This window comes from Muntiacus reevesi, chromosome 2, assembly GCF_963930625.1.
Source record: "Muntiacus reevesi chromosome 2, mMunRee1.1, whole genome shotgun sequence".
Lineage (NCBI taxonomy): Eukaryota > Metazoa > Chordata > Mammalia > Artiodactyla > Cervidae > Muntiacus > Muntiacus reevesi.
Genome location: NC_089250.1, coordinates 214,420,139 through 214,492,227, shown reverse-complemented (window position 1 = coordinate 214,492,227; position 72,089 = coordinate 214,420,139). Strand labels below are relative to the sequence as shown.

Below are 72,089 nucleotides of genomic sequence, written 5' to 3'. Positions count from 1 at the left end.
AACTCTTTGAGACCCCATGAACTATACAGTCTGTGGAATTCTCCAGGCCAGAATACTGGAGTGGGTAGCCTTTCCCTTCTCCAGGGCATCTTCCCAACCCTGGGATTGAACTCAGGTCTCCTGCATTGCAGGTGGATTCATTAACAGCTGAGCCGCAAGGGAAGCCCATTTCTTGCAAAGATGGGCAAAATAAAGGACAGAAACAGCATGGACATAACAGAAGCAGAAGATATTAAGAAGAGATGGCAAGAATACACAGAGAATGGTACAAAAAAATCTTAATGACACAGATAGCCACAATGATGTGATCACCTACCTAGAGCCAGACATCGTGGAGTGTGAAGTCAACTGGGCCTTAGGAAGCATTACTACTAACAAAGCTAGTGGAAGTGATGGAATTCCACCTGAGTTACTTCAAATCCTCCAAGATGATGCTGTACAAAGAAAGTGCTGCACACAATACGTCAGCAAATTTGGAAAACACATAATGACCACAGGATTAAAAAGGTCAATTTTTATTTTTATTCCAAAGAAGGGCAATACCAAAGAATGTTCAAACTACCACATAATTGGGCTCATTTCACATGCTAGCAAGATTGTACTCAAAATCCTTCAAGACAGGCTTCAGCAATATGTGAACTGAGAATTTCCAGATGTACAAACTGGATTTAGAAAAGGCGTAGGAACCAGAGATCAAATTGCCAACATTCGTTGGATCATAGAAATACCAAGGGAATTCCAGAAAAATATCCACTTCTGCTTCATTGATTATGCTAAAGCCTTTGACTGTATGAATCACAACAAACTGTGGAAAATTCTGAAAGAGATGGGAATACCAGGCCACCTGACCTAACTTCTGAGAAACCTGTACGCAGGTCAAGAAACAACAGTTAGAACCGGACATGGAACAATGGACTGATTCCAAATAAGGAAAGGTGTACATTAAGGCTGTATATTGTCACCCTGCTTATTTAATTTCTATGCAGAGTACATCATGCAAATGCCAGGCTGGATGAAGCACAAGCTGGAATCAAGATTGCCAGGAGAAATATCAATAACTTCAGATAGGCAGATGACACCTTCCTAACGGCAGAAAGTGAAGAAGAACTAAAGAGCCTCTTGATGAAGGTGAAAGTGGAGAGTTATAAAGTTGGCTTAAAACTCAACATTCAAAAAATGAAGATCATGGCAACTCTTCCCATTACTTCATGGCAAATAGATGGGGAAAAAATGGAAATAGTAACAGACTTTATTTTCTTGGGCTCCAAGATAACCTTGGATGGTGACTTTAGCTGTGTAATTAAAAGATGCTTCCTGCTTGAAAGTAAGGCTATGATGAACATAGACAGTGTATTAGAAAGTAGACATCACTTTGCTGACAAAGGTTCATATAGTCAAAGCTATGTTTTATTTTTTTTTTTTTCCAGTAGTCAGGTATGGATGTGAGAGTTGAATCATAAAGAAGGCTGAGCACTGAAGAATTGATGCTTTTAAATTGTGGTGTTGGAGAAGACTCTTGAGAGGCCCTTGGACTGCAAGAGATCAAACCAGTCAATTCTAAAAAAAATCAATCCTGAATATTCATTGGAAGGACTGCTACTGAAGCTGAAGCTCCAATACTTTGGCCACCTGATGGGAAGAGCAGACTCATTGGGAAATACCCTGATGTTTGGAAAGATTGAAGGCAGGAGGAGAAGGGGTTGATAGAGGATGAGATGGTTGGATGGCATCACCGAGTCAATGGACATGAGTTTGAGCAAACTCAGCGTGATAATGAAGGACAGAGAAGCCTGGCATGCTTCAGTTCATGGGGTTGCAAAGAGTCAGTCATGACTGAGCAACTGACTAACAACAACCCATTTTTTAAATCAAGTCGTTTATTTTTTTGACACTGAGTTGTATGAGGTATTTATGTATTTTTGATATTAGACCCTCATCGGTCATATCATTTGCGCTATTTTCTCTCATTCAGTAGATTGTCTTCTCATTTTCACCATGTCTTCACTGTGCGAAAGCTTTCAAGTTTAATTAAGTAGCATTTGTTCACTTTGCTTTTATTTCTTTTGTCTTATGAGACAGTAAGATATCCAAAAATATTGGTACAACTTATGTCAAAACCTATGTTTTCTTCTAGGAGCCTTATGGCTTCCCACCTTACATTTAGTTTTTGAGCATTTTGAGTTTATTATTGTATATGGTATTAAAGAACATTCTAATTTCATTCTTTTACACATAGCAGTCCAGTTTCTCACCACCACTTGTTAAGGAGACTATCTTTTCTCGATTGTATGTTTTGTCTCCTCTGTTATAGATTGATTGACTGTAAGTCCATGGTTTTATTTCTGAACTCACTGTTCTGTTCCATTAATCTACTTGCTTGTTTTTGTGCTGGTATCCTGTTGTTTTGATGACTATGTTTTTGTAATATGGTCTGAAGTAAGGGTACATGATTCCTCCTGTTCTCTTTTTCTTTTTCAAGTTTGTTTTAATTATTCAAGGTCTTTTGTGTTTCCATACAAATTTTAAAATTGTTTGGTTTAATTCTGTGAAAAATGCCTTTGGTATTTTGATAACAATTGCATTGAATACGTAGATTGCTTTGAGTAGCACAGTCATTTTAACAATATTAATTGTTACAATCCATGAACATGGTATATCTTTCTATTTATTTGTGTCATCTGTGTGATAAATTTCCTTAGGTAGGTTTATCCCTAGGTATTTTGTTCCTTTTGATGAGACTGTAAATTGGATTATTTCATTAATTTCTCTTTTCAATAGTTTATTGTTAATGTATAGAAATGCAACAGGTTTCTACATATCAATTTTATTTTATTTTATTTTATTTTAATTTTATTTTATTAGTTGGAGGCCAATTACTTCACAACATTTCAGTGGGTTTTGACATACATTGACACGAATCAGCCATAGAGTTATACGTATTCCCCATCCCGATCCCCCCTCCCACCTCCCTCTCCACCCGACTCCTCTGTGTCCTCCCAGTACACCAGGCCCGAGCACTCGTCTCATGCATCTCACCTGGGCTAGTGATCTGTTTCACCATAGATAATATACATGCTGATCTTTTGAAACTACATATCAATTTTATATTCTACAAATTTGCTGAATTCATTGATTAGCTCTAGTGGTTTTTTTGTTTTGTTTTGTTTTGTTTTGGTAGCATCTTTATGATTTTCTATGCATAGCATCATGTCATCTGCAAATGGTAACAGTTTTACTTCTTCTTGCCTTAATTCTTGATAGGTCATTCTTAACCACTGACTGACTAATGGGGTTGATGAGCCGGGCAGGCAAAAGGGCCTCTAAACAACTTATCCTCATTGATGTAATGTCTCTAGCCCATTCCTTCCCACCCAAAATATCAGCTCTACACTCAGCAGCCAGTGTCAGTAGTTAGATAGGATAATGGTCTTTTCTCTCACCTGGCAGGTCTCTCTTAAAACAGATCTCTAAGGTTCCTGCCTTTCCCTTCTTGGGCTATAGGAGTTATTGGTACTATTTACAATCCTTGCATGGCTAACAGGAAAGATCAGGCCATGCCCTATGGGGACTAATTTCCTGGCCTCTCCTATGACACTTGGTGTAAAGAGACTCCCAAGGATTTCCTTCAAACGCTTTGAATCTCTCTGCTGTGCCCATGTAACATAGCCTAAGAGTAGCACACCTCATCTATTGACTGACCTGCCAGAGAGACAAAACTGGGGCTCTTGGCTGATATGCCCTGTCCTAAAGAAGCTTCACAGTACAGTGTGACTTTTCTGAACAAAGGATTTGCGTTCCTTGCCGCTTACCTCCCGCCTCAGGGCTTGGAGACCTAGAGAAGGGATGGAAGATGTTTTGATCCAGCTCTAGGGGTGAGGACATAGGGTCACAAGGTTGTGTTCAGTGACCTAATCTTGCTCCAGTGTTTCTAATGAACATCCTTTCTTCCATCTATGCTCACAGGTAGATGTAAGCAACTCTTCTTTCCCACAGATGATGAAGCCTCTCTGATAGCTGAAGAGACCCTGGGAAGGAAAAGCTGCTACTTATGTCTTTAAATTCCGCAAACCCCACCCCATCTCCCACTCATCACATTTCTCCTCTGGATCTCTTTCTCTGATTAACATCAGACAGAAACATGAGAGAACAATAGCTGGCCCTATGAATGGCAGACGAGATGAGGTGCCAGAAGCCAGAAACAAGTGTGGATCAGTAGACAAAGGACCAGTGTGAGAGAGGAGATGCAATGCATCTGCCTCTTTTATGAATCATCAAGGAGCCCAAGGATAGGGCGCAATTTGATTCAGGAATAATTCAACGGTAGTTTTCATTATTAAAGGAGGTTTTCTATTGGATTAATAAGACATTATTAGACAAATTAAATTAAATAAATATAATTACTCATAAACCTAGTTTTCAAATTCACAAGTTCTTGATCTTCATTTATGAAAAGGTTAAGATTTTCTTGGCCTGCTTTATTTGTAAATGAGCAACTCATCATTCATGGGCCTTGCCATATGAGGTGGAAGGAAAAGAAAGCCACAATGTGGCACCTTTTCAACAGGGCCTCCCCTGACCACTTTATTCAGAGTTGTGTCCTGAGCACCTTTCACCCATTAATTAGGGATTTCTGTCTGGTGCATTAACACGGCCCAAGTGCCTGGGTCAGTGCCTGGCATACAGTAGGTGCTTAATACATGTTCTTAAAGGAGTAAAGAAATTTTGGCAAAATATTGGGTTGGCCAAAAAATTCATTCAGGCTTTTCTGTAAGATGGTACAAAAACCCAAATGGATTTTCAAATGGTCAGCCCATTCTATTTTATCCCCTATTTATACAAATGAGGACACTGAGAATTAGAGAAATTATGTAATACCAAATGACAGGTAGCTAGAGTCAAAACTAGCACCTGACCTGGCACCTGTCCTGGCACTTGATTCTCTGACCTGGAGGATCTCTAGCTTCTCATCAGAAGCCAGCCTTCCTTTCCCTCCCTGCAAATGTTTCCACGCTCCTCCTCATCACCAGGGATGATCAGGCCCCAGCACCACACACCTCTGGGTGACTTGGAAGTGAGAAGATGCTCTCCGTGCCCTGAAGACAAATACTTCCCTAACAGCAGTATGGGAAACAGGGCAGAAGGCTTCTTCTGAGCTGCTGCTGCTGCTAAGTCACTTCAGTCGTGTCTGACTCTGTGCGACCCCATAAATGGCAGCCCACCAGGCTCCCCTGTTCCTGGGATTCTCCAGGCAAGAACACTGGAGTGGGCTGCCATTTCCTTCTCCAATGCATGAAAGTGAAAAGTGAAAGTGAAGTCGCTCAGTTGTGTCCGACTCTTAACAACCCCATGGACTGCAGTCTAACAGGCTCCTCCATCCATGGGATTTTCCAGGCAAGAGTACTGGGGTAGGTTGCCATTTCCTTCTCCATTCTTCTGAGCACATTCCCCCAAATGATATCATTTTAGTAAGCTTTTGAGGACAATGCATTGCCATGATGTTTGTTATGTCCTTGATGAAAAGTCAGTAGAGGAAGGAGAGTGAAACAAAGACCAGTAAGCCTAGAGAAGATTGTTAAAGGGTTGTATTGACGAGGGCAGTGAGATGCCAGAGCCCTTATTAAGCTTACAATCATTGATGTTAGAACCTGATGAAGTGGTTACTCAAGGAAATATACATCACTGCGTATTTCCCAGCTCAGCTGCCCTGCCAAATTGTGGGAGCCTGTGTATTTGCATCACTCTGTATCTGCTCCCTACCTCCTGTCCCTCTCTACCTTTGCAAAGTTTAGTATATGCCTGAGTGACCTACAGGAAGGAACACTCCTGGCATTCCTTGGCAGCTGGACTTGGAGTATAAAATACTCTTGGTCATTTCCTTCTGCAAGATTCACACTACATAACCCAGGGCTGGTTTCCCTGCTGGGGAGATGCCCGTTACCACAGTATGCTGCTTGTCATGCTGTGTGCTCCACGGCTTTCATGGGTGTATGTGCTTTTTTTAAATCTGTCTTGAAAACACTTGGGTGTAGATTTGGAAAAACTCTAAATGAGCTTCGATCTACCCTGCTCCATGTGCCCAGTCCTGAGGAAGCCACTGAGCACAGCCACCGGCCTGGCCCGGGAGCTGGAGCTATCCCTGGCACAACAAGACAGATGAACAGTTTCCACGAAGAACCAGAAAGGAAGCAGAGAGGCATGCGAGCTGAAGCAAGGAGGGAAGTCTCCCTGGGAGTAGTGGGTTGCCACAAGTTCTATTTTCTTTGATGAAACTCAATAAACTGACTTTCTATGAAAGCTGAGGCTCAGCATGTTTACCCACAAAAGGTAACCCCCACCCCAGCCCCACAGTGTGTAAGGGTGGACGTCAGCTCAAACTCTGGGGCAGTGAGGTCTTGAGCTTTGCTGGGCATCACTAAGCCCAGAGAAGCTCCATGTGCCCCCTCAGGAGATGCGGTTTTGGGGGTGTGTGTGGAAGATCATGGCCTGGTCCACGTTGGGAAGCAGCACTGTAAGGCTTGGGCAAGGGAAAAGTCTAACGGACACCCTGGCACTGAGCAGTGGCCGCATTCCTACCTTTGTTCTGCAAAGGGAAGAGCCGGCACATTGTAGGCATGGGAAACAGTCACTGAAGAGTCTGCATTGTCAGAAGAGTGGGAGTCAACTTGTGTCACTGGACATGTCCTTGCTATTTGTCCATAAAGTTATTTCAGATAGCTTAAATTATACTACTCCCGACAGTCCTCAATCCCCTGAAGCTTTCATTTTCTTTTAAAAACTAACAGACCAGTGGTTCCCCAAGCTGGGAAATAACAATGAAATGTCTGCAGTATTTTCCTGCAGATGTGGGAGTAAAGGGTGAGAGGATGGGTTAGTTGTTCAGTCGTGTCTGACTCTTTGGGACCCTATGGTCTGTCCATGGAATTCTCCAGGCAAGGATACTGGACAGGGTTGCCATTCCCTTCCCCAGGGGAACTTCTTTACACAAGGATCAAACCCAGGTCTCCTGGATTGCAGGCAGATTCTTTACCATCTGAGCTACCAGGGAAGGCCTTGGTGGGATTCACTATAAATGTCTGAGGTGGGGCCACTATGCTGTCTGCTAGGCAGTAAGCCCCCTGCCTATATCCCATACCAGAAGTCCCGGTAACAGCAGCAGCAACACCATGGGAGGAACTTGTCTGCCATGGGAGGAACAGCATGATTGGGATGTTCCCGAAGGGGTGGAAGGGACTAAATGAAACATTTCTACTGAATGGAATTCAATAATAGTGTTTCAAGAGCAACACAAATCCTGTGTAATATTTGATTTAAAATACTTCAACTATTTTCTTAGAATTTCTTATTTGCTCCTGACACTTAATAGTGAGAAAAGATTATTGATCCCATTTTATAGATGAGGACACTTGAGCCTTAGAAAGGTTATGTCCCAGAAGAAGTGAAAGTAAACCTCCAAATCCCTGATTCTCAGTACACCAGGGTTTCAGCTGAATCCTGCTAGGAACACAGAAATGATTGGGACACAGAACACATCTGTCTTCAAAGAGCAGTCCCAGGGAAGACCTCACTAAGCAGACATTGATAAAGACAGAATTCCATTTGTAAACTCATTTGTGGTGACTTTAGTACAGTAATGAAGCAATTCCTGGTTAGCATTGTTTGCTTCTTTCTGTGAAAACTGGTTCACTGGGAGGAAACACAAAGATTGCAGGTCCCTGGGTCTTATTAACAAGATGCTACTGCCCCCTCAGCAGCATTTAGTTTTCCCTAGGCTCCCCTAACCCACTCCAGTGTTCTTGCCTGGAGAATCCCAGGGACAGGGAGCCTGGTGGGCTGCCGTCTATGGGATCACACAGAGTTGGACACGACTGAAGTGACTTAGCAGCAGCAGCAGCAGGCTTCCCTAGGCTTCCCAGGCTTATCAGACAAAAATACAAAATGCCCAGTTATATTGGCATTTCAGATAAGTAAAGAATAATATTTTAGTGTAAACACACCCCATATATTGCATTGCATGCTCAGTCATGTCCAACTCTTTGTGGCCCTATGGACTACAGCTTGTCAGGCTCCTCTGTCCATGGGACTTTCCCAGTAAGAATGTTGGAGTGAGTTGCCATTCCCTCCTCCAGGGGATTTTCCTGACCCAGAAATTGAACCTGTATCTGCTGCATTTTCTGCATATCAGGCAGATTATTTACCACTGAGCCACCAGGGAAGCCCATATATTGCATGGGGCATACTCATTAAAAAAAAAAAAAAAGCTGTGCTATTTGTACGAAAGCCAAATTTAACTAGGCATCTTGTGTTTGAAGGGCTTCCCTGGTGGCTCAAATATTAAAGAATCTGCCTGTAATGCAGGAGACCTAGGTTCAATCCCTGGGTAGAGAAGATCCCCTGGAGAAGGGAATGGCTACCCACTCTAGTATTTTTGCCTGGAGAATCCCACGAACAAAGAAGTCTGGTGGGCTACAGTCCATGGGGCCAAAAGGAGTCAGACACGACTGAATGACTAACACTTTCACTTGTATTTTATCTGGTAACTCTATTAGTAGGTTACAGCACTTGAAGAATTTTGTTTTCCCAACCACCCACTGTCCTTATCTAGTGCTCCATGTTCTGGATCTTTCTCCCCAGGGCCAGGCAGAGTATCCCTTTTGACAAGAGTTCGCTAGAGACAAGATGACTTAGCACAAAGGTGTGAGACTTGTGTTGAGATTTCAGGCCAAGTATTAGGGTGTGGGTTCCAGGAAGCCCAAATTCACATGAGTGGACTAGCAATGACCCTGCTGGCTTCTGCCTAATGAATCCCGAATTGGCTAGGCAGAAATGTGTTGACAGAGACAGGGTCACACATCTCTCAATTTTTTTCTTTCTCACTCCTGAAACCATTACTGAACCTGGACTTGGGTTTGCTCATCCTTGCTCAGTAAAGCCAATCTACTGACTGGGTAAGCACAGCATTTATTGTGGGGTTCAAAGCAGGGAGAGCAAGCATCTCATGCTCAAAAGACCCGAGCTCCCTGACAGCTTACAGGAAAGGGGTTTTAAAGATGCTGTGAGCGAGGGGTCTGCAGGGTCCGTGATCAACTTGTGCCCAATTCTTAAACTGGTTGGTATCAAGGTGAAGTTGCAAGCACCACCAACCTTCTGGTTTCAACCAGTCTGGGGTCTATGTCCTTATTGTCAGCAGTTTTCTTCTGGTGGGGGTCTGCTCCCTGTAAAAACAACTTAGGAATGTGTGTCAGACTTTCATCTGTATCTTTCAGGGAACTGGAAGTTCAGTGACTCTGCTATGTGGCTGATTTATAGTGTAAATTATTACCAGTTTCCCAGCTCAACAGCTATTCTGTGTTTCTACGTCTCCACATTTCCTAATCATTAAATCTTGTGCAAGCATTTTGAGACTCATAAGAGGCCTGAGAGACTAAACCAAAAGTCTTTTATTTCAAGGACAGGAACACAGTATGTGGTTTCAAAACCACTAGACTGACTGCTTTTAAATATGTGGCATCTAGAATTCTAGGGCCCTCGTAGAAGTGGGTGAGACGTTGTGGCCCTCGTTCTCTCCCCAGACACCAGTACGGATGCTGGTACCAGGTCAGTAAGGCTCACCCTCCGGCACATCTACAGCTACACCCTCTCACTCTCTGCCAGTGACTGAGGGAGTTGGCCTGTTCTCACAAGAGTCCCTCTTAGGATTTGCAGATTTAATTTAGATTGACATAAAAGAAAATCATGGATGATTTTCTGCAGGTTGCTGCTTAATTTCAGGGAGAGATAAGATGGGGTATGGTCTAAGGAAAGGGGGCAGCTGATGAGCTCCTAGAGTGATTACTTGTAACCTGGGACTGTGCTGCCCACTCTTGCTGGACTTACCAAATAGAGTTTCTGAGGGTGCTATAGGCTGGGCCTTGGAGACTGGGTCGTCATGGACAGAGAATGTTCCCTGTCTTTAAGGGCAGGTGACTCAGGGAGCCCCACAGAGGACAGACTTGGAGCTGGGCTGGCAACTTCCTAGCTACTAACCTTCAGCATCCTCTGCTTCCACAGCCAGGCATGGCTGGGGCCTGGGAGCAGATGGGCTAGGCATTCAGGGGCCCAGAGATCTTCTCCATTTCCCAGAGGTCATAGTGTGGGTCCCTTTGATTGGAGGCCCATGTGGTAGGTGTGTGGCTCCTCTCTCTGCAGGGGCCTGGACCTTGTGAAGCCTGGCCTCTAGGTGGGAGAGTGTGAACACCAGATTCAGAGTCTCCCTGGCCTGAGCACAGTTGCTACTGGTCAAAGAGTTTTAGTACTATTATCATTTTTGTTTAGTTTTTAGTATTCCTGCCTTTTTCTCCACAAAAGGGTAAATTAAAATGAAGTAAGGCTTGTACCAGGACTGGCTATTCCTCCTTGAAGCCTCCAAGACTAACATAATTCAAATTCTGACCAGTATAATTTGAAATGCAGGTGGATTTTCACTTCCATCCTGCAGTCTTTCCCCCAACCAGATTCAGTTTAGATTAAGGAGAACCAAAGTAGGGCATGTTTGCCTTTGGCTCAATCAATGGTACAGCTGTCCCCCTCCTATCCTGCCATGTGACTTGGTCTGAAAGTCAGTCCTTTGGTCTGAAAGGGATTGAAGAGAGGGGCTTTCCTAGAATGGATGGGGTGGGTTGCTCTCGGACTCACTGCACCACATGGCTAATCCTTTCCTTCTCATTATCCCTGTGTATGTTCTCCTGATCTGTCCCTCACGTCTGCATGCCTCCTCCACGGTAGGGATTTCCAGGCCCTTGTCTCACCTCAGCTTTCTGAGTTCAGCTGCTCTGAGTCCCTTCACAGTCCTCTTCTGTCTGGTTTTTCTTTACAGACCGGTATAAGATGGTCTTGTTTGATGAGGAAGACAAACAGCTCCCCAGCCCTTCTCAGCATCCTCACTGCTTCCTGCCACCACCTGGAACCCACACTCTTTATCTCGTCTTCCTCCACCCTTCACCGGTGCTCTCGCCTGGGCCTTGCCTCCACAGCAGCAGTGACCAAGGAAGCCGGGCACAAAGAATGTTGCCGAGCACCTGGTGTGTGCCCAGCAACATGCTAATGTGCTGTGACCGAGAGCACAGGCTCGGGGCATATTAGTTTGCCCACATCTGACCCAAACTTACAATCTGTGCCGGCCGGTGCAAGAGACACTGACCCTCTGGGCCTCCTTCTGTGCGTGCATGCTCTGTCACGTCTGACTTTGTGACCTCGTGGACTGCAGCCTGACAGGCTCCTCTGTCCATGGGATTCTCCAGGCAAGAATACTGGACTGGGTCGCCATTTCCTTCTCCAGGGGATCTTCCCAGCTCAGGCAATGGACTTGCATCTCCCATGGCTTCTGCATTGGCAGGTGGAGTTTTTACCACTGAGCCACCTAGGAAGACCTGGACCTTCTTCTACCATCCATCAAATAAGAACCTGAAGAGATGTCTTCAGGTGCTCTAAGGTTCCTTGGCTTTCCTCTTGCCTACCAGAGGCCAGATGTGACAGAAGGGATTAGAAGGTTCACGTTCAAGTGCAGGACTGCCCTTAACTGTGGGGAAGATGGAGCCCCCTTCCTGGTCCTATATACAGAGGTCCTTACTCTGACCTCTCCATTTCTCATGAGTAGATGAATAAAAGGGTCAAATTGGACATGTCTGCCCAAAGCCCATGCTCCCCTTCTGATCCATGGTCTATCTACCCAGGGCCCTGGAATTCCTGCTCAGGCAGTCTTGAACCTGCCTTCAGGGGCAACAGAAGGCACTTCCTTGTGTCTGTTCTCTGGAGGATGGACTGCTGTGTGCTGTGCATGTCCATATGGCAGGGGCTGCCTTATTCCCCTGTAGTCAAGACTTCAGCTTTCTAGGACTTGAGACTCAGGATAGATTAATGATCATAACTGGTCTGAAAGGAATGTAATTATTGATATTAATAATCTACTCCTGATGGAACAAAGCTTTGCTTTCTTGTCCCAGCTCTGTCATTATCTAGAAAAGGCTGGGGAGGGTCCCATTAATCACGCTGTCTTGATGTTCCTGCCCACTCAATAGTCACAGGGATGAATATATTGCTCAGAAGACAGGGGAGGGATTGTTACCACACACACACTACAAAGGCATTATTGTCATTGTCAGGTTGCTTGATGGTTTCATAATTTTAATAAAAGAACTGGCTTTTAGACTCAAAGGAGTGACTAATAAAGAAGTCCACAGCCATGTGGTAATGGCTAAAGTGCTCCCAACATGGGAGGGTTGAGTTCTCTCGGAGTCTGAGGGCTCTCCTGCTCTCCCATCACTCCACCTCCAGCCCTTCGTCCTGCCTGCACAGCTCTCCTGCTTAAAGCTGTACAGTGAAACATTTCTCTAAATGGAGAGAAAAATAAGCAGATAAGAAGCTTCTAACCGCTTGCATGAGTCAGGACTTTCTTGGTTGTCTGTGATAGAAACCTAACTCTGATTTAAGAAAAAAGAAAACGCAGACTGAGCTGGGCACATGTGGATTGGCTCAAAGGACGACACAGACCGGGAGGATAGGTGTCCCTCCAGGCAAGACTGAAGCTCAGAGAATGAAAATGTAGTCCTCCGGGCCCCAGCCCTGACCGCTCACCCCTTGGCTCAGTTCTGCTTTCTCCTGGGTGCGCTCGTTGTCAGGCAGTCCCCAGCAGCTGAGCCCAGGGGATGAGAAGCCGCACTGCAAGCTTCTCTTCTGTCTGCTTTGCTTCTCAACCCCACGCACCCCTTCCTTTGTCTGTTTGTTGTCTCCCTCTCGGGGGAGCAGGGGCTTTGCAGGATTCATTCTTTTATAGCCAGAGTGTCCAGCAGCACCTGGAACAGAGAAAGCCGTGTGAAACGTGTTCAAAATCTTTACTTTCTAGACAGAGAGGTTGACACTCAGAGAGAAGAAACAAGTTCCCTGAGGTCATTCAGCACACACGTGACAGAGCCCAGGTTTGAACACACATGATTAGATTTCAGGATGTACATTGTGTGGCAGAGTCTCGGATCCAGTGTCTATCTGAGCTGGGCAAGGAGGCCCTGGAGGGAGACAGAGGCAGGGAAAGAGAGAGAAGGGGAGGAAGGGAGAGGAAAGGCCAGGGTACCAGAGCAGTGGGCAGCTCATCTGGTCCATCTCAGGGAGGGGAGATGGCACCCACTTCCCCCCGCCCCCAACAACAGCACTGGAATATGCCAGTTTGGGGAAAGGAAACTATTGAAGGAGAATTTAAAATTGTTAGCAAAATCAAATTACTGCACAGTTCAGTTTTCCATGGGTCCTGACTCAAGCCATAGGTTCCTTTTCTATGATTCTCTGTACCAGACCACTAGGGCACCTCACCTGTGTCCTGCAAGTGTCTCCAAGGTCAGGGCTTGGAAGGTAGGAAGATGGCTACCCAGAGAGGTCTGCATCCCCAATATATTTTGCTGTACTGGGAACACTAGTTTCAGAGCACCTGCTCGGGAATCTGACACTCTGAGGCTGAAGTCCAGCTCTGCCCTTCTCTAACTTCATGTGCTTGTAAGGCTCCTCTTTTGTGGGACTGTTGAACAGATGCAGCTGGGTGGATGTGCTCTTCTCTCTCTGCGAGTGGCTCCCTGTGCTGCTTCTCTCACAGGGACTGAATGAGTGGTGGGGACGTGGCAGAGTCAGGGTCCTGCTGCTGTGGTTTTGGCTCCTTGTCTGCAAGGTGGCAGGCACATCCTCAAAACTTGCAAGCTCTCCCTCCCTCCACAAGGTAGTCATGGAGTAGACCATCTCATTAGGTAGCTATTGGATGCACATAAAAGTGGCTGCTACAAAGCCCATTAGTTAATTGCAAAGTAATTGCCAGCACACTGAAAGGAACATCTGTTTGATTTATTCTGATTGCCTAGATGTGATTAAGTCATCCAGACTTGAGTAAGGACCTTAGGAGGCTGGCAGCTTCCAAGTTCAGGAGCACCCTTGTGCTGAGATGGGATGGGGTGGATCTCAGGGCTCAAGGAGTAACATAGTAAGGGGGCAAGGGTCCGGCCCCCAGTGAAGTTCTCAAAGCCCTCTGAAGCTCAGGGATGGAGCTTCCTTTGGAGCCTGCCAATGCCTCTGTTGGGCTCCTCAGAAGGTGCGCAGGGTTGCACATGGGGCATATGGAGAAGGAGGCCCAGGGCTCACGGCTAGCCTCGGTTCTGCTGATGCAGTCTCACCCTTGTCCCCACCTGTTCCATTCACACCCCAAGGCACTTTCTCAGACGTGAGTTTGCTCAGGTTGCCATGAAATAGTACCACACACTGAGTAGGTTTATAGAAACTTACTCTCTTAGTTCTGTAGGACAGAAAGCTGAAATCAAGGTGTCAGTCAGGCCATGTTCCCTCTGAAGACTTCAGGGAGACTGATTCCTTGTCTCTTCCAGTTATTCATAGCCTCAGACATCCATTCCTTGGCTTATAGTTGCATCACTCCAACCTCTGCCTCCAACTTTACATGGCTTTCTCTGCACATCTCTGTGTCTTCACATGGCCATCTTCTCATAAAGACATGAATCATATTGAATTCGAGTCCATCCTAACTCTAGTGAAACCTCATTTGAACGAGCTATATCAGCAATGACCCTTCCACATCACCCCAGAAAGAATATGAGAGGAATGATAACTGTAGAACCCTGTGGTCCTAATAGACTGAATGTCCTGCCTGCCTCCGTCCTGATCAGTTGACATTGCTAGACTGGTCTCAAAAGGAAGGCCTCTCCCAGTGATGGTCTAGTTAGCAAGACAATGCCAAGGCAAACTGGCCAAGCATGTCCTTCCATAAGAACCCAGAGATGAGAGATTATTTCCCAGAATATGTGACTTTTCTGTTAAAATAACTCTCTTATATTTTTGCTCTCCTTACACACGACCTGTCTTTAGAATGATGTTGCAGAATGGAATAAGAGCCTTTCACACCTGAGAAATTAGCTGCAAGTTGACTTGTGTTTTCTCATTAACCTTCACTATCAAATCAGAGATATGTTTTCTGACCACCTACTAGGCCTGCACATTTCTCTCTTCTTTCTCTGTATCTTTCCTTTCTGTGACCTTCATTTTAAGCTCACATGGAGTCTGATAAACAGGACCCAAGTAGGCCCTCCCCTTTGCCAATTCTTTCCTGCGCTCCAGTTCTGCAGTGGCTTTCTTATGTGGCTTTTTAAAATGCCATACCATCCACCTGAATCCCACAACTTCCCACCAAGGAAAAGGAGAGACCCCCATATTAGCATTTCCATGACCTAGTTCTTTTGCTCATTAGCCCATGGTGCTCTCTTCTTCCCAGTAGGGTTTCAGGGCACCAGCAGGAACCCTTCTTCGCCACGCCATGGGTGTATCTTGGGAACTATGCAGATTTCTTTTCCTGGATTACCCCACTACTTTGCTTTCAAGCATCTGAATTCCCTTTGGATCTTGCATCCCTCATAAAATCCCAGTGAGAAGGTCATGTCTGCTTTGGCAAACTCCCGTAGCACCCCGTAGGAAGCAGGACACAGCACAACAAAAGCCAGGTGACAAGAACAAGACAGACTTGACTACTGGTCTCTTCTCTCTGAGTGTGTTCGGGTCTCTTCCCCTTCCTTCCTCTTAAGGGGGTGGTTTGCTGTGTGGGAAAAATGAAGGACTATTCTCCCCGGTGATGCTAGCGGTAAAGAACCTACCTGCCAATGCAGGAGATGTAAGAGACACAGGTTCTATCCCTGGGTCAGGAAGATCCCCTGGAGAACCTTCATGAACAAAAGAACTACAGTCCATGGGGTGAGACACAACTAAAGCAACTTAGCATGCACGTATGCAAGATGGAGGACAAGTCTAGCCAGCAGGTCTCCAGGTCAAAGAGGTAGAGCCTTGGTTATTGTTGTTGAGTCACTAAGCTGTGTGTGATTCTTTTGTGACTCCATGGACTATAGACTGCTAGGCTCCTCTGTCCATGGTATTTTTCAGGCAAGAACACTGGAGTGATTTTGGAACCCAAGAAAATTAAGTCTGTCACTGTTTCCATTGTTTCCCCATTTATTTGCCATGAAGTGATGGGCCAGATGCCATGATCGTAGATTTTTGAATGTTTAGTTTTAAACCAGCTTTTCACCCTCTTTCATCAAGAGGCTCTTTAGTTCTTCTTCACTTTCTGCCATAAGGGTGGTGTCATCTGCATATCTGAGGTTATTGATATTTCTCCTAACAATCTTGCTTTCAGCTTGTGCTTCATCCAGCCTGGCATTTTGCATGATGTACTCTGCATATAAGTTAAATAAGCAGGGTGACAACCAGTCCATTGTTCCATGACCAGTTCTAACTGTTGCTTCTTGACTTGCATACAGATTTCTCAGGAGATAGGTAAGGTGGTCTGGTATTCCAGTGCTTTGAAGTATTTCCCACAGTTTGTTGTGATCTACACAGTCAAAGGCTTTGACATCATCAATAAAGCAGAAGTAGATGATTTTATGGAAGTCTCTTGCTATTTCTATGATCCAACTGACATTGGCAATTTGATTTCTGGTTCCTCTGCCTTTTCTAAATGCAGCTTGAACATCTGGAAGTTCACAGTTCACATACTGTTGAAGCCTGGCTTGGAGAATTTTGAGTATTACTTTACTAGCATGTGAGATGAATGCAACTGTGTGGTGATTTGAATGTTCTTTTGTGTTGCATTTCTTTAGAATTGGAAGGAAAGCTGACATTTTCCAGTCCTGTGGCCACTGCTGAGTCTTCCAAATTTGCTGGTATATTGAGTGCAGCAATTTAACAGCACCATATTTTAGGCTTTGAAATAGCTTAGCTGGAATTCCATTACATGCACTAGCTTTGTTCACAGTTATGTCTTCTATGCCCCATCTGACCTCACACTTCAGGATGTCTGGCTCTAGGTGAGTGATCACACCATCATGGTTATCTGGGTCATGAAGATCTTTTTTGTATAGTTCTTCTGTGTATTCTTGCCACCTTTTCTTCATATCTTCTGCTTCTGTTAGGTCCATACCACTTGTATCCTTTATTGTGCCCATTTTGTTCCCTTGGAATCTCTAATTTTCTTGAAGAGATCTCAAGTCTTTCCCATTTTATTGTTATCCTCTATTTCTTTGCACTGATCACTGAGGAAGGCTTACTTATCTCTCCTTGCTATTCTTTGGAACTCTGCATTCAAATGGGTATATCTTTCCTTTTCTCCTTTGCCTTTCACTTCTCTTCTTTTCTCAACTATTTGTAAGATACCCTCAGACAGACATTTTGCCTTTTTGCATTTCTTTTTCTTGGAGATGGTCTTGATCATTGTCTCCTGTACAATTTCAAGAACCTCTGTCCATAGTTCTTCAGAATCTCTGTCTATCAGATCTAAACCTTTGAATCTATTTGTCACTTCTACTGTATAATCATAAGGGATTTGATTGAGGTCATACCTGAATGGTCTAATGGTTTTCCCTATTTGTTTCAATTTAGGTCTGAATTTTGTAATAAGGAGTTCATGATCTTAGCCACAGTCAGCTCCCTGTCTTGCTTTTGCTGAGTGTATCTTCTCCATCTTCGATTGCAAAGAATATAATCAATCTGGTTTTGGTATTGACCATCTGGTGATTTCCATGTACAGAGACATCTGTTGTGTTTTTGGAAGATGGTGTATGCTATGACCAGTATGTTCTCTTGGCAAAACTCTGTTAGCCTTAGCCCTACTTTATTTTGTAGTCCAAGGCCAAACTTGCCTGTTACTTCAGGTATCTCTTGACTTCCTACTTTTTCATTCCAGTCCCCTATGATGAAAAGGACATCTTTTTTGTTTGTTTGTTTGTTTGTTTTTGTTTTAGTTCTAGAAGGTCTTGTAGATCATCATAGAACCATTCAACTTCAACTTCTTCAGCATTACTGTTTGGTGTATAGACTTGGATTACTGCAATATTGAATGGTTTGCCTTGGAAACAAACAGCGATCATTCTGTTGTTTTAGATATTGCACCCAAACATTGCATTTTGAACTCTTTCATTGACTATGAGGGCTACTCCATTTCTTCTACAGGATTCTTGCCCACATTAGTAGATATAATGGTCATCTGAATTAAATTCACCCCTTCTTTTCCATTTTAGTTCACTGACTCTTAAAATGTCAATGTTCACTCTTGCCATGATAGCTTATGGTGAATGATGTCAAATTCGTGATCTCCAAAGAAGATTTAGCTTTGGGACAAGGGACTAGCCTTGATTACTCAAGATGTTTTGTGTAGCTGAGTTTTATTAAAGTATAAAAAGGGACAGAGAAAGCTTCTGACATAGACATCAGAAGGGAGACGAAGAGTGCTCCCCTCGCTAGTCTAAGCAAGGGAGCTATATACTTTTTCAATTGATTATTGCAGTAAATCAAAAGACTGTCTCAATGTTGTAAAGGTCTTACTGGATCCATTCCCACAATACACACTTTAAGGTAACAGGATTAGTGAGAAGGTTCTCAAGAAGGAGAAACATGTCCTCAATCAGGATACATTGTTGTTATATAATCATTAGTACAGAGTTTAAGGAAAAACATATCCTTGAGCAAGATGGGTTGTTTTGTTGTACAATCATCAGCTCTGGAAAAAGGAAAAAAGTTTGTCCTTTTCTCCTCCTTGAGAAGACCAGGCCTTTATTTCCTCCTCAAGAGCCCCAGACTTCTTATCAACCTGCCCAGGAATTGACTCTTTCAGCCATCTCCTGTTTGACTACTTCCAATTTACCTTGATTCATGGACCTAACATTCGAGGTTCCTATGCAATATTGTTCTTTACAGCATTGGATTTTATTTCCATCACCGTCATATCAACAGTCGGGCATTGTTTTCACTTTGGCTTGGTCTCTTCATAGTTTCTGGAGTTCTTTCTCCAGTCTTCTCTAGGTGTACCTACTGACCTGGGAGTTCATCTTTTAGTGTCCTATCTTTTTGCCTTTCACACTGTTCACGGGGTTCTCAAGGCAAGAATACTGCAGCGGTTTGCCATTCCTTTTCCCAGTAGATCACGTTTTGTCAGAACTCTCTACCATGACCCGTCCATCTTGGGTGACCCCTACATAGCATGGCTCATAGTTTCATTGAATTAAACAAGGCTGTGGTCCATGTGGTCAGTTTGGTTAGTTTTCTGTGATTGTGGTTTTCATTCTATCTGCCCTCTGATGAATAATGATGAGGTTTATGGAAGCTTCCTGATGGGAGAGGTTGACTGTGGGGTCTTGTTTATATACAATGACCAGGCTACTTTGTTAATTACAATTTAATTAGATTTTAAACATGCCTTGTATGGTTTCACTCTCATGCCTTTAGAAAAATACTGCTAGATCTTCAAGATTTATAAAAAAGACTTTTCTAAGATTAACTGATAAATTTTATTTGTTTGCTATCTGGTTAATTGGTAACAGACTAGAATTTAGTCTACTTTCTATGTTAAGAGAACAAAGTTTTCTTAGACTGAATCTTTCAATAACAGATTATGAATTTCTTTGCCTTTAAGTGATTTATATTTGTTTTTAAAATCTTTTGTTACTTTAGTAAAGTAAATACATGTAAAAGCTCATTCTGCTTCTACCAAAAATAACCCCTCACTGTTAGACTTGTGCTATCCTAATGTCTTAAAACTGACAATGCCCCTGCTTACACCTATAAATCTTTTCAAGACTTTTGTACAAGGTTTCATATAAAACATAGCACATGTATTCCTCATAACCCACAGGGACAAGCCATCATAGAAAGAGCACATCAGACCATAAAAACTCAAATTTTAAAACTACAGGAAGATGAATTTAAGTATAGTTCCCCTCACCAGATTCTACAACACGCTCTTTTTGTGATAATCTAAACACTGATTCATTTGGGGTTACTGCAATGCTCCGACATTGGAGTCCAGAGCAGCAGAGTACAAAACCTCTGGTTAAATAGAAAGACCATCTTTCAGGACAATGGTAGGATCCTGACCCATTACTAACCAGTGGCCGAGGGTGTGCTTGTATTTCCCCCAGGGTGCTGAGTAGCCAATTTGGATCCCGGACAGACTGATTCGCCATGTCGCAGTCCCCCAGATATCCGGTTCCCTCATTGCTTCGACCACAAAACAAGAAGGACACTCCTCTGCCCCTGCCTCCGCCGCCCACCTGGAAGGTCCAGCAGACTCTGAAACAACCGGCAGCGGAGATCCCAGAAAAACAAACGGAAACCACCGGGACGTCCTGCGCGAGCAACTCAACAAGCTTCCATACCCACATGGGGGCAAATTAAGTCACTGTGCCATCAAGCACAAGGAATAGCTTTTCTACAGGGATCTTCAGCCTCTCCTGAAAGGGTTTTTATTGCTATGCTTGCCTTACTTTCTTGCCAGGCAAGTGCTACCTCTTCTACATCAGAAAAATATTGGGCATATTTCCCTGATCCCCTGACCTGCCAAGTAGTTACTTGGAACAATGACCCTATACGGGTCAACACAGACCAGCCTCATCTCTTGGGAGGACCCTATACTTCTTATAATAAAGATCATTATCTCATCAATTTAAACTATACTTTTAGGGGATTAATGGATGAACTTCCCCTTTGCTTTAACTTCTCCCATAGTCATACAAGCGATCTTATCACTCCCTCTAAGGAGGAGTGTGTTGGAGCCTCCAAGAAAGCAATTCTGACAGATTCTCCAGCATCAAAATTTTCAGATAAAACAGGAGATTGGCTGGTTTGGATATTACAGGCCCATATGCCCGGGGTCTTTGACCCCTATAAATCCTTGTTCCTTAATGCTCCACCAAAATATACAAATTGTATTGATGTTGCTCCTTCAGATATCGTATGGAAAACTATAGACAACCGCCTGGGATATCCGGTATGGAAATCTTGTACTTATAATTCAAAAATAGATTATAGAGTACTGGGAGGTGGAAACTATTCTGTACAAGACCGGAGCAATCCAAATCCAAGTCAGAATCCAGGATCTGTTTCTGACCACATCAGTAGGTTTAGCAATTGGAAAAATGATTCCCTCCCTTGGTCATTGGTGGCCAGCAGATGGCATTATAATCAATTTGTTCCCCCCATGTTGTCCTATACAACTAAGGGTAAAACTTTTTGGCAACCAGAAATTTGGAGAGCCCTTGCTGCCACCTCCCTTGTTACTCTATCTCGGCCAGAAAATGATTCCACCTATTCTGTGCTGGCTTGTTTACCCTCCCCTTATGTTTTTTTGTTCACTAACGATTCAAAAAGTCTTCATATACAGATGAACTATTCAGGTGGACCCAATATAGTCTATTGTGAACAATGCATGCTTTCATCCCGTTTAACCCCTCAATATAATATTTGTTCTTTTGTGGTGCTGCAACGCCCACTTACCTTATGGTGCCCGTCGCAGTGAATACTTATTGGTATGACAATTATGGTTTAGCCATTCTGCAACAACTACAAGATTTAATACGTTCCCAATGGCTTGTAGGACTACTTATTCTAGGGATTTCAGCTTTGATAACAGCAATTACCTCTGTCACGGTGGTAGCGATATCATTGACTCAACAAGTACATACTGCTCAATATGTCAATGATATGTCAAAGAATGTTTCTTTAGCTCTAGCTATGCAAGAGATTATAGATAGGAAATTAGAAGTAAAAATAGATGCCTTAGAAGAAGCAGTCATGCATATTGGAACTCAGTTGCAGGCTTCAAAGGTAAAGTTAGCATTATCCTGTCACGCCGACTATCGGTGGCTCTGTGTAACACCCCTGAAAGTAAATGATACAAATTACAATTGGGAAAGGATTAAAAATCATATTTCAGGTGTATGGAATAACTCCAGCGTTAGTTTAGATCTTGGAAATCTCCACGGTCGGATAAAAACCTTAGAACATTCCTGCCTGGACTTTTCTGCTGCAGGAGCTACTAATGACTTTTTTCATACCTTTTCTAACTTTGTTACTGGAAAAAATATCCTATCAACTATCTTCAGTTACGCTGCTGTAGCATCCCTAGTTTTACTTCTCATTATAATCCTTCCTTGCGTTGTCAGAACTCTCCAGCAGAGCACTCAAAAGCTCGCGACCAAGATCAATCTGGCTGTCTTAAAAAGTGAAAAAAGGGAGAGATGCCGGGAGCCAACACACGAGACCCTACCCTTGACAAGGTCATGAGGGAGAAAACCTGACAGGCAAGGCGGATCAGGTTTTCAGGGGTTTCGAAAAGCTGCCCCCGGCGCTCACCTTAAAGATGATACCTGTCTTTCTGATGCCTGCTTCAATAGACTACTCCCTAATTTCTGTGACACAGGCAGAAGGCCTTCCCCGATCTCTTCCCAAATAAGAATCAATTTAGAACTTTAATCAAAAAGTTTCCCAGGTGGTGGTATTTTATGAGATTATCCAAGGTGAAAGGAGTGTTTTAATTTAAACTCCTTTGCTAGTATTTTAGTTTGTTTAGCAAATGCGTTTATGCCCTTGGTACTAATATGCATGATTGCTCATAATACCCTAATCATAAAATAGCATAAAGAACCTGATTTATAAAAGCCCTAATAGATATAGAGCCTTTTTGAGGGGTGAAGAAGTCCTATTAGAAAACGTAAGAAAAATTCTTCTAAAGGTGGTTATTGGGTTTACATTTGCTTGCTGTGTTTTTGCTCTTAATGTACTAAGGTTGTGTTATGGAAACCATTGTTAATATAGTTAAAGATCTAGAAAAATAAGAGCTTAGCCCTAGTGTGGTAACAATGAGATGGTTGTTAATTGTCAGCCAGGAGTGCTAGGCAGAGGCTGCCTCACCAAAATCGCAGAGTCAGTGTAGGGTAAACTTCTTAGATAAACTCAACTGACAACTTCTGCAGAAGGATCAGTTTTTGTATTAACAAGGTTATACTTCTCCTCTGTACTGTTGCCCTATGAGACTGCCTCCTTTCAGTTAAGGTCACCATAGAAACAGAAAATAGGTTTACAGTCACCTGACTTGCATAAAATGTTAATAGGCCCCAAGGCCAGAAGATAATGTACAAGACTCTCATAAACAAAGAAGTATGCAAAAAATACCACGGTTTCGTGAAGAACAAACTGATGTAATGTTAAACTATCTTCCCCTTAGAAATGTACTAACTTAGGGTATAAAAGCTACGGTAAAAAATAAAACATTGCCAGACCCTGCAAACACCCCCGTCTGGTCATTCTCTCTCTCCCTCGCAGACTTGACCCTATCAAGGCTGGTCTCACATGTCTTCTCTCGCCAACGCCGTTCATCCCGAGGGTATCCCCTGGATCCTGCCGAGGCTGGACATATCCTACTGGTTTTTTTTTTCTGGAGAAAACTGGCTAATGTGGGGATGTAGTAGCAAGACTCCTGGGCAGAAGTTTCCCTGATGTTCGTCAGTTGGGCTTGACTGATAAAGGGCTACAATCTGGTTGGGGTGGGGAGCAGGGGTGGGATACAAAAACAAGGGCCCTCACAAGAGAGGGTTGACATTGTGGACCACAGGCCGCGAGCCATATAGGAGGCTGTCAGTCCAGGAGGGGCAAAGAGGGAGAAAGCAGAGGCCTGAACAAGAGTGTGTGTGTGGGGTGGGGGGAGTGTGACTAAAGGGATAAGCAGGCAGGATGAGAGATTGTGGTCTGAGAATGGAAGATGCAAGTAAATCCTTTGGGGGCAAGGGACTCTGCTAGGTTACATTCACTATAGGCCTAGGAGGGCTACCAGCTGGGGAGAGTGGATGGCCCCCTGAAAAGAGCATCCTCACAGGGCCACCCAGTGAATGCTCAGCTTCTTAGGGAAACTTCTTTTCAGTATTGGTGTCCGCAATATTGATCTGATGGAGGAAGAGCCATGCTCTGCATGGAGACAATTATCAGGGATTTTACTGACTATTGCTTCAGGTGGAGTGTGGAGCAATTATTTTCTTAAGACTCTTTGTATGTATAATTGTATCCCTACTTCTCAGGATATGTTCAGAAAATAATTACTATTGAATTAACTGCACTGACAGTCTTTCAATTCTACTACCAACACTGTTTGCATTTAAGCTAAGTTTCCTCCTTGCCAATCTGTGTCTGTTACAATAAGCATTTCAACTAAATTAGCATCTCAGTAACAATCAAATTATCTTTAATATCATGTAATTACTTTTTTATTAGGCTAAACTAGAAACTAGCAGGCCTAGTGTGCTCCAGCCCATGGGGTAGCAAAGAGTCAGACACGACCAAGCGACTAAACTGAACTGAACTGAAACTTGAGATACTGAACTGTGAATGTCTAGCATAGCTTTGAGAAGTGATTAAAACAAATCCAGATGCCTCTCTAAGGCAGGAGTATATTTTCCAGCAGTCCTGTTAAAATACATACCTTGTGCTACATCCACTTCTTGCAGGACACCTTCCTGATGCAGTCACACTTCTCAACCCTCACATGAGAAGTTCTATGCATCTGCACCTGCTACAGTTGCCTACACAGCTTCCTCATGTGTGGACCTCACTGCTAGGCTGAACCATGAGGCTTGTCAGCATAAAAGGAGTGAATGTTTGTTGAGTTCCTTGTGTACAAAGCATTGTGTGTTGAATTGCCATCCCCATTCACATGTTGAAATCCTACATCCTGGTACCTCAGAAAGTGATCTTATTTGGAAATAGAGTATCTATAGGAGTTAAAATGAGGTCATTATGTGGGCCCTAATGCAATGTGACTGGTACCTTTATAAAAAAAGAGAAACCAGGACACAGACATGTACAGAGGGAAATAATGTGAAGACACCAGAAGAAGACCCTCTACAAGCTAGAGAGAAAGGCTTTTTCTCCCAGACCTTAGACGACACATTGGTATCAGATTTCCAACCTCCAAATCTGTGAGGAAATGAATTTCTGTTGTTTAAGCCCCCCAAATTTCAGTATGTGTTACAGCAGCCCTAGGAAAGTAACACAGACTTTAACCATAGTGCTTTAGGGCAAGGCGTTGGAGTCAGAGTACCACAGTCTGAATCTCAACACAACTCTTTATCAGCAGTGGGAAATTACGTGCCTCAGTTTTCTCATCCTTAAAATGTGGATAGTAACAACATCTGCCTCCTGAGTTCAGTTCAGTCGCTCAGTCGTGTCTGACTCTTTGAAACCCCATGAACTGCAGCACATCAGGCCTCCCTGTCCATCACCAGCTCCCGGAGTCCACCCAAACCCATGTCCATCGAGTCGATGATGCCATCCAACCATCTCATCCTCTGTCATCCCCTTCTCCTCCCACCCTCAATCTTTCCCAGCATCAGGATCTTTTCAAACGAGTCAGCTCTTCACATCAGGAGACCAAAGTACTGGAGTTTCAGCTTCAGCTTCAGTCCTTCCAATGAACACCCAGGACTGATCTCCTTTAGGATGGACTGGTTGGATCTCCTTGCAGTCCAAGGGACTCTCAAGAGTCTTCTCCAACACCACAGTTCAAAAGCATCAATTCTTCAGCACTCAGCTTTCCTTATAGTCCAACTCTCACATCCATACATGACCACTGGAAGAACCATAGTTTTGACTAGACGGACATTTCTTGACAAAGTAATGTCTCTGCTTTTCAATATGCTGTCTAGGTTGGTCATAACTTTCCTTCCAAGGAGTAAGTGTCTTTTAATTTCATGGCTGCAATCACCATCTGCAGTGATTTTGGAGCCCCCCAAAATAAAGTCAGCCACTGTTTCCACTGTTTCCCCATCTATTTGCCATGAAGTGATGGGACTGGATGCCATGATGTTAGTTTTCTGAATGTTGAGCTTTAAGTCAACTTTTTCACTCTCCTCTTTCACTTTCATCAAGAGGCTCTTTAGTTCTTCTTCACTTCCTTCCATAAGGGTGGTGTCATCTGCATATCTGAGGTTACTGATATTTCTCCTGGCAATCTTAATTCCAGCTTGTGCTTCCTCCAGCCCAGCATTTCTCATGATGTACTCTGCATATAAGTTAAATAAGCAGGGTGACAATATACAGCCTTGATGTACTCCTTTTCCTATTTGAAACATGTCTGTTGTTCCATGTCCAGTTCTAACTGTTGCTTCCTGACCTGCATATGGGTTTCTCAAGAGGCAGGTCAGATGGTCGGGTATACCCATCTCTTTCAGAATTTTCCACAGTTTATTTTGATCCACACAGTCAAAGGCTTTGGCATAGTCAATAAAGCAGAAATAGATGTTCTTCTGGAACTCTCTTGCTTTTTCGATGATCCAGCAGATGTTGGCAATTTGATCTCTGGTTCTTTTGCCTTTTTTAAAACCAGCTTGAACTACTTCCTAGGGTGGTTCTAATTCATATAAAGAATGCAATATAGCAAATATTGCAAAAAATTTTTGAAAAAAGTATTTATTTATTTTAATTGAAGGATAATTGCTTTACAGAATTTTGTTGCTTTCTGTCAAACATGAACATGAACCAGCCATGGGTGTGCATGTATCCCCACCCTCTTGAACTTCCCTCCCATGTCCCTCCCAGTCCTACCATTCTAGGTTGATACAGAACCCCTGTTTGAGTTCCCTGAGACATACAACAAATTCCCATGGGGTCTCCATTTTACATATGGTTTCTTTAGGGTTTATGCTGAGGAGTGAAATTGTTGTGTCACATGGTGGTTTTATGCCTAGTTTTTAAAAGAATCTCCATACCGTCTTTGATAGTGGCTGTATCAATTTACATTCCCACCAATAGCACAAGAGGACTTCCTTTTTCCCACACCCTCTCCAGCATTTATTGTTTGTGGACTTCTTGATGATTGCCATTCTGACCAGTGTGAGGTGATATGTAATTGTAATTTTGATTTGCATTTCTCTAGTAATAAGTGATGTTGAGCACTTTTCATGTGTTTGTTAGTCATCTGTATGTCTTCTTTGAAGAAATGTCTGTTTAGGTTTTTTCCCCATTCTTTGATTGGGTTGTTTGCTTTTCTGGTATTGAGTTGTATATTTTGGAAATTAATCCTTTGTCACTTGTTTAATTTGCTATTATTTTCTCCCATTCTGATGGTTGTCTTTTCACCTTGTTTATAGTTTCCTTTGCTGTGCAAAAGCTTTTAGGTATAACTAGATCCAATTTATTTACTTTTGTTTTTATTTCCATTACTCTAGGAGGTGGGTCTTGAGGATCTTGCTTTGATTTACGTTATCAAGTGTTCTGCCTATGTTTTCTCTAACAGTTTTATAGCTTCTGGTCTTACATTTAGGTCTTTAAAATACATTTTGAGTTTATCTTTGTGTTTGATGTTAGAATATGTTCTAATTTCATTCTTTTATGTGTAGCTGTCCAGTTTTCCTAGTATAACATATTAAAGAGGCTATCTTTGCCCCATTGTATATTCTTGCTTCCTTTGTCAAAAACAAGGCACCAATAGGTGTGTGGGTTTATTTCTGGGCTTTCTAGTTTGTTCCATTGGTCTATATTTCTGGTTTTGTGCCAATACCATTGCTGTCTTGATAACTGTAGCTTTGTAGTATAATCTGAAATCTGGAAGGTTGATTTCACTAGCTCCATTCTTCTTTCTCAAGACTGCTTTGGCTATTCAGGATCTTTTGTTTTTCCATATGAGTTGTGAATTTTTTTTTTTTTTTTTTGCTCTAGTTCTGTGAAAAATGCCATTAGTAATTTGATAGGGGTCACATTGAATTTGTAGATTGCATTGGGTAATATAGTCATTTTCACAATATTGATTTTTTTCTACCCAGAAACATGGAGTATCTCTCCATCTGTTTATGTCATCTTTGATTTCTTTCTCTAGTGTCATAATTTTCTGTATGTAGTTCTTTTTTCTCCTGGGTAGGTTTATTCCTAGATATTTAATTCTTTTTGTTGCAATGGTAAATGAGATTGATTCCTTGATTTCTCTTTCTGATTTTCATTTTTAATATATAGGAATGCAAGTTATTTCTGTGTACTGAATTTGTATCCTGCAACTTTGCTAAATCCACTAATTAGCTCTAGTAATTTTCTGATAGTATCTTTAGGATTTTTCATGTGTATTATCATGCCACCTGCAAACCGTGAGAGGTTTACTTCTTTTTTTCTGATCTGGATTCCTTCTATTTCTTTTTACTTCCCAGATTGCTGTAGCTCAGACTTCCAAAACTATGTTGAAGAATAGTAGTGAGCATGGAGGCCCTTCTTCCTGATCTTAGGGGGAATGCTTTCAGTTTTTCACCATTGGGAATAATATTTGCCATGGGCTTATCATATATGGCCTTTACTATGTTGAAGTAAGTTCCTTATATGCCCATTTTTTAAAAAGAGTTTTAATCATAAATGGGTGCTGAATTTTGTCAAAGACTTTTTCTGCCTCTATTGAGATTATCATGTGACTTTTTTATCTTTCAATTTGTTAATATGGTATATCACATTGAATAATTTTCATATATTGAAGAATCCTTGCATCCCTGGAATAAACCCAACTTGATCATGGTGTATGAGTTTTTTAATGTATTTCTGAATTCTATTTGCTAGAATTTTGTTGAGGATTTTTGTATCTATGTTCATCAGTGATATTGGGTTATCAGGGTGATGGTGGCCTTGTAGAATGAGTTTGAATGTGCTCCTTCCTCTGCAGTTTTTTGAAATAGTTTTAGAAGAATATATATTAGCTCTTCTCCAAATGTTTGATAGACTTCACCTGTCTGGTCCTAGGCTTTTGATTTTTGGGGAGATTTTGATCACAGTCTCAACTTCAGTGCTTATAATTGGGTTGCTCATAATTTCTATTTCTTCTTGGTTCAGTCTTGGAAGATTGAAATTTTCTAAGAATCTTTCCCATTTCTTCCAGGTTATCCATTTTATTGCCATATAGTTGCTCATAATAGACTCTTATAATCTTTTGTATTTCTACATTGTCTGTTGTAACCTCTACTTTTTCATTTCTGATTTTGATTTGATTCTTCTCTCTTTTATTCTTGAAGAGTGTGCCTAAAAATTTGTCAATTTTATTTATCGTCTCAAAAAACCAACTTTTAGTTTTATTAATCTTTACTATTGTTTCATTTCTTTTTCACTTATTTCTGCTCTTATCTCCATGATTTCTTCCCTTCTGCTAATTTTTTTTTTGTTGTTCTTCTTTTTCCAGTTGTTTTAGGTGTAAATTTAAGTTTTCTATATTTTTTTCTTGTTTTTTTAAGTTAGGATTGTATTGCTACAGTTCAGTTCAGTTCAGTTGCTCAATCGTGTCCGACTCTTTGCGACCCCATGAACCGCAGCACGCCAGGTCTCCGTGTTCATCACCAACTCCTGGAGTCCACCCAAACCCATGTCCATTGAGTCGGTGATGCCATCCAACCACTTCATCTTCTGTTGTCCGCTTCTCCTCCTGCCCTCAATCTTTACAACATCAGGGTCTTTTCAAATGAGTCAGCTCTTCACATCAGGTGGCCAAAGTATTGGAGTTTCAGCTTCAACATCAGTCCTTCCAATGAATACCCAGAACTGATCGCCTCTAGGATGGACTGGTTGGATCTCCTTGCAGTCCAAGGGACTCTCAAGAGTCTTCTCCAACACCACGGTTCAAAAGCGTCAATTCTTCAGCACTCAGCTTTCTTTATAGTCCAACTCTCACATCCATACATGACCACTGGAAAAACCATAGCTATTTTTTTTCTTTTTATTTATTTATTTATTTATTTATTTTACTTTACAATATTGTATTGATTTTGCCATACATTGACTTGAATCTGCCATGGGTGTACATGTGTTCCCCATCCTGAACCCCCCTCTCACCTCCCTCCCCATCCCATCCCTCTGGGTCATCCCAGTGCACCAGCCCTGAGCACCTGGTATCATGCATCAAACCTGGACTGGCGATTCATTTCACATATGGTAATTTACATGTTTCAATGCTATTCTCCCATGTCATCCTGCCCTCACATTCTCCCACAGAGTCCAAAAGACTGTTCAGTACACCTGTGTCTCTTTTGCTGTCTCACATACAGGATTATCGTTACCATCTTTCTAAATTCCATATATATGCCTTAGTATATTGTATTGGTGTTTTTCTTTCTGACTTACTTCACTCTGTATAATAGGCTCCAGTTTCATCCACCTCATTAGAACTGATTCAAATGTTTTCTTTTTAATGGCTGAGTAATATTCCATTGTGTGTATGTACCACAGCTTTCTTATCCATTTGTCTGCTGATGGACATCTAGGTTGCTTCCATGTCCTGGCTATTAAAACCATAGCTTTGACCAGATGGACCTTTGTTGACAAGGCAATCTTTCTGCTTTTCAATATGCTGTCTAGGTTGGTCATAACTTTCCTTCCAAGGAGTAAGCGTCTTTTAATTTCATGGCTGCAATCACCATCTGCAGTGATTTTGGAGCCCCCCAAAATAAAGTCAGCCACTGTTTCCACTGTTTCCCCATCTATTTGCCATGAAGTGATGGGACTGGATGCCATGATGTTAGTTTTCTGAATGTTGAGCTTTAAGTCAACTTTTTCACTCTCCTCTTTCACTTTCATCAAGAGGCTCTTTAGTTCTTCTTCACTTCCTTCCATAAGGGTGGTGTCATCTGCATATCTGAGGTTACTGATATTTCTCCTGGCAATCTTAATTCCAGCTTGTGCTTCCTCCAGCCCAGCATTTCTCATGATGTACTCTGCATATAAGTTAAATAAGCAGGGTGACAATATATAGTCTTGACGTACTCCTTTTCCTGTTTGGAACCAGTCTGTTGTTCCATGTCCAGTTCTAACTGTTGCTTCCTGATATGTGTTCAGATTTCTCAAGAGACACGTCAGGTGGTCTGGTATTCCCATCTCCTTCAGAATTTTCCACAGTTTATTGTGAGCCACACAGTCAACGGCTTTGGCATAGTCAGTAAGACAGAAATAGATGTTTTCTGGAACTCTCTTGTTTTTTTGATCATCCAACGGATGTTGGCAATTTGATCTCTGGTTCCTCTGCCTTTTCTAAACTTCCCTCTTAGAACTGCTTTTACTGCATCTCATAGGTTTTATGATTTCCCTGGTGGCTCAGTCAGTAAAGAGTCTGCCTGCAGTGTGGAAGACCTGGTTCGGTCCCTGGGTCAGGAAGATCCCCTGGAGATGGAAGTGGCAACCCAGTCTAGTATTTTTGCTTGGAATTCCATAGACAGAGGAGGCTGGTGGACAAAGTCCATGGGGTCTCAAAGAGTTGGACACGACTGAGTGACTAAATTTCACTTTCATAGGTTTTGAGTTGTTGTTTTTTCATTGTCATTGGTTTCTAGGTATTTTTTGATTTCCCTTTTGATTCTTCAGTTACCTGTTTATTATTTAGAAATGTATTGTTTAACCTCCAAGTATTTGTGTTTTTGACAGGTTTTTTTTCTTGTAAATGATATTTAGTCTCATAGCACTCTGGTCAGAAAAGGTTCTTGACACAGTTTCATATTTCTTAAATTTACTGAGTTTTGATTTGTGACCCAAGATGTGGTCTATCCTGGAGAATGTTCCATGTGCACTTGAGAAGAAGGTTTATTCTTCTGCATTTGGATGGAATGTCCTGAAGATATCAATGAGATCCATGTCTTCTAATGTATCATTTAAGACTTGCGTTTCCTTATTAATTTTCTGTTTTGATGATCTGTCCATTGGTGTAAGTAGTGTGTCAAATTCTCCTACTATTATTGTGTTACTGTCAGCTTCTCCTTTTCTGTCTGTTAGTGTTTGTCTTATATGTTGAGGTGCTCGTATGTTGGGTGCATAGATATTTGCAACTGTTATGTCTTACATTGACCCTTTGGTCATTATGTAGTGTCCTTCCTTATCTCTTATAATATTCCTTATTTTAAGGTCTATTTTGTCTGATATGAGGATTGCTACTCCAGCTTTCTTTTTAAAAAATCAGTTAATTTATTTTAATTGTAGGCTAATTAATTTGCAGTATTGTGGTGGTTTTTGCCATACATTGACATGAATCAGCCACGGGATTACATGTGTTCCCCCTCCTGAATCCCCTCCCCACTACCTCCCTATCCCATCCCTCTGGGTTGTCCCAGTGCAACAGCTTTGAGTTCCCTGTTCCATGCACTGAACTTGGACTGGTTATCTATTTTGCATATGGTTTCACACATTTCAGTGCTATTCGCTCAAATCTTCCCACCCTCACCTTCTCCTACAGAGTCCAAAAGTCTGTTCTTTACACCTGTGTCTCTTTTGCTGTCTCACATATAGGTCATCATTACCATCTTTTTAAATTCCATATATATTCATTAATATACTGTATTGGTGTTTTTCTTTCTGACTTACTTCACTCTGTATAATAGGCTCCAGTTTCATCCACCTCATTAGAACTGATTCAAATGCACTCTTTCTAAGAGCTGACTAATATTCCATTGTGTATATGTACTACAGCTTTCTCATCCATTCATCTGCTGATGGATATCTAGGTTGCTCCCATGTCCTAACTATTGTAAACAGTGCTGCGATGAACACTGGGTATGTGTCTCTTTCAAATCTGGTTTCCTTGGTGTATATGCCCTGCAGTGGGATTGCTGGGTCGCATGGCAGTTCTATTTCCAGTTTTTAAAAGAATCTTCACACTGTTCTCCATAGTGGCTGTACTAGTGTGCATTCCCATCAACAGTGTAAGAGAATTCCCTTTTCTCCACATCCTCTCCAGCATTTATTGTTTGTAGACTTTTTCATAGCAGCCATTCTGACTGGCATGAAATGGTACCTCATTGTGGTTTTGATTTGCATTTCTCTGATAATGAGTGATGTTGAGCATCTTTCCATATGTTTGATAGTCATCTGTATGTCTTCTTTGGAGAAATGTCTGTTTAGTTCTTTGGCCCATTTTTTGATCAGGTCATTTATTTTTCTGGAATTGAGCTGCAGGAGTTGCTTGTATATTTTTGAGATTAATCCTTTGTCTGTTGCTTCATTTGCTATTATTTTCTCCCAATCTGAGGGTTGTCTTTTCAGCTTACTTATAGTTTCCTTTGTTGTGCAAAAGCTTTTAAGTTTCATTAGGTCCCATTTGTTTAGTTTTGCTTTTACTTCCAATATTCTGGGAGGTGGGGCATAAAGGATCCTGCTGTGATTTATGTCATAGAGTGTTTTGCTGATGTTCTCTTCTAGGAGGTTTATAGTTTCTGGTCTTACATTTAGATCTTTAATCCATTTTGAGTTTATTTTTGTGTATGGTGTTAGAAAGTGTTTGAGTTTCATTCTTTTACAAGTGATTGACCAGTTTCCCCAGCACTGCTTGTTAAAGACATTGTCTTTTCTCCATTGTATATTTTTGCCTCCTTTGTCAAAGATAAGATGTCCATAGGTGCGTGGATTTGTCTCTGGGCTTTCTATTTTGTTCCATTGATCTATATCTCTGTCTTTGTGCCAGTACCACACTGTCTTGATGACTGTGGCTTTGTAGTAGAGACTGAAGTCAGGCAGGGTTGATTCCCCCAGTTCCATTCTTCTTTCTCAAAATTGCTTTGGCTATTCGAGGTTTTTTGTATTTCCATACAAATTGTGAAATTATTTGTTCTAGTTCTGTGAAAAATACCATTGGTAGTTTGATAGGGATTGCATTGAATCTATAGATTGCTGGGTAGTATTCTTCCGATCCATGAACACAGTATATTTCTCCATCTATTTGTGTCATCTTTGATTTATTCATCAGTGTTTTATAGTTTCCTATATATAGGCCTCTTGTTTCTTTAGGTAGATTTATTCCTAAGTATTTTATTCTTTTTGTTGCAATGGTGAATGAAATTGTTTCCTTAATTTCTCTTTCTGTTTTCTCATTGTTAGTGTATAGGAATGCAAGGGATCTCTGTGTGTTAATTTTACATCCTGCAATTTACTATATGTATTGATTAGCTCTAGTAATTTTCTCATGGTGTCTTTAGGGTTTTCTATGTAGAGGATCATGTCATCTGCAAACAGTGAGAGTTTTACTTCTTCTGGGCATACACACTGAGGAAACCAGAATTGAAAGAGACATGTGTACCCCAATGTTCATTGTAGCTCTGTTTACAATAGCTAGGACATGGAAGCAACCTAGATGGCCATCAGCAGATGAATGTATAAGAAAGCTGTGGTACACATACACAATGGAATATTACTCAGACATTAAAAAGAATGCATTTGAATCAGTTCTAATGAGGTGGGTGAAACTGGAGCCTATTATACAGAGTGAAGTAAGTCAGAAAGAAAAACACCAATATAGTATAATAACAGATATATTTGGAATTTAGAAAGATGGTAATGATGACCCTATATGCAAGAGAGCAAAAGAGGCACAGATGTAAAAAACAGACTTTTGGACTCTGTGGGAGAAGGTGAAAGTGTGATGATTTGAGAGAATAGCATTGAAACATGTATATTACCATTATGGGATATAGATTGCCAGTCCAGGTTTGATGAATGATACTGGGCATCAGGGCCAATGCACTGGGATAACTCTGAGGGATGGGATGAGGAGGGAGATGGGAGGGGTATTCAGGATGGGGCACACATGTACACCCTGGTTGATTCATGTCAGTGTATGGCAAAAACCATCACAATATTGTAATTAGCTTCCAATTAAAATAAATAAATTAATTTACAAATAAAATAAAATAAAATAGACAAACCATTAGCCAGACTCATCAAGAAAAAAAGGGAGAAGAATCAAATCAACAAAATTAGAAATGAAAATGGAGAAATCACAACAGACAACACAGAAATGCAAAGCATCACAAGAGAATACTGTCAGCAACTATATGCCAATAAAATGGACAACTTGAAAGAAATGGACAAATTCTTAGCAAAGTATAACCTTCCAAAATTGAACCAGGAAGAAATTGAAAATCTTAATGACCCATCACAGGAAATCAAAGCTGTAATGAAAAATCTTCCAACAAACAAAAGCACAAGACCAGATGGCTTCACAGGTGAATTCTACCAAAAATTTAGAGAAGAGCTAACACCTATCCTACTCAAGCTCTTCCAGAAAATTGCAGAGGAAGGTAAACTCCCAAACTCATTCTATGAGGCCACCATCACACATCAAAACCAGACAAAGATGCCACAAAAAAGGAAAACTACAGGCCAATATCACTGATGAACATAGATACAAAATCCTCAACAAAATTCTAGCAAACAAAATTCAACAACATATTAAAAAGATCATACATCCCACTTTCTTTTGATTTTCATTTGCATGGAATATATTTTTCCATCCTCTCACTTTCAGTCTATATGTGTCTTTAGGTCTGAAGTGGGTTTCTTGTGGATTTTATATATATATAAAAGTTATATATATATAATATATATATATTATAATTATATATATTATATATTTATTATATATAATATATTATATTATTATATATAATATATCTATTATATATTATATAATATATATATATAAATAATTATATATAAATATATATATATATATATAAAACTTGTTTTTGTATCCATTCAGCCAGTCTGTGTCTTTTGGTTGGAATATTTGATCCATTTTCATTTAAAGTAATTATTGATACATATGTTCCTATTGACATTTTCTAATTGTTTGGGGTTTGCTTTGGTAGATTTTTTTCTTCTCTTCTATTTCCTGACTATATAAGTCACTTCAATATTTGTTGTAAAGGTGAGTTGGTGGTACTGAATTCCCTTAACTTTTGCTTGTCTGTAAAGCTTTTGATTTTTCCATCAATTTTGAAGGAGAATCTTGCCAGGTAGAATAATCTTGGCTGTCAATTTTACCCTTTCATTACTTTAAATGTATCCTGCCATTCCCTTCTGGCCTGCAGAGTTTCTCCTGAAAGATCAGCAGTTAAACATATGGGGTTTCCCTTGTGTGTTACTTGTTGCTTTTCCCTTGCTGCTTTTAATACTTTTTGTGTGTGTCTGATCTATGTTAGTTTGATTAGTATGTGTCTTGGCATATTTCTCTTTGGGTTTATCCTGTATGGAACTCTTTGCACCTCTTGGAGTTTATTGACTATTTCCTTTTCCATTTTGGGGAAATTTTCAACTTTAATCTCTTCAAAAATTTTCTCATACCCCTTCTTTTACTCTTCTTCTGGGGCCCATATAATCCGAATGTTGTTGTGTTTAATACTGTCCCAGAAGTCTCTGAGACTACCCTCAGTTCTTTTCATTCTTTTTACTTTATTCTGCTCTTCAGCAGTTATTTCCACTGCTTTATCTTTCAGCTCACTGATGTGTTCTTCTACTTCAGATGTCTTGCTATTGATTCCTTCTGGAGTATTTTTAGTTTCAGTAATTGTGTTGTTTGTCTCCATATGTTTATTCTTTACTTCTTCTAGGTCTTTGTTAATCAATTATTGCATTTTCTCCATTTTATTTTCAAGATTTTGGATCATCTTTACTAACATTTTTCTGAATTGTTTTCCAGGTACTTTGCCTATTTCCTCTTCATTTTTTGGTACTTGTGTGTTTCTAGTTTGCTCCTTCATTTGTGCAATATTTATCTACCTTTTCATTATTTTTTTAACTTACTGTATTTGAGATCTCCTTTTTTCAGACTTCAAGGCTGAGTTCTTTCTTTCTTTTGGTTTCTGCCCTTGTACGGTTGGTTCATTTGTTGTGTATTCATCATGCAGAGGATAAGTTGTGCTTGCATTTTGGTGCAAGGGAGTGAGGTTTTGTTTTGTTTTGTTTTGTTTTTTGGTCCTCTCTGATAGGCAGGGCTGAGTGAGGCAATGATCCTGTTTGCTGATGATTGGGTTTGTATTTTTGTCTTGTTTGTTGTTTGGATGATGTGCCCTGTACTACTAGGGTGCTACTGGTAGTTGAGTGATGCTGGGTCTTATATACAAGTGGTTGCCTTTGTGGGAGTTCTCACTATTTGACACTCCCATGGGTTAGGAGTTCTCTGGTAGTCTAGAGTCTTGGAGTCAGCTCTCCCACTCCAAAGTCTCAGGGCTTGATCTCTGGCCAGGAATGGAGATTCCACGGGTGGTTTGTTGTAGCATTAAATGAGACTAAAACAAATACCCCAAAATGAGAATCCAAGGATGAATCCCAGACAAATGACAATTGCAAAATCAGGCAAATAATAAAAAAAATAATGGAATATAAAAACATACATATATACCCATAAGCAAAATCAAAACAGTCCAACAAAAATAAAGTACAATAGAGTAATCTGGTGAATAAAGGAAACCAAAAATGAAATCCACCAGTTAAAAACAAAACTAACTAAAGCACAAACTGGAAAACAAAATTAAACCAAGGTACCAATTAGTGAATAAAGCAATGAAAGCAAAACTAACAAATACGGTGAGAAAAAGAGAGTAAAGAAAGAAAATAAATAATAGAAATTCAAAGTTAAATAGAATTAGATAAAGAAGATTTACATATATTAAAGATTAACTGCAAGGGGAAAAGAACAGTAGGAAAAGTAAACAAAAGAATAAATGCAGAAAAATAATAATACGTTTAAAAGATTTAAAAATTAAAATCAAGAAAAGAGTGAAAAAAGGAAAACTCTACAAAACTGCAAAAGGCCAACATAGAAGCAGAAGTTTGTAACAGAAATAAAAGGCATGGTTGAAAAAAAAACCTCAAAAGCTTAAATAGATTTTGTAGTGCTAATAAAATGGACCACTACAACAGAGGGAGGGAAAGGGGGAAAAGGGGGAAAAACATGAAAAAGTAATCCAAAAGAAACTACAGAGCAAGTCAAAATATAAGAATAATAAATGATTTTCTTGAGTCTCTGCTGTCAGTGTCCTTTCCCTTGCCAGGAGTCACAGTCCACCTCACCTCCCTAGGATGCCCTCCACCACTGCACTGGTCTCTGGACCTGCTATGGGGGTAACTGAGACTCTGATCTGGTCCTACTCCTGCATGTTCTTGCCTCCAATGTCCACAGCTGTCAGAGCTAGTGCATTTTCTTTTGTGAGCTCTCAATGTCCTTTTATATATTCCATAGATGCAGAGTCTGCTTAGTTGATTGTGTGGATTTAACCTGCAGCTTGTACAGTTGGTGGGAAGGTTTTGGGTCCTCTTCCTTAGCCACATTGCCCCTGGGTTTCAAGTTTGGTTTTATCTCCACCTCTGCATGTGGATCATCTGCTGGGGTTTGCTCCTGAGGCTGCCCTGCAGGACTTGGGTGTGCCCCAGTGAGTGTCAGGTGTGGAGGTGGTGCAGCTGCTTGGGTCACAGGGGCCCTGGCAGTACCAGGTACTCAGGCAAGTTGGAGGCTAGGAAAGCAGGAAATACAGTGCTCTAGAAGGGTTAGACAACTCGCTCTAGCATTCTTACCTGGAGAACCCCTTGACAGAGAAGACTCGCAGGCCACAGTCCACAGGGTCACAAAGAATTTGGACACGACTGAAGCGACCCTGCTTGTGTAGACACAAGACTATTTTTTTGCCCGTGGCAGCTCTGCCCCAGGGAGGGTTGAGCATGAAGGTGTCATAGCTGCTTGGGTCGTGGGGACCCTGGCGGCGCCAAGTGTGCAGGGACACAGGTTGCCTCAGCCGCAGGAGTCATGGCCCTATGGTCTTTTTTCCAAGCCCCTGGCAGCTGGCCATCAGAAGGTCTCTTTGGTTTGTCTGTCTCCGTTGTTCCACTAGTTGAGGCACTTTGAGGGCTCCTTTGCCCGGGGTCCTTCTCTGTTGTTTGGCGCATCAGGCACATAAAGTGGCCCCCCTGGCTGGGTTCCTACTCTGGTTTTCCACATATCGGGCACTTGATGGGCCGGGCTCTCTATTGTTCCGCTGCTGGTGCTGACACGTGGGGAGAGAGAGGCTACGGTGATGGCTCCACCGCTGACATGACTCAGCAGTATGGCCTTGCTTTCTGGCTGCCTGACTTTCCTCCACAGGCACCTCCCACCACAGTCTCCTCCCTCAGTCCCCTCGGTCCCTCTCCCGGGAGCCAACAGCAGCCGCTGCCCTGGGGTTGCTCTACAATCCCTGTGCTCCAGCTCCCAGCTGCTGTGCATTGTGGGGGACACACATCCCTGTCTGGGGAACATATGGCTGCGACAAGGACTGTTTGATTCTCATTCCATTTAGGCTGTCACAGATCAACTGCTTTACTGCCAGCCTCAGATGTTTCTCCTCTGACTCAGACAATCGCCCTGATGTGGGGATCAGACCCCTGCTTCAGTTCCCCCACCAGCTGAGGGCAGGTCCAATCTTACAAACACTCCTGTTCCCCCCCACCCCCCAGTTCCTTCATCCTACCGAGTTTTACATGGTTTATGTATTCTTTACGGTGGTCAGGTACTCCTGCCCACTCTCATCTGGTGTTCTGAAAGCACTTCTGGGTCTGAAGGTGTATTCCTGATGTATCTGTAGAGAGAGATGTACTCCACATCCATCTACTCCCCCGCCACCTTATTCCTTCAGCAAATGTTTGGTGTGTTTTAACTTTTACTATGCCCCAGGCACAAGTACTAAGTGCTTTATATATATGCACTGCATTAATCCTAGCCACAGACTATGAAGTAGCAGTTTTATTTTTCTGTGAGGTGAATGAGTCAGAGAAGTCAAATGCCATATGAAGGGTGGATTCAGGACTGGATCTGATGCCTTGAGCACCAAGTAGATTGCCTCAGACTGGCCTGGAGGATGCAGTGTATCTGTTGTGATTTTTAAATTTATCCATTTAATTAGTTTGACTTTTAAATTTACTTTAGTTCAAGTAACTCTGTCATGTGGACTCTGTCATGAAAAAGTCACATGTAGATAAGGAATTCAAACAAAGATACACAGAAAAATCTCCCTTCAGCAGGAAGTGATTGTTTTGATGCTCTTTGGCCTTAAAATTTTATTTTTTATTCATTCATTTATCATTCAACATTTTATTGACTACCTACTACACGCAATCACTGTAGTAGATGCTAGGAACAAAAGAGGAACAAGACACATATGGCTCCTCTCTCCCATGGGGCTTAAATTCTAAGTGTAAGTTACAGAAAATTAACAGTAGTACCGTGTTTTGAAAATTTTCAGCAACAACAATTGCAATTTTTAAGAAGCAAATTGTTCTGCCCGTAGTCCGAGTGCCGGTCGGGAAAGAAGACTCCTCGAAACAAAGCAACTTGCAATAGGGGGATTTATTACTGACTCGAGCCAGGGCCTCCCGCCCTCACCAAGGGTGCGAGGACGAAAAGGCCCCGAGCCCCAGTTCTCTCCGGTATTTATTAGGTCAAAGAAAGCAGCAGGTAGTTGGCCCAAGCAGATTGGTTACACAGTGGGTAGTTGGCACAAGCGGATTGGTTACACAGTTGCAAGGTAATTTTTGTTTACGTGGGGCTTTCAGCTTTCCCCTGATAGTTTCCCTTTTTTCTTGCTAGGCATATGTTGATTGGATGGCTCCAGGTAGCCTGATAATTATGTTATCCCGGGAAACCAGGCCTACTCTTAATCTAGGCTGCCTGTCATGGCATTAGCCGTGACAGTCTCACACAAATAACTAGGGTGAAGTGATAGTGTTTCATAGATCCGTTTTATGGAGAGAGGTTAGGAAAGCCTTCTGAGAACTTGACATTAGATCTGAAAATACAAGAGTGAGAATAACCCAGCTACAAGAATTCTTTAGACGAGGCAGAGAAGAAGAAGCTAAGGCAGCGTACCCGAGGCAGAACATCACTAATGTGAGTGTAAAAGACATGCTTTTTTTCTGCTTAGGAGCTTTCATAGTCTTTAACTTTGAGCGAGAGTGTATGTAATTATTACTTTTTACTATGTTCTCAATGTTTTTAAATCAGAAATCTAACTTTATCATAACATATCTGAAAAAAATTCCGTTGTTTTCTTCAGACATACTAATTAGCTCTATATTGGATCTCTGTTGCTTTTACTCTTCATAGCCATCATTTGCTCTTTACTTTTTCTTTTTATTCACCATTTCTTCTTTATTTCTGTGCTATTTTTAAAAAGTGTCCTCTGTATTATGGACTTTGTTTTCCCTAATTCCTCCCCCCCTTTTTACACTGCTTCAAATTCTGTTTAAGTTCTCCAATGGTGTTTTCTTTCCCTCGATTTCTTGCATTTCCTATGCCAGTTCTTTTTTCATCTTATATTTTTATCAAATCATCTCATCTTTCACGTCTTGTGTTAGAGTTCTTGACTGCTTTCATTTCCTTTAGATGTCTAAGCAATTATTTTACTTTTTGTCTTTTTAAAAATTATTTCAGCTTTATTGAAGCATTGTGTATATTAAGGTGTACAACTAAATTAAAATTGTGTATATTAAAGTGTACCATTTGAAGTTTTGATATACATATGCATTGTAAATAGTCATCACAGTCAAGCTAAGTAACATGTCCATCTTCTCACATAGTTCTGTTTTTTTCTCTCTCTTTCTGTGAGTGCATATGTGTATGTAGTAAGAACCCTTAAAACTGACCCTTTTTGCAAGTTTCAAGTATGTGACATTGTTAATTATAGTCACATTGCTGCATGTTAGATCTTCAGAACTTAGCATGTATAACTGAAATCTTATACTTTTTGACCAATAGCTCCCCATTTTCCCTCCTTCTAGGCCCTAGAAACCACTATTCTATTAATATTCTCTGCTTCTATAAATTTAATTATTTTAGATTACACATATAAGTGGGACAATGTCTTCCTGTGTCTGGTTTATTTAACTTAGCATAATGCCCTCTAGGGGTTTCCTTTGTAGCTCAGTTGGTAAAGAATCTACCTGCAATGCAAGAGACACCTGTTCGATTCCTGGATCGGGACAATCCCCTGGAGAAGGAAATGTCAAGTCACTCCAGTATTCTTGGACAGAGGAGCCTGGTAGGCTATAGCCCATGGGGTCGCAAGAGTCGGACATGACTTAGCGACTAAACCACCACTACCACCAATGCCCTCTTGGTTCATTTATATTCTCATAAATTACATGATTTATTTCTTCCTAAAGACTGCAAAGAACATGGGAGTGCAGATTCCTCTTTGAGGTACTGATTTCATTTCCTTTGGATATATACACAGAAATGAGACCATTGGATTAAATGGTGGTTTTATTTTTAAATTTTTAAGGAGGCTTCATAATATTTTCCATAGTGGCTACACTAATCTATATTTCCAACAACACTGTACAAGGGTGTCTATTTTTCGACATTCTTCCTCACGCTTGTTAGCATTCATCTTTTTTTTTTTTTTTTTGACCACACCTTGCAGGATCTTAGTTCCCTGATCAGGGATTGAACCTGGGTTGGGAGCAGAAGTGTGGAGTCCTAACCACTGGACCTCCAGGGAATTAATTCCCACTGTTTGTCTTTTTGGTAATGGCCATCCTGACAGATGTGAGGTGATACCTCTCTGTGGGCTGAATTTTCACTTCCTGATGATTAGTGATGTTGAGCTCCTTTCATATACCAGTTGGCCACTTTTATGTCTTCTTTGAGAAATGTCTATTCAGGTCCTTTGCATATTTTTAAAATCAAGTGAAGTGGATTTCTTTTCTTTTTCTTTTTAGCTATTGAGTCATATGGATTTCTTATATATTTTTGATATTAAATCCTTTATCAGATATATGGTTTCCAAATATTTTCTCCCATTTCCTGTTGATTTTACCTTTGCTGTACAGAGGTTTTTTGGTTTGAGGCACTTATTTTTACTTTCATTGGTTGAACATTTGGTGTCAAATTTCAAAATCATTGCCAAGACCAATATCAAGGCATTTAGTACCTTTGTTTTCTTCTAGTAGCTATAGTTTCAAGTCTTACATTTAAGTCTTTAACCCATTTGAGTTTGTTTTTGCATAAAATGTGAAATAAGGGTTTAGTTTCATTCTTTATGTGGATATAAAGTTTTCCCAACATCATTTTGTTAAAGAGACTATCCTTCCCTTTTGTGTGTTCTTGGTAACCATTTTGGAGATCAGTTGACCATATGCACATGGCTTTATTTTTGGCCTCTCTATTCCATTCCACTGGTCTATGAGTCTTTTTTATGCCTGCACTATGCAACAAAGGTCCGTCTGGTCAAGGCTATGGTTTTTCCAGTGGTCATGTATGGATGTGACAGTTGGACTGTGAGGAAAGCTGAGAGCCGAAGAATTGATGCTTTTGAACTGTGGTGTTGGAGAAGACTCTTGAGAGTCCCTTGGACTGCAAGGAGATCCAACCAGTCCATCCTAAAGGAGATCAGCCCTGGGTGTTAATTGGAAGGACTGAAGCTGAAGCTGAAACTCCAGTACTTTGGCCACCTCATGCGAAGAGCTGACTCATTGGAAAAGACCCTGATGCTGGGAGGGATTGGGGGCAGGAGGAAAAGGGGATGACAGAGGATGAGATGGCTGGATGGCATCACCGACTCGATGGACATGAGTTTGAGTAAACTCCGGGAGCTGGCGATGGACAGGAAGGCCTGATGTGCTGCAGTTCATGGGGTGGCAAAGAATCGGACACGACTGAGCAACTGAACTGACTGACTGACTGATGCATTGTTACATACTGTTTTGCTTACTCTCTCTCTGCAATATAATTTATAATTTAATTTGAATACATGATGCCTTTAGTTTTGTTCTTCTTAAGGTTGCTTTGGCTATTCTGGGTCTTTTGTGGTTACATATGAATTTAAGGATTCTTTTTCTCTACATTTGTAAGGAATGAATTTGGGATTTTGATAAGAATTTCATTGAATATGTAGATCTTTTGTGGGGTAGTATGGCCATTTTACTAATGTTAATTCTTCCAATCCATGAATACAATATGTGTTTCTGTTTAATCGTGTCTTTAATTTTCTTCACCAATATTTTATAGTTTTCAGAGCACAAGTCTTTTACCTCTTTAGTTAAGTTTACTTGTAAGTATTTTATTCTTTTCTATGTGAATGGCATTTTTAAAAAACATTATTTGTCAGATAGTTGTTATTTATATACAGAAACTATTGATTTTGGACTGTTGAATTTGTATCAAGCAACTTTACCAAATTCATTTATTAAATTCTAACAGTATTTTGATGAGTCTATGGGGTTTTCTATCCATATAATGTCATTCACAAAGAGGGATGATTTTACTTCTTTCTTTCTGATTTGGATACTGTTTTTTCTCTTGTTCTTGCCTAATTGCTCTGGTTAGGACTTTTAGTACTATGTTGAATAGAAATACTGAGAATGGGCATCTCTGCCTTTTACTGGATATTAAAAGAAAACCTTTCAGTTTTTCTTTCTCTCTGTGTGTGTGTGTGTGTGTGTGTGTGTGCAGTAAGAACTCTTAAAACTGACACTTTTAGCAATTTTCAAGTATGCAGTGCTGTCAACTAAGTCACAAACTTTCAGTGTTTTCTTATTGATTATGATGCTAACTGTGGGCTTTTAGTATAAGGCCTTTATTGTGTTGAAGTAAGTTCCTTCTATGCTTATTTACTGAGGATTTTTTAATCATGAATGTATGTTGAATTTTGTCAAATTTTTTTAATGTACATATTGAGATTACTATGTGATTTTTATCTTTAATTCCAATGATATAATGTATCATGTTGGTTGATTTGTGTATATTGAACCATTCTTACATGCCAGGGATAAATCCCACTTGGTCATAGTGTATAATCTTTTCAATATTCTGCTGAATTCTGTTTGGTGGTATTTTATTGAGGATTTTTACATCTATGTTAAATAAGATATTGACTTGTATTTTTTAATCTTGTGATGTGCTTATATGCATTTGGTATCAGTGTGATGTTGGTCACATAAAATGTATTCAGAAATAATCTTTCAATTTTTTGGTGGAAGGAGTTTAAGAAAGATTAGTATTAATACTTCTTTGAATTTTGGTGGAATTCTCTTATGAAGATTTCTAGCCCTGGACTTGCTTTGTTATGAGATTTTTGATCACTGCTTACCTCTCTTTATTTGTCATTTACCTACTTGTGCTTTTTATTTCTTTTTGATTCAGTTTTAGGAGGATGTATGTTTCCAGGGATTTATCCATTTCTTCCAGCTTATCCAAATTGTTATTAACTTTGTCATTTTCTTGCTGTTACTGATTCCTAGGCTATTTCCATTTTGTTTAGAAAAGATGCTTGGAATATATTTTTTATTTTCTTGAATTTTTAAATACTTGTTTTATAACCCATCATATGTTATATCCTGGAGAATGATCTCTGTGTGCTTGAGAAGAATGTATATTCTTCTGTTGTTGGGTAGAAATTCTGGATATGTCTGTTGTAACCAGTTGGTCCATAGTGTTGTTCAAATCAGTTGTTTCATTATTGATTTTCTTTCTAGATATTCTATTCATTATTGAAAGTGGGGTACAAAGTCTCCTACAATTATTGTATGGCTATAAACTTCTCCCTTCAGATCTGTCAAATTTGCTTTATATATTTAAATGCTCTAAAGTTGATTGTGTATACAGTTAAATTGTTATACTCCTCTGTTGATTGATCCCTTTATCACACACAGACCTTTTTTACCTCTAGAGGCAATTTGGACTTAAAGGTGTATTTTGTCTGATGTAAGTATAAGCAGATCTGCTGCTTTCAGTTATCACTTGCATGGAATATTTTTTCCATGCCTTCATTTTCAGCTTATGTGTGTTCTTAAATATAAAATGACTTTTGTAGATGCTATATGGATGAATCTTGTTTGCTTGTTTGTTTTCTAATCCATTCAACCAGTCTTTTGATTGGGTGGCTTGATCTATTTATATTTAAAGTAATTATTTATAGTAAGTAATTACTATTGCAATTTTGATAATTGTGTTTTGTTTCCATCTTCCTCTCTTGATGTCCTTCTTTGTGATTTAGTAACTATTGCAGTGATATGCTTTGATTCTTTTATGTTTATCTTTTGTGTATCTATTGTAGGTTATTTCTTTGTTGTTGCCTTAAAGTTTGCATAAAATATCTTGTTATAATTGTCTATTTTAAGTTGATAACAACTTAATTTCAATCACATAAAGACTTTACACTTTTATCCCATCCTGTACATGTTTTATTCTTATACTCAGTTTGCTTCTTTTATTATTGTATTGATGATCAAGTCTGCTTTGAAGCACTTTACAGTAAGTCCCCTACATATGGACCTTCAAGTTGCAAACTATCCAAGATGCAAACATATGTTCACATGTCTAATTGCATAAGTTAGCTCATGTGTCCAGCATACATTGCCACCTGTGTTATCCTCTACAAGTGGTTGTGTTTTTGTGTGCTGTACTATACAGAAATATATAGAGTACAGTAGTACAGTATTATTTCAAGCCAAGGATGTCTGGAAGCAAGGATAAAAGCAGTGGCAATGCAGCTGGTACTGCTAAGAAGTGCCAAGCAATAATGGAAACAAAACAAAAACTAATTGAGAGAGAGGAGCAAGGTGAAAAGATGGTAGATGTCACATGTTCTTTTTTTTTTTTTTTTTTCATTTATTTTTATTAGTTGGAGGCTAATTACTTTACAATATTGTAGTGTTTTTTGCCATACATCGACATGAATCAGCCATGGATTTACATGTGTTCCCCATCATCCCAACCACCCCCCCGGCCTCCCTCCCCATCCCATTCCTCTGGGTCTTCCCAGTGCACCAGCCCTGAGCACTTGTCTCATGCATCCAACCTGGGCGGGTGATCTGTTTCACCCTTGATAGTATACTTGTTTCAATGCTATTCCCTCAGAACATCCCACACTTGCCTTCTCTCACGGAGTCCCAAAGTCAGTTCTGTACATCTGTGTCTCTTTTTCTGTTTTGCATATTGGATTATCATTACCATCTTTTTAAATTCCGTATATGTGCATTAGTATACTGTATTGGTCTTTATCTTTCTGGTTTACTTCACTCTGTATAATGGGCTCCGGCTTCATCCATCTCATTAGAACTGATTCAAATGAATTCTTGTTAATGGCTGAGTAATATTCCATGGTGTATATTTACCACAGCTTCCTTATCCATTTGTCTGCTGATGGGCATCTAGGTTGTTTCCATGTCCTGGCAATTATAAACAGTGCTGCAATGAACACTGGGGTGCATGTATCTTTTTCAGATCTAGTTTCCTCAGTGTGTATGCCCAGAAGTGGTATTGCTGGGTCATATGGCAGATCTATTTCCAGTTTTTTAAGGAATCTCCACACTGTTCTCCATAGCGGCTGTACTAGTTTGCATTCCCATCAACAGTGTAAGAGGGTTCCCTTTTCTCCACAGCCTCTCCAGCATTTACTGCTTATAGACTTTTGGATAGCAGCCATCCTGACTGGCGTGTAATGGTACCTCGTTGTGGTTTTGATTTGCGTTTCTCTGATAATGAGTGATGTTGAGCATCTTTTCATGTGTTTGTTAGCCATCTGTATGTCTTCTTTGGAGAAATGTCTGTTTAGTTCTTTGGCCCATTTTTTGATTGGGTCATTTATTTTTCTGGAATTGAGCTGCATGAGCTGCTTGTATATTTTTGAAATTAATCCTTTGTCTGTTGCTTCATTTGCTATTGTTTTATCCCATTCTGAAGACTGTCTTTTCACCTTGCTTATAGTTTCCTTTGTTGTGCAAAAGACTTTAAGTTTCATTAGGTCCCATTTGTTTAGTTTTGCTTTTACTTCCAATATTCTGAGAGGAGGGTCATAGAGAATCCTGCTGTGATTTTTGTTGGAGAGTGTTTTTCCCATGTTCTCCTCTAAGAGTTTTTTAGTTTCTGGTCTTACATTTAGATCTTTAATCCATTTTTGGTTTATTTTTGTGTATGGTGTTAGAAAGTGTTCTAGTTTCATTCTTTTACAAGTGGTTGACCAGTTTTCCCAGCACCACTTGTTAAAGAGGTTGTCTTTTTTCCATTGTATATCCTTGCCTCCTTTATCAAAGATAAGGTGTCCATAGGTTCGTGGATTTATCTCTTGACTTACAATTCTGTCCCATTGATCTCTATTTCTGTCTTTGTGCCAGTACCATACTGTCATGATGACTGTGGCTTTGTAGTAGAGTCTGAAGTCAGGCAGGTTGATTCCTCCAGTTCCATTCTTCTTTCTCAAGTTTACTTTGGCTATTCGAGGTTTTTTGTATTTCCATACAAATTGTGAAATTACTTGTTCTAGTTCTGTGAAATATACCGTTGGTAGCTTGATAGGGATTGCATTGAATCTATAGATTGCTTTGGGTAGTATAGCCATTTTCACAATATTGAGTCTTTCAATCCATGAACACGGTATATTTCTGCATCTATTTGTATCCTCTTTGATTTCTTTCATCAGTGTTTTATAGTTTTCTATATATAGGTCTTTCATTTCTTTAGGTAGATATACTCCTAAGTATTTTATTCTTTTTCTTGCAGTGGTGAATGGTATTGTTTCCTTAATTTCTCTTTCTGTTTTCTCATTGTTAGTGTATAGGAATGCAAGGGATTTCTCTGTGTTAATTTTATATCCTGCAACATTACTGTAGTAATTTTCTGCTAGAGTCTTTAGGGTTTTCTATGTAGAGGATCACGTCATCTGCAAGCAGTGAGAGTTTTACTTCTTCTTTTCCTATCTGGATTCCATTTATTTCTTTTTCTGCTCTGATTGCTGTGGCCAACACTTGCAAAACTATGTTAAATAGTAGTGGTGAGAGTGGACACCCTTGCCTTGTTCCTGACTTTAAGGGAAATGCTTTCAATTTTTCACCATTGAGGATAATGTTTGCTGTGGCTTTGTTATATATAGCTTTTATTATGTTGAGATATGTTCCTTCTATTCCTGCTTTCTGGAGAGTTTTAATCATAAATGAGTGTTGAATTTTGTCAAAGGCTTTCTCTGCATCTATTGAGATAATCATATGGTTTTTATCTTTCAATTTGTCAATGTGGTGTATTACATTGATTGATTTGTGGATATTAAAGAATTCTTGCATTCCTGGGATAAAGTCCACTTGGTCATGATGTATGATCTTTTTAATATGTTGTTGGATTCTGTTTGCTAGAATTTGTCAAGGATTTTTGCATCTATGTTCATCAGTGATATTGGCCTGTAGTTTTCTTTTCTTGTGGCATCCTTTTCTGGTTTTGGAATTAGGGTGATGGTGACCTCATAGAATGAGTTTGGAAGTTTGCCTTCTGCAATTTTCTGGAGGAGTTTGAGTAAGATAGGTGTTAGCTCTTCTCTTAATTTTTGGTAGAATTCAGCTGTGAGGCCATCTGGTCCTGGGCTTTTGTCTGGAAGATTTCTGATTACAGTTTCGATTTCTGTGCTTGTGATAGGTCCGTTAAGATTTTCTATTTCTTCCTGGTTCAGTTTTGGAAAGTTATACTTTTCTAAGAATTTGTCCATTTCTTCCAAGTTGTCCATTTTATTGGCATAGAGCTGCTGGTAGTAGTCTCTTATGATCCTTCGTATTTCAGAGTTGTCTGTTGTGATCTCTCCATTTTCATTTCTAATTTTGTTGATTTGGTTCCTCTCCCTTTGTTTCTTGATGAGTCTGGCTAACGGCATGTCCATTTTATTTACCTTTTCAAAAAACCAACTTTTAGCTTTGTTGATTTTTACTATGGTCTCTTTAGTTTCTTTTGCATTTATTTCTGCCTTAATTTTTAATATTTCTTTCCTTCTACTAACCCTGGGGTTCTTCATTTCTTCCTTCTCTAGTTGCTTTAAGTGTAGAGTTAGGTTATTTATTTGACTTTTTTCTTGTTTCTTAAGGTAAGTCTGTATTGCTATGAACCTTCCCCTTAGCACTGCTTTTACAGTGTCCCATAGGTTTTGGGTTGTTGTGTTTTCATTTTCATTCGTTTCTATGCATATTTTGTTTTATTTTTTGATTTCTTCTATGATTTGTTGGTTATTCAGAAGCGTGTTATTTAGCCTCCATATGTTGGAATTTTTAATAGTATTTTTTCCTGTAATGCTCTCGGGCATGTGGACTTCAGTGGTTGTGGCATATGGGCTCAGTAGCTGTGGCCTGTGGGCTCTAGAGCATAGGCTCAATAGCTGTGGCACACAGCTTTAGTTGCTCCAAAGCATGTGGGATCTTCCCAGATCAGGAATCAAACCCATGTCTCCTGCACTGGCAGGCGGACTCCTTTCAACTAAGCCACCAGGGAATCTCCTTCACTGAGATTTTTAAATCTTTAAATCTGTCTGTCTTGCTGCATTTCAAAGTTTTTCAGCCATTGTTTGTTCAAATACCGCTTTCTGCATTGATCTCTATCTCCTCTTCCAGAATTCCAATGACACATGTGTTAGACCATTTTATATTGTGTCCTGGATCTCTGAGGCTCTGTTCATTTTATAACTCTTACTTTTCCTGATTAGGCTGGAAAATTTATTTTGATCTATTTTTAGGTATACTGATTCTCCTCTCTCCTCTCATTTCTGCTATTGAAATCATCAAATTAGCTTTTGGTTTCAGCAGATCTTACTTGTCAGCTTAACATTTTTCACTTGGCTCTTCCTTTAGGAGTTTTATTTCTGCTGAGAAGGTCTACCTTTCCATTTATCTCAAGATTGTTTGCCTTCATTGTATGGTTTTAATGGCTTTATTAAAGTTTTTGTCTAGTAGAGACCAAGATTAATATCTTACCGAGGTTACCATCTTTCGCCTTGTGGGTTGCTAAGATTTCCTCTTTCTATCTCAAGTACTTTGGGATTACATCCTCGACATTTTAACTATTGTTCTATGAGGCGCTGGATTCTGTTACAACCTTTCAGACACTGTTGATTTCTCTGTTTTGGCAACGAGTTGAGCTAACTAACTTCAGCCCAGGGTCCCAACATGTCCTCTGTGGGCTGTGATCCCAAAGCCATTTCCATTTTCAAAAACTTGGCTGTGGAGTTTGGATGCTCCCTGTATGTGCATCACATCTGCTTCCTTTCCTTTACCCTCTGCCCGCCCCTCCACTGCCCATGTACCACCCTGGTACTGGGTGGGGGTCTGCATCACAGTTTAGCTCTCAAAGCTTTTAAACTATTTTTACTTTTCAATTTTTAAAATAATTTTATTTATTTACTTATTTTTTTGGCTGTGCTGAGTCTTCATGGCTACACCGGCTTTCTCTAGTTGCAGTGAGCAGGGGCTACTCTTCATTGTGGGGTGGGGGCTTCTCATTGCGGTGGCTTCTCTTGCTGTGGAGTCCAGGCTCTAGGACCTGCAGGCTTCAGTTACGGCAGTGGCTGGGCCCAGTAGCTGTGGCTCCCGGCCTCTAGAGCACAGGTTCTCTAGCTGTGGTTCAGCGGCTTAGTTGCCCCGAAGCACGTGGGATCTTCCCAGACCTGGGATGGGAACCACGTCTTCTGCCCTGGCAGGATTCTTCAAAGCCATCAGGATGTTTTTAGGATTAGTCCCATTGCTGTGTATCTTGGATATGGAATGGAACCCCATCCAGTGCTATAGAGAGGTGTCAATGACTTTGAAATGAGGTGTCACATGAAGAGCACAAACGCAATGCATGCTAGTTATGACCCTAAGGAAAGTAGAATTGTCATATTAGGGGGCAGACCTTGGGTTCCAGTCTGATTGCCAGTGTTTGAGGATTTATTGGTCCCTGGCCTGAGGCAGGCACTGGACAGAAGTACCAGGGGAGGGATCTGGGTGTGAGCTATCTATCATGGTTCATTTTATCAACTTCCGGAAGGACAGAAGTTGAAGGTGACGTCAGCTTTCTCCGCAGATGCATTCAGGCAGATTGCACAGGTCCTTTTATTTTTGTGGTGAAAGGCTGGGAAGGTGAAGAGGGAATCGGGGTGGGGGCTGTGTGACTCTCAGGTCCTTGGTGGCCCCGCACCTGCCGGCCTCTGAGCTGTCTGCGTCTGGCCAAGGAGATTATGAGGAGCTGAGATCCCTGTGCGCCGCTGACTCGAAGGAGGTCCCTGCTCTGTCCCACTGCTTAGGCCTTTAAGACAGAGTATAGGGTCTCTTCCTGGGGTTCCGATGGGGGAGGGGAGGCGCTGCTGAGTTGGTGAGGTCAAGCTGGAGACAGTGAGGGAGGCATTGGCGACTCCAGCGTCATCCTGGGGGAGAAGGAAACGGGAGGGGGTGAGACAGCAGAGGGGAGGGGTTCTGTCTCAGAGCCACGATCCCACAGCTGGTGCCCCACTGACACCACGGTCCCTCTGTCCATCCACCCCACCTTCTCCAAACTTCCCTCTCATCCTTGCGGGTCCTAGCCTGAGCTGCTTATTTTATGGTCCTGCTCCAGTTCTATATGTTTTTCTAGGAAAAAAAACCAATTGTCCCAGAGTCAGGTGACCAGGCAGCCAGGGTAGAGAAATGGGCAGGGGCTCCAGCAGTGAGGTCATCTCTAGATCAGGACCAGGGTCTCAGGGGAGGGTGGGTGAGGCAGGGGAGAGGAGGATGCTGAGGGCACCTGTGTGGGGAGGGGGTGTGGGCAGAAGAAGGAAGCCCCAGGTGAGAGCGGGGATGATGGCGGCAGGACTTACCTTTCCTCCCGGTGTTCTCGTAATTCTCTTCCGCGTTTTCGGAGGACTCCCTGAGTGGGAACAGGAGGGCATTGATGTGTCAGAGTCTGGGCAGGAAAGAGCTGCCACCTGCCTCGGGCCGCTTCTCTTGGTGGGGGCTCTGTGACCTGCCTGGTCACACTCAGACATGAAGGCAGAGGTTTGGGGCTCTCAGGAGGAGGCTGCCTGGATGGGGTTGGGGGGCCATTTGCAGTGTAGCACCGTCCCTGAGAGCTGACTGGGGTGGACTCTTGCAGAGAAGCGGCTTTATTGAGGGGCTCAGGGAGGAGAAGCAGGAGGGGGCGCCTGTCCTCTCTGCGGAAGCGCCTGGGTCCAAACTGGAGCGTGAGAACCAGGGAGCTTCTCTCAGGTCCCCTGGGCGGTGCTCAGGCCATGGTTCCCTAGGAGACGCCATCCGGGGAGGGGTCCCGGGAGGACACTGTCAAGAGTCAGGAAGGCGAGAAAAGAGGGAGGGGCTGTGAGAAGGAAAAGCCTGGACGTGGCAGAGAGGATGAGAAAGGAACGCGGTGGGCAGTGAGGAGGGTGAGTGTCAGGGAAGGAAGAGGAGCCAGGGCTAGGAGAGGAAGCCAGTCTGGAGGCCAAGAGGGAGCTGCTCTGAGGAGAGACACGCCGGGGCAACCGGAGGCCCCGAGTCACAGGGCAGAGGACAGACTAGACGAGGAGCAGGAAAGGGGACAGAGCGTGGAGGGGGTGGGTGTGTTCTGGAAGGGCGGTGTTCAATCGGGAGACAGACCAGGTTGAACAGGGGGAAAGGCTGAGACCTGGGGATGGAAGGAAGAAAGGCAGGTGCCAGAGACAGACAAAGGGATATGTTCTCGGAGAGAGTCAGAGAAAGAGCCGGTCCACTGCTCTGACTTTCTAAGGATCGGGAGCCTCAGGAAGTGAAGGGCCTGGCCTGTGGGCACTTGGGAGTTTCTGGATGGAGGTCCAGGAGGAGAGGTCCATGAAAGGCTCCCTGGTGCTGCTCTCAGGAGGAAACTTCTTGCTCATAAACAGCCCCGTCCCACCGCACCCCCCATACTGGAGGACAAGCGCTCACCTGGCTGGGGTCCCGGCTTCAGTCTGCGCACCTGTAGGAGGACCAACAGCGTGTCACTGAGCTGTCTACTTAGGCCTGTCTCCTCCCCGCCTTCTCTGCCCCATCCCATCTGAAGCCTCCCTGGGAAGGGCTCAGGACTCAGAGCCGCCACCCTGCAGGCACCCTGAGGCTGCCCACACCTGTCCCGCCTTGTCCTCACCATCAGTCAGAAGAGCAGTTCTTCCCTGCCCCCTGTGCCCCATCACCCTCTGAACAGGTTGGACTTATCCACCCCCCCACTCCATTGACCTCGGTTCCACTCAGTCACATCCTGGACTTTTTTTTTTCCATTGGGACTAAGAACTCTGACATAGTAAACACTGGTATCATTTTTATGCTTCAACTTTCCCTCCTTCCGGCTCTCTTTGGTCATCATCCCTCTGTACCTGTGCGTGACCTCACTGCACTCTTGTCCTGACGATCCGCTCTCTCTCAGGTTACCCAAGTCCCCCACTGAGCCCTCTCCCTTCCACCTGCGCCCTCTCACGGGCTCCCTGACCCCCTGGGTCCTGACACATCTCCAGTCCTGGATGTGCTCTGAGGCAGTGGATACTATTTGCTTACTTCATATCCATTCGCTTCTTCGTCTTCAGTGACAGAAATTCAATTTATTTGGAGTGTCAGGGTGCCCCCTTACCAGATGTGGGACCTATGACTAAATCTAGCCAATGAGGAGAAAAAGACAAAAAGTCTCTGCTTCACCTGTCTGTTCTCATTTTAGATATCCTGTTTCCTGTTAAGATTCATCTGATTTAGATCTTCAAATACCATCTTGCATTTCCTCAGTGACTATGTTACATTTTCTCTTTATCTCCAGCTCTTATCCTCACAGACAAAACCACTGTGGTTGCTGTGCAGATTAAAAAAAGACAATTTGTATGTATTTCCCCACCTCATGTGAAGAGTTGACTCATTGGAAAAGACCCTGATGCTGGGAGGGATTGGGAGCAGGAGGAGAAGGCGGGGCAGGAGGAGAAGGGGATGACAGAGGATGAGATGGCTGGATGGCATCACCGACTCGATGAACATGAGTTTGAGTGAACTCCGGGAGTTGGTGATGGACAGGGAGGGCTGGCATGCTGCGATTCATGGGGTTGCAAAGAGTTGGACACGACTGAGCAACTGAACTGAACTGACTGAACTGATCAACATGTTTATTAATGGCTTTTGGGTTTTATGTCATACTTAGGATGGTCCTCAATCCTCGTTATAAAATAGTCTCACATGCTTTTTTTCTAGTATTCAGGTTATTTTTTCCCCCTCATTTAGATCTTTGATCTCTATGGCATTAATTTTGGTACAGATTATGGGGTAGAGAGATAACATTCTTTTTCTTGGTTGCTTTCTATTGTTCCAGCATCATGTCTCTACTTACTCATCCTTCCTCATTGTTTAGAAATGCTTCCTTTAAACCTACAAAATTCCCACATATATTTAGATCTGTTTTCATCCTGTCTCTATCTGGGTTTTTCTCTTTTCTCCTATTTCTGCATCTGTTATGTGTTATGTTTATCATATGCCAATACTGCATCATTTAATTTTTGTAGCTTAATTATTACACATACTAATGTTCATATAGTGCTTACTCTGCACCAAGATCTATTTTATTTTATTTTTTATTTTTTGTTGCTGTTCCCAGGTGGTTTTTTAAAAATAGAAGTATAGTTGATTTACAATGTTGTCTTAATTTCTTCTGTATAGCAAAGTGACTCACTTAAACCTTTTTTTTTATTTTCTTTTCCATTATGGTTTATCATAGGATATTGAATATAGTTCCATGTGCTATACAGTAGGACCTTGTTGTTTATACATCCCATATATAATAATTTGCCTCTTGATGAAAGTGAAAGAGGAGGGTGAAAAAGTTGGCTTAAAGCTCAATATTCAGAAAACTAAGATCATGGCATCTGGTCCCATCACTTCAAGGGAAATAGACGGGGAAACAGTGGAAACAGTGTCAGACTTTATTTTTTTGGGCTCCAAAATCACTGCAGATGGTGACTGCAGCCATGAAATTAAAAGATGCTTACTCTTTGGAAGGAAAGTTATGACCAACCTAGATAGCATATTAAAAAGCAGAGACATTACTTTGTCAACAAAGGTCCATCTAGTCAAGGCTATGGTTTTTCCAGTGGTCATGTATGGATGTGAGAGTTGGACTGTGAAGAAACGCCGAGGAATTGGTGCTTTTGAACTGTGGTGTTGGAGAAGACTCTTGAGAGTCCCTTGGACTGCAAGGAGATCCAACCAGTCCATCCTAAAGGAAATCAGTCCTGGGTGTTCATTGGAAGGACTGATGCTGAATCTGAAACTCCAGTACTTTGGCCACCTTATGCGAAGAGTTGACTCGTTTGAAAAGACCCTGATGCTGGGAGGGATTGGGGGCAGGAGAAGAAGAGGATGACAGAGGATGAGATGGCTGGATGGCATCACCGATTCAATGAACATGAGTTTGAGTGAACTCCGGGAGTTTGTGATGGACAGGGACGCCTGGTGTGCTGCAATTCATGGGGTCGCAAAGATTCGGACACGACTGAGCGACTGAACTAAGAACTAACTAAGAACTAATCCCAAACTCCCATCCTTCCCTCTTCCCTCCATCTTCCCCTTGACAACCACAAGTCTGTTCTCTATGTCTGTGCATCTGTTTCTGTTTCATAGGTATGTTCATTTGTGTCATAGTTTAGATTCCACAGATAAGTGATAACATATGGTATTTGTCTTTCTCTTTCTGACTTACTTCGCTTAGTATGATAATCTCTAGGTCCATCCATGTTGCTGCAAGTGACTGCTCTTTCTATTGGCCGAGTAATATTCCATTGTATATATACACCACATCTTCTTAATCCCTTCATCTGTCAATCGACATTTAGTTTGTTCCCAAGACTTAGCTATTGTAAACAGAGCTGCTATGAATATAGGAGTTTGTTGTATGTTTTTGAAGTATAGTCTATGCTCAGGAGTTGGATTGCTGGATCATATGGCAACTGTAATTTTAGCTTTCCTGAGGAAGCTACATAGCATTCTCCATAGTGCCTGTACAAATTCACATTCTCAGAAACAGAGTAGGATGGTTCCCTTTTCCCCATACCCTCTCCAGCATTTATTATTTGTAGATGTTTTAATGATGGCCACATTCTGACTGCCATGAGGTGATACCTCATTGTAGTTTTGATTTGCATTATTCTCAAAATTAGTGATGATGAGCATCTTTACATATGCCTGTTGAACATCTGTATGTCTTTTTTGCAGAAATGTCTGTTTCAGTCTTCTGTTCATTTTTCAGTGGGGTGTTTGTTTTTGTTATTGAATTATATTAGTTCTTATATATTTTGGAAATTGAGCCCTTGTCAGTCACATTATTTGCAAATATTTTCTCCCAGTCCACATGTTGTCATTTTGTTTTGTTGGTGGTTTCCTTTGCTGTGCAAAAGCTTATATGTTTGATTAGGTCCCATTGGTTGATTTTTGCTTTTTTTCTATTGCCTTGGGAGATTCACCTCAGAAAACATTAGCAAAATTTATATCAGATAATTTTTCCCTTGTCTCTTCTAGTTTTATTGTATATTGTCATATAGTTAAGTCTTTAATCCGTTTGAGATTTATTTTTGTGTATGGTGTGAGGTATGTTCTAACTTTATTGATTTACATGTGACTGTCCAGCTTTCCTGACACCAGTTGCTGAAGAGGGTATCTTTTCCTCATTTTATATTATTGCCTCCTTTGTCAAAAATTAATTGTCTCTAGGTATAGAGGTTTATTTCTGGATTCTCAAATATAGTCCATTGATCCCTATGTCTGTTTTTGTGCCAATACCAGTCTGTTTTGATTACTATAGTTTTGTAATATTGTCTGAGCTTTTGTCATTGTGGCTTAGTTGGTTAAAGCAGTCCTAAGAGTCACACATAGCATAAGTCCTTTTGGAGGTCACTGTTAGTCTTACCATAGAGCCTGTAGACTCCAGGACTGGGCCACCTCAGGCCAAACAACTAATAGGGGATGGAACACAACCCCACCCATCAGCAGACAATTGGATTAAATATTTACTGAGCAGAGCACTGCCCACCAGAACAAGACCCATTTTTCCCCACAGCCAGTCCCTCCTCCCATCAGGAAGCTTGCACAAGCCTCTTATTCTCATGCATCAGAGGGCAGACTGAAGAAGCAAGAACTACAATCCCACAGCCTCCAGAATGAAAAATACAATCACAGAAATCTAACCAAAATGATCACATGGATCACCACCTTGTGTAAGTCAATGAAACTATGAACCATGCCATGCAGGGCCACTCAAGATGGACAGGTCATGGCAGAGAGTTCTGACAAAATGTGATCCACTGGAGAAGGGAATGGCAAACCACTCCAATATTCTTGCCTTGAAAACCCCATGAACAGTATAAAAATGCAAAAAGATATGATACCAGAAGATGAGTCCCCTAGGTTGGCTGCTGGAGAAGAGTGGAGAAAAAGCTCCAGAAAGAATAGAAAGGCTGAACCAAAGCAGAAATGACATTCAGTTGTGGATGTGACTGGTGGTGAAAGTAAAGTCCAATGCTATAAAGAACAATATTGCAAAAAAAAAAAAAAAAAACCAATATTGCATAGGAACCTGGAATATTAGAATTAGATCCATGAATCAAGGATGTGGACCTAGCATAACCAATCCATGAAATTGGACGTGGTCAAGTAGGAGATGGCAAGAGTAAACATTGACATGTTAGGAATCAGTGAACTAAAATGGATGGGAATGGATGAATTTAATTCAGATGACAAGAACTGGGGACAAGAATCCCTTAGAAGAAATGGAGTAGCCCTCATAGTCAACAAAAGACTCTGAAATGCTGTACTTGGGTGCAACCTAAAAAATGACAGAATGATCTTAGTTTGTTTCCAAAGCAAACCACTCAACATTAAGGTAATCCAAGTCTCTGCCCCAACCACTAATGCTTAAAAATGCTGAAAAAGCTGATGTTGAACAGTTCTATGAAGACCTACAAGACCTTCTGGGACTAACTCCAAAAAAGATATCCTTTTCATCAAAGGGGATTGGAATGCAAAAATAGGAAGTCAAGAGATACCTGAAGTAACATGCAAGTTTGACATTGGAGTACAAAATGAAGCAGAGCAAAAATTAATAGAGTTTTGCCAAGAGAACATACTGGTCATAGCAAACACCTCTTCCAATAACACAAGAGAGAACTCCGTACATGGACATCACCTGACGTCCAACACCAAATGTCAGCCATGAAATTAAAAGACGCTTGCTCCTTGGAAGAAAAGCTATGACAAACCTAGACAATGTATACATGCCAGAGACATCACTTTGCCGACAAAGTTGCGTATAGTCAAAGCTATGGTTTTTCATGTACGAATGTGAGAGTTGGACCATAAAGAAGGCTGAGCACCAAAGAACTGATGCTTTCGAACTGTGGTGCTGGAGAAGACTCTTGAGAATCCCTTGGACAGCAGGGAGATGAAACCAGTCAACTCCTAAAGGATATCAGTCCTGAATACTCACTGGAAGGACTGATGTTGAAGTTGAAGCTCCAATACTTTGGCCACCTGATGCGAAGAGCCAACTCATTAGAAAAGACCCTGGTGCTGGGAAAGATTTAGGGCAGGAGGAGAAGGGGACGACAGAGGATGAGATGGCTGGATGGCATCATTGAATCAAAGGATATGAGTTTGAGCAAACTCTGGGATATAGTGAAGGACAGGGAAGCCTGGCATGCTGCAGTTAAGAGTCGGACACAATTGAGCGATTGAACAACTACAGTATTGTCTGAAGCTTGGGAAAGTTATAACTCCTGCTTTGTTCTTTTTCCTCAGGATTACTTTGGCAATTCTGGGTCTTTTTTTAATAAATTTTAGGTTTATTCTAGTTCTGTGAAAAATGTCATGGTTAATTTTATAGGGATCTCATAAATCTGTAGATTGCTTTGGGCAGTGCGGTCATTTAAAAATTATTTATTTATTTATGGCTGCGTTGGGTCCCTGTTACTATGCTTGAGTTTTCTCTAGTTGCGACACGTGGGGGCTACTCTTCACTGCTGCGCACCAGCTTTTCATTGCGGTGGCTTCTTTTGTTGCAGAGCACAGCCTCCAGCTGCATGGGCTTCAGTAGTTGTAGCACGCAGGCTCAGTAGTTGTCGATATCAGGCTTAGTTGACCCGCAGCCTGTGGGATCGAGTTTGCATCTCCTGCATTGGGAGCATGGAATCTTAATCACTGGACGGCTAGGGAAATCCTCTGTATTTTATGTTTTGGGTAGGATTTTAAAAGGGAGTGTTTCTGCTATTCAACATAGTGTTGGAAGTTTTGGCCACAGCAATCAGAGCAGAAAAAGAAGTAAAAGGAATCCAGATAGGAAAAGAAGAAGTGAACCTCTCGCTGTTTGCAGATGACATGATCCTCTACATAGAAAACCCTAAAGACTCTTCCAGAAAATTACTAGAGCTAATCAATGAATATAGTAAAGTTGTAGGATATAAAATTAACACACAGAAATCCCTTGCATTCTTATATACTAACGATGAAAAAACAGAAAGAGAAATTAAGGAAACAATACCATTCACCATTGCAACAAAAAGAATAAAATACTTAGGAGTATATCTACCTAAAGAAATGAAAGACCTATATATAGAAAACTATAAAACACTGATGAAAGAAATCAAAGAGGACACAAACAGATGGAGAAACATACCGTGTTCATGGATTGGAAGACTCAATATTGTCAAAATGGCTATTCTACCCAAAGCAATCTATAGATTCAATGCAATCCCTATCAAGCTACCAATGGTATTATTCACAGAACTAGAACAAATAATTTCACAGTTTATATGGAAATACAAAAAACCTCGAATAGCCAAAGTAAACTTGAGAAAGAAGAATGGAACTGGAGGAATCAACCTGCCTGACTTCAGACTCTACTACAAAGCCACAGTCATCAAGACAGTATGGTACTGGCACAAAGACAGAAATATAGATCAATGGAGCAGAATAGAAAGCCCAGAGATAAATCCATGAACCTATGGACACCTTATCTTTGATAAAGGAGGCAAGGATATACAATGGAAAAAAGACAACCTCTTTAACAAGTGGTGCTGGGAAAACTGGTCAACCACTTGTAAAAGAATGAAACTAGAACACTTTCTAACACCATACACAAAAATAAACTCAAAATGGATTAAAGATCTAAATGTAAGACCAGAAACTATAAAACTCCTAGAGGAGAACATAGGCAAAACACTCTATGACATAAATCACAGCAAGATCCTCTATGACCCACCTCCCAGAATATTGGAAGTAAAAGCAAAACTAAACAAATGGGACCTAATGAAACTTAAAAGCTTTTGCACAACAAAGGAAACTATAAGCAAGGTGAAAAGACAGCCCTCAGATTGGGAGAAAATAATAGCAAATGAAGAAACAGACAAAGGATTAATCTCAAAAATATACAAGCAACTCCTGAAGCTCAATTCCAGAAAAATAAATGACCCAATCAAAAAATGGGCCAAAGAACTAAACAGACATTTCTCCAAAGAAGACATACAGATGGCTAACAAACACATGAAAAGATGCTCAACATCACTCATTATCAGAGAAATGCAAATCAAAACCACAATGAGGTACCATTACACACCAGTCAGGATGGCTGCTATCCAAAAGTCTACAAGCAATAAATGCTGGAGAGGGTGTGGAGAAAAGGCAACCCTCTTACACTGTTGGTGGGAATGCAAACTAGTACAGCCACTATGGAAAACAGTGTGGAGATTTCTTAAAAAACTGGAAATAGAACTGCCATATGACCCAGCAATCCCACTTCTAGGCATACACACTGAGGAAACCAGATCTGAAAGAGACACGTGCACCCCAATGTTCATCGCAGCACTGTTCATAATAGCCAGGACATGGAAGCAACCTAGATGTCCATCAGCAGAAGGATGGATAAGGAAGCTGTGGTACATATACACCATGGAATATTACTCAGCCGTTAAAAAGAATTCATTTGAATCAGTTCTAATGAGATGGATGAAACTGGAGCCCATTATACAGAGTGAAGTAAGCCAGAAAGATGAAGAACATTACAGCATACTAACACATATATATGGAATTTATAAAGGTGGTAATGATAACCCAATATGCAAAACAGAAAAAGAGACACAGAAGTACAGAACAGACTTTTGAACTCTGTGGGAGAAGGTGAGGGTGGGATGTTTCGAGAGAACAGCATGTATATTATCTGTGGTGAAACAGATCACCAGCCCAGGTTGGATGCATGAGACAAGTGCTTGGGCCTGGTGCACTGAGAAGACCCAGAGGAATCAGGTAGAGAGCGAGGTGGGAGAGGGGATCGGGATGGGGAATACATGTAACTCTATGGCTGATTCATATCAATGTATGACAAAACCCACTGAAGTGTTATGAAGTAATTAGCCTCCAACTAATTAAAAAAAAAAATTTAAAAAAATAAAAGGGAGTGTTTGTTTACATTCTCTAACTGATACTTCATTGTTAGTGTAAAGAAATACAACCAATTTCTGTATGCTAATCTTGTAGCCAGGATGTATTTTATTTTTTATTTTTTTCCATTAATTTTTATTAGTTGGAGGCTAATTACTTTACAATATTGTAGTGGTTTTTGCCATACATTGACATGAATCAGCCATGGATTTACATGTGTTCCTCATCCTGATCCCCCCTCCTGCCTCCCTCTCCATCCCATCCCTCTGGGTCTTCCCAGTGCACCAGCCCTGAGTACTTGTCTCATGCATCCATCCTTGGCTGGAGATCTGTTTCACCCTTGATAGTATACTTGTTTCAATGCTGTTCTCTCTGAACATCCCACCCTTGCCTTGAACATCCCACCTTTGCCTAGGATGCATTTTAAAAGCCTTACTTTTTATTGTTATATAACCACCCCCTCCCAGAAAGTACTATTATTATATCCGTTTTAGTGATGAGGAAGTTAAGGCAATAGTATCATTGTTTCAGATACTTGGTATCTGAAAGCCTTGGTATGAAGCAAGACTTGGCTGCCTGTGCTTTAATTAATCTGATAGGACTAATCGCCTCCTGTTGAACATTTTCTTAACAGTATTTAAAATCAATTTTGGAGAGTATTGTGTCATAAGTAACTAATGCCTCTAGCCTTGTCATCTCTTTCAACTATAATTTATACATTCAAATTTCTGATGGGCATCTCTACTCAGATGCCACACAAACATGAACCATCCCAAACTCAAGACTCTTTCTTCTCTCCCAATCATGGTCCTTGACCTCCTCTACCCCCTGATTTACGTGGTGATCTCCCCATGGCCTCATTCACCCAAGTTGGAAACATGGGACTTATTCCTGCTCCCTCAACTTTGCACCAGTGCAATCACCAAGTCCTACTGTTTTTCCCTCTTAAACTTTTCCAGGATCTGGCCTCTCCCTCCATCCACACAGACATGGCATTAGACTGATCCCAGCCCAGCTGAGAGGTGGCCGCTTCTCTGCTCTGGGGTGTGATTTCCAAGGTCTTCTTTCATCTCGTGGCTCCTCCACAGTCCCGAGCTACTTTGAGTTCCCAGAATACTTTCCTTCCCCCGGAAGAATAGTAACTTTTACATGACTCTCACCCGCTGGCTAATTCTTTTTCATTCTGTGATAGCTTTTGCAGGTGTTACTTCCTCTGAGAGATCCTCCTTGATTATCCCTTCTTCTGCTCAGCCTACCATTGTTGTTGTTCAGTGGCTAAGTCATGACTGACTTTTTGTGACCACATGAAATGCAGAACACCAGGCTTCCCTGTCCTTCACTATCTCCTGGAGTTTGCTCAAACTCATGTCCGTTGAGTTGGTGATGCCATCCAACTATCTCATCCTCCATTATCCTCTTCTCCTTTTGCCTTCAATCTTTCCCAGCATCAGGCATTAGCCCTTGAGGCAACTGTCCCCCTCCCCCTATCCTCCCATCCCCAGTTCTTTGAGAGCAGGGCCTGCACTTTATTCACTTTTGCATTTCCACTTACAAGCCAGGCCCTGGAAAATGATTGTTCAACCAGTACTTGCTGAGTGGAGCCGCCTTCCTGTCCCTTCTTTCTCTCTCTCCTACGTTTCCCAGGGCAGGCCCTCCCTCCTCGTGAACCAGCAGTGAGACTGATGAGAAATGATTAAGTCAGGAGACAAGAACTTGAAAATGATCAGGTTTGTGGAGAGGGACTGGTCTTTTGAAGTGGTTCCCAAACTTGATGGCACACAAATATCACCTGAGGAGGGAAAATACAGATTCCCAAGCCCAGACCTCAGGCCATGCAGGGCTCTGCATTTTTACTGAGTACCTCTGGTCATTCCGATGCAGGAGGATTCTGAGAAACACCCAGCTGGGAATCTTGGGGAGCAGTTAGGGATTCCGGACCACTTACCTTTGATTCTCTTCCACAAGAGGTACGTAATCAGTGCCAAAATTAAGATCTTGAGAACAGCGCTGGCCAGTGCCACCTTGATCACTGCTTCATTACTCGGGAGCCAAGCGTCTGAACTCCTCATCTCCCCTGGGACCCAGAACTTAGCTGTGGCGGTGGCCGTGTTGATGGCCTCGGTGGTGGTTAGGTCCAGGATGGTTGTCTTGCTGGCTGGGAAGGCATGAGAAATATGCAAATTCTCTGCTAAGTGACTGGAAGTACTTGGGTGAAGCTGTTACATCTTGTTTCCTAGTTTGGGAGAATGTAGGAAGTGGGGAGCAGGTCTCTGCAGCTCTCTCACAGGGAGGGGAGTAACAAGGGGAGATGCTAGAAGCTCTAAATCATCAGCTCTCCATTTAAATCCTGACTGTGTCCCTGATCAGTGCTGTGACCTCAGAATCTCATTTCATCGTCTACAATTAGGAAGAAGTGAATTACTGGAATAAAAAAATTTTTAAGTAGTAAAAGACACATAACATAAAATTTCCTATTTAACCATATTGAAGTATATAGTTCAGTGACATTAAGTAGCTTCACATTGTTGTGCAATTCTCACCACCATCCATCCCCAGAACTTTATCAGCTTCCTAAACTGAAACTCTGTCCCCACTAAACACTAACTCCCCGTTCCCCTTTCCCCAGTCCCTAGTATCCACTAATCTACTTTCTGTGTCTCTGAATCTGACTACTCTAGGGACCTCAAATAAGTGGAATTAAAAAGTATTTTCCTTGGAGGAGATGTTTCGATAATGGAGAAAACATCTGTAAAGCACCTAATGTATATTGGAATGTTTTTTAAGGTTAAAAAAATGTTTAAGTTCTACAAATAGATTGTACCTTCTCTTAATGAGCCATTAAAAAATTGACCAAATTACTCAGCTAAAGAAAAAAAAATCCAATTCCAAAAAAGTCTTCAAGGAAATTTGGACCAAATTCATTGTCCACTTTTATTGGAAATTAATAGTAATATTTAAATACTATTCCTTAATTGAGAATTTTAAAATTAAAAAATTATTTAATGAAAGGAAATATATATGCTTAATTGCCAGATAAAATAAAAATGATAGTACTGCATATTGAAAAACCTAAAGCTACACTCTAAGTTATATCCATATTATTTTTTAAACTTAATAATTAATTAATTTAACTTTTAGTTTTGGCCGCCCTAGGTCTTCACTGCTGTGAATGGGCTTTCTGTAGTTGCAGTGCTTGGGCTTCTCTCACTGAGGTGATTTCTCTTGTTGCCGAGCGCGGGCCCTCGGCTCAGGCTCAGTAGTTGTGGCCCACGGGCTTAGTTACTGTGTAGCATGTGGAATCTTCCAGGACCAGGGATCAGCTCTGTGTCCCCTGCATTGGCAGGTGAATTCTTATTCAACTGGATCACAAGGGAAGTCCTAAATTCATATTATTAAACACTTTCATTATTTTAAGGGAGAAGAAAATTTTTTAATGAGTGAAATATTCCACTTCTGAAGAAAAAGTACCCAAATAGAGAGGAGCCAGTTTTAAGGAAACTCATAGTTTGAAAGTAGGGAAATTTGTGTAGGAATACAGTTTTTAAGGAAAAAGAACAGCAAAAAGAATAATAAATATAGGAGGTGATTATTTAGAGAAAAAACAAAGAAGAAAACTGACAAGAGTTTTGGAAAGCTAACAATGACGAAGAGCCTGTTGAAGTCATGAGTGAGTGTGTACACAATTACAGGTTGATAAACCTAAAAACCTCTGAAATGGATGATTATCTTAGACAAACACACATGAATTCTTAAAAGAATGAATTTTATGAAATAGTAAGTTTTAACTAATGGATAAAGAAGAAATTGAAAGCACAATTAGAGAATTACCTTTCATAAAGATTTCAAGCTCAGGAAATATAGTTTCTTGTGGAAGTTTAAGAAACAGATAATTCCCAGACAGAAGTTTCCAGAAAACAGAGAATTATGAAAAATTGTGCGAGTCTAACTCATTTCATGAAATGATGCTAATCTCCATTCATAACTTTTTAGAAACGCAGATTAAAAAAACAGAGTGTGGGTTTTTTTTTTTAAATAGATCTGGGTGGAGGAAAATACCCAATATTAACACAACAGAAATATAAGTTGGCATAAACCTTTGGCAATGCATTTGGGGATAGCTATCAAAGTGTGAAATATCTGTGCATGCCCTTTGTTCTAGGGATTTCTGGGCTAGGAATTTTTTCTGTGGAAGTGCTGGCCATGATATTGAAAGACCTGTGTTTATGGGTGTTCCCTGCAGCTTTGTGATGTGACAACATCCTAACTGTCTCTCACTAGAAGACTGATTAAGTAAATTACAGTCCATTGCTACAGTGGGAGACCATGCAGCCATATGAAAAGAAAGGCATAGACGTACATGTGCTGAAGTGGAAGGATATTTGAGGTCCATGAAGAAAACATAACAAGTTGAAGATAAGGAAAGTATGCAGTTCGAGTCTCTTGTGTTCCATCTCTGTACATCCGTATCTGTGGACAGAAATTTATGCACAAAGAGGTAGTGGCTGAGATATAAAGTGAAGAGAGAGGAATGTGCTTTTCATCTGATTCTTTTCTATATTTGGACATCATTTTATTATGTACAAGTATTACCAGTTCTTTTAACTGTTTTTTAAATCTAATGTTTATTTTCTTTTTTTAAATCTAATGTTTATTTTCATATGAGTTTATAGGCACATGATTTTTTAAAGTCAACAAATTCCCTACAGATTATAAAAGCAGTCTCTTCTGCTTAATTCTCACTCCCTTCCCACTCTCCAGAGGTGACTAATTTCAGTCGCTGATATTTTTGGCACTAACCTCATATTTCTAAAGCACAGAGATTTACTACAATTCCTTGATTTTGTTTTCAGTAGTTATCTGTTCACTTCCTACTACTGACATCTAGGATTTAGATCTCTTACAGCCCCTTTCCTTCCTCTTAACGTCTTAGCGTTTGATATTCTCCCTTTCATGAAACACGTTCTTCACATGGCATCCGGGACACAGTCTTTCCTGGTTCTCCTGCCTCACTAGCAGCTCCATCTGTTTCCTTTGTTGATTCCTCCTTTTCTTCCTACCTGTAACCATGAAGGTTCAGTCCTGGAACCTCCCTCTGCAGGCACTTCTCAGATAATCTCATCCTGCCCTGTGGTGTTAACCACCAGCAATACGCAGAAAACTCCTGAACTTACACAACAGCCGACTCTCCCCCTGCACATGGACTCACGTATGTCACTGCTTACTTGCATTTCCTCTTGTTTGTTTGGTAAAATCTCAAATGTAGGATGTTCAATGCAGAGTTCTTCATTTCTTCCCAAACCTGTTCTTCCCTCAACTCCCCTTCTCAGTAATGAAACCCCATCCTTCCAGATGCTCAGGTCAGAAGCCTTAGAGTCATCCTTGCTTCTCTCTTTCTCTTCTCCCATCCTCTGCACACCCTGTCTGCTCTGTCTTCAGAACATAACCAGCCTCTGGCGACTTCTCACTGCCGTGGCCAACGCCCTAATCAAGACACACGGTCTCTCACTGGTCTCCCCGCTTGCCCTGGTCATCTGTGTAGTCTAATTCTCCACGCAGCAGCCAGATGGACACTTTTACAATGTAAATCTGATTACGGCACTCCTCTGCAGGAAACCCTCCCTCGCTCCGATGGCCCTTGGAGTCAAAGCTCTCCCTTGGCTTCTCTAGTTGCGGTGCTCAAGCTTAATTGCTCCATGGCATGTGGGATCTTAGTTCCTCCACTGGGGATCAAACCTGCCTCCCCTGCATTGGAAGGTGGATTCTTAACCACTGGACCACCAGGGAAGTCCCTGGGTCTTCTTTTTCTCTCTGATATTTTGAAATTTCATGATGCAGTTTTACAGGTAGGTGTTTTTATTTAATTCATTTTCATTCTGGAAAATTTCTGTAGTAATTTCTTTAATAATTTCTTCCTCATGGTCTTCTCTTTAATCTCTTTTTGAAACTCCCATTATTCAGAAGTTGGAACTCTGGGACCAACCCTCACTTTTTTCTGACTTTTCCTTATAGTTTCTACATTATATTTCTATGAATGGTGGAACAAATTACCACAAACTGGGTGATTTAAAAGGACAAGAGTTTATTTTCTCACAGATCTGGAGGCCAGAAATTAGAAACCAAAGTCTCAGCCGGGATGCACTCAATTAGGAGGCTTGGGGGTTGGGTGGGGGTAGAGTCTGGTTCTTGCTTTTTCATCTCTCACTAGAGGTGTTTCACTCCAGTCTCTGTCACCTGGTCACACTGCCTTTTCTTCTGTCTGAGTTCCAAACCTCTCTCTATCTCGTCTCGTGTTTGCATGTATATCTCACCGAGATAATTTCAGACAACACGTCCTCTCAAAGTCCTTATGAATCATCCCTGTAACCATATAAGGTAGTATTCTACACGTTCTGAGGATTAGGATGTAGACAGAGCTTTTGGAGAGCCCTATTTCAGATCTTTGACTTTTTGTTCTACTTTCTGAGAGATTTTCACAGACTTCATCTTTCAGTCCTTTTAGTGAATTTTCCATATTCGCCAGCCTGTCTCTAATTTCCAAGACCTTCTTTATTGTTCTGTAAGCTCCTCTGTAAATCACCCGTTCAGGAAATCTCTTACCTTTCTGAGGATGATAGTTACTTGAAAAATTTAATCTCCCTACCTTGTTTTGGGTTTTCCAGTTTCTCCCCGCTGCCCTTTCCCACCCCACAACCCCCTGCCATTGTTTTGCTGTCTGCATCTCCTTAGTGTTTAGTTCAATCATTTTTTTGGCTGTGCCACACAGTTTGTGGGATCTTAGTTTCCCGACCAGGGATTGAACCTGGGCCCTCGGTAGGAAGAGCGAGTCTAGTCTCAGGCATCCCAGGCACAGCTGAGGCAAGGACATAATCATCATTGCGGGATATTCTGTCAAGGCTGAGTGCCCGCCTTCCTTGCCCCCTCAGCTCCCAGCAAGCAGGAAGCCACGCTGATTGATGCGCTGTGTGAGGTAAGGCAGTCAGTACAGATCAGTGAGTGGGCTGTAGAGTGATAAGTTAGGTTTCTAGATCTTTTTAGGCTCATCAGATATATATTCTGAAGAGTCCCTGATTTTCTGCCCTTGGTGGGAGGAGGATGCTGCATCCTGGCATGTCTCTAGGTGGGGCATCAAGGGGTTTAAGTTTTCATCAGTTGACCTAATCCAGTCTCAAGAACTGAACGCTTGTCCAGAGTTATGCCTGGGCCTACCCATCCCACCCACCCCATGGTGCTGTGGTTTATCCTTTCTGGGAAGCAAACCTCCACTCTGGCTAGAGTGGAGGATGGTGGTATGGAGGCTTTCCTGCATCTTAAATAGATTTTTAACTAGTTTTACAGTTTTTAGAATCTCTTCTACTCCCACTGTCAGGGGTGTTAGAAATTGCATTCCTGACCCTTTAAGGGGTTTGCAGTGTAAACCTCATTCCTTCTGAGTTTCCCCACTGCTGGCTTGGGGTTTAGTTCTTCTGGTCTCTTGACTGGTTACATTCATTTGTTTCCAGCTTCCTCAAACTTGTTTTTGCCATGTAGCTTTCGTATATTTTGTCCTTTTGTGTATTTGTGCTTAAAAATTCTCTTTGCTATCATTTTAGTAGATTTTGGGAAGAAGTGGAAGTAAACGTGTGCATAAACCCACCATCTTGGGCTGAATTTATGATTTACTTTTAGAATGAAAATGATTAAAAAACAAAGATTTAAAAGATAATGATGCAAAAAAAAAAAAAGATAATGATGCACATTAATAATGAAACTAAAGAGTAGAGAGGAAACTGGGAATTAGGAAAGGAAGAAGGGGGACCTAAGTAGAGCCAAAAACTTGCCCCAAAGGCCATTTATAGGAATACGAAAGAGGAAGTGTTAATCCAAGGCTATCTTGCTAAATTCAGGTTGGAAGTCACTATCTATTTGTTCTAAAATCAGCATAGTGGTCGAAAAAAGGCAGAGGTCTCCCAAAGTGGAAGACACAGAGGGTGCCCTTTCTGCCCAGAAGCAAAATGATCACTGACACTGTTCAGACTCACCAGAAGAGATCATAAAGAGCAAATTGTCTTAGACAACTACTACTTTTCAAAAAAAATTACAGATAACAGCTCTCTTATTGACCATGCCTGTCAGAGAGGCCTCCTCCCGCCTGCTCTGGAGACAGATACACTGAGGTTCAAGTTCCCACAGCCCATTGAGGGACAGAGGGAGGTCTGTGACCGCAACACGTCCATTGTTAGGTTAAAAATAGTCAAGACAGCAAGATGATAGGTCAGGAGGTGAAGCCAAGCAGCTCATGGTTAAGAAGGGAGACCCTGGGGTTAAACTGGGGTCAGACCCCACCTGCACCAGGAGTGACGGGGCAGAGTGACGTCTGCTGTGTGAGCCTCGGTCCCCCTTCCTGTGACGGGAGGACGGCAGCAGGGCCGCTGTACTGGGGGTCCTGGGGGAGGTCAGCTGGGCCGGTGCTGCCGAGGTGTCCCCCCGAGATACAGGGCACAGTCAGGGGAGCTGCCGGGACTGCTGCTTCGTCATGACCAGGACAGGGGCAAGGTCAGGGTGGACACGGGGACAGGGTGACCGGAACCACATGGGCGGGGGGGAGGCAAGGAGGTAAAGAGGATGGAGGGAGGAGGAAAGAGATGGGATGGAGGTGGGGGTCTGGAGACTCATATTCTGGGGGTCAGAGCAGAGAAGGAAGGGGAGACGGGAAATCAGGTGATGAGGACACAGGGCCCCTCGGCACCTGCTGTGTGTGCGGGCTGAGCTCATGGCTGGGGGGGACAGACGTGAGGCAGCTGGGGCTCCACACAGGACTCAGGGCAAAGGGCAGGAGCCGCACCCTGAGATGTCAAGTCACCTGGAGGACGTGGGGCGCGGGAAGGGGCCGGGGGGAGCCCAGCTTGGAGCGGGAAGGGAGGACAGCTGGGAGCACAGAGGCTGCGGGGGCCTGGGGATGGGGGAGGGGCTGGACCTGGAGGGCAGGGGGGGGATGGGCAAGGGAGGTGGTCCTGGGTTCGGGAAGATAAAAGTGAAAAGGGTAAAGTTGGTGAAGCCCTGGGGAGGAGTAGGGGGTGGGCAGGGAGAGAAGTTTGAGAGAGGGGAGTCAGGAAGAGGGTGCCTGAGCCAGGCCCAGGGCCCAAGGCATCAGTGGCCTCCAAGAGCCTCAGGCAGGACAGCGGGACTCACCGCGGGTGACGGTGAGGTTGGTCCCCTCGATGGACTGCCACATCTGCTTGCCGTCTGTCAGTGTGTCTAATGCCACCTGGCAGAAGTACACAGACTGGTCCTCCCTCCGCAGGTGTGAGATCCGGAGGGAACCGGTCTTCTCAGACTCTCTCCAATTCAGGAAGAGCCGGTTCTTGAAATTCTCATGGATGAATGGAGGGGTTGTCTTGTAGATGTACTCCCCATGGAAGTGTTTCCATCTCCAGGATATTCTCACATTGGGATCCTTGGCTAATTCCCAGGGGTGAAAGAAGGAGAAGTGGATGAGGATGGAGCCACCCTCGGGGGCTGAGAGATGCCTCGGTTGCTTCATCCCAAAGAGAGGCTCTGGATTTATTTGTGCCCAGTGACCTAGAAGAGGGAGAGAGAGACTCTGAAGCCACCAGGAGAGACACAGAAGGTGACCCCAGACCGTCGGGCACTCTCACCTGCAGGGGGATGTGTGACGGGAGGTAGGACTGGCCCTCTGGCCTGGGTGATCCCCTCGCCAGGCTTGGGGCAGGCAGGAGGGTGAGGGTTGGGAGACCCCGCACTGTGGGACCCCTTCTGTTTGTTGGGGGCCTGGCCAGCTACCCCAGGGGACCCTTCTACACACACCCAGCCACAGCCCCTCCCCGGGGTCCCTGGCAGAGCAGGACATGCCCAGCCACTCACCAGCCTGCAGAGACGCCAGGAGCAGCCCGGGCAGCAGCAGGGGCAGCCCCATGGCCTTGCCCCCCTCCCGGGTGAGAGGACAGACAGAGCCCTCAAGGCCAGACGGGAGGCCTGTGGGAGCCCTGGGGGAGACTCAGCACCAGGAGGGAGGACCAGGCTCCTCCAGAGGACGGAGGAGGGTGGGGGCCTTCCCCAAACCCGCCCACCCGACAGTGACGGGCACTTCCTTTATCAACCTGGTTTCCTTTGTTGCAAAAGGGCCTCCCTGTGGTCAGTGCAGAGGGAACCATGGTCTGGGGCTCCCCGCCCCCATCTTCACGCTGGGGGCTGGTCCTGACCTGCGCCTGCAGGGCCTCCCCCGCTCAGCTCCTGTCTCCCGCCTCACATCTCCCTGGCTAGCCGTCTCTGTGTCTCTCCTGGTCTCTGCTTCTCTGAGTGTCTCTCCT

General features: G+C 41.9%; 1 protein-coding gene across 1 annotated transcript; it reads right to left on the bottom strand.

Moving 5' to 3' along the window:
• Positions 1-51,295: 51,295 nt before the first annotated feature.
• On the bottom strand, positions 51,296-71,766 carry LOC136158602 (paired immunoglobulin-like type 2 receptor alpha). The gene is made up of 6 exons (XM_065920420.1): positions 71,644-71,766; positions 70,951-71,340; positions 63,728-63,937; positions 53,281-53,311; positions 52,203-52,252; positions 51,296-51,773 (listed from the first exon to the last, which is right to left on the bottom strand). The coding sequence occupies exons 1-6, from the start codon at positions 71,693-71,695 to the stop codon at positions 51,769-51,771; spliced, it is 738 nt and encodes a 245-aa protein (XP_065776492.1). The 5' UTR covers positions 71,696-71,766; the 3' UTR covers positions 51,296-51,768.
• Between the last annotated feature and the right edge of the window lie 323 nt (positions 71,767-72,089).

What these genes read in the sequence shown, in the direction of transcription:
- LOC136158602 (XM_065920420.1), bottom strand. Translation starts at nt 71,695, where the DNA reads ATGGGGCTGCCCCTGCTGCTGCCCGGGCTGCTCCTGGCGTCTCTGCAG. An exon ending in CCTGGCGTCTCTGCAGGCTG is followed by an intron (nt 71,341 to 71,643) that starts GTGAGTGGCTGG and finishes TCCCTCTTCTAG; the next exon opens with GTCACTGGGCACAAATAAAT. An exon ending in CAACCTCACCGTCACCCGCG is followed by an intron (nt 63,938 to 70,950) that starts GTGAGTCCCGCT and finishes ATGCCTTCCCAG; the next exon opens with CCAGCAAGACAACCATCCTG.